Source organism: Lactuca saligna, chromosome 4 (assembly GCF_052625555.1).
Source record: "Lactuca saligna cultivar CGN05327 chromosome 4, ASM5262555v1, whole genome shotgun sequence".
NCBI classification, from domain to species: domain Eukaryota; kingdom Viridiplantae; phylum Streptophyta; class Magnoliopsida; order Asterales; family Asteraceae; genus Lactuca; species Lactuca saligna.
Genome location: NC_136420.1, coordinates 103,828,313 through 103,900,401, shown reverse-complemented (window position 1 = coordinate 103,900,401; position 72,089 = coordinate 103,828,313). Strand labels below are relative to the sequence as shown.

The window sequence follows — 72,089 nt, the reverse complement described above, 5'->3', positions numbered from 1 at the left end:
CTTCGTCAGCCGCGTCAGGGGCACGGCTATCTTGGAGAAATCCTGGATAAATCTCCGATAGTAGCCTGCCAATCCTAGGAAGCTCCGAATCTCAGATGGAGACTTCGGAACCTCCCATCTCATCACGGCCTCGACCTTGGCCGGATCGACCAGAATCCCGTTCTGGTTGACGAGGTGTCCCAGAAATTGCACCTCGCGCAACCAAAACTCACACTTGGAGAACTTGGCATACAAGCTCTCCCTCCTCAGGGTCTCTAACACCTCTCTCAAATGCTCCTCATGTTCCTCCCGGGTCTTGGAATAAACCAAGATATCATCGATAAAGACTATCACAGACCGGTCCAGCATCGGTCTGCATACACGGTTCATGAGGTCCATGAACGCGGCAGGAGCATTGGTGAGCCCAAACGGCATCACCACGAACTCGTAATGGCCATAGCGCGTCCGAAACGCGGTCTTCTGCATATCTTCCTCCCTGACCCTCATCTGATGATAACCCGAACGCAAATCAATCTTGGAGAACCAAGATGCGCCCTGAAGCTGGTCAAAGAGGTCATCAATCCTCGGAAGCGGGTAACGGTTCTTCACCGTTACCTTGTTCAGCTCCCGATAATCTATACACATCCGATGCGACCCATCCTTCTTCTTCACAAACAGAATCGGGGCTCCCCAGGGCGAACTGCTCGGCCGAATAAATCCCTTGTCCAGCAGCTCCTGCAGCTGCGTAGACAACTCCTGCATCTCGGGAGGAGCCAACCGATATGGTGCTTTAGCTATCGGAGCCGCACCGGGAATGAGGTCAATCCTGAACTCCACCTGACGCTCCGGAGGTATCCCAGGAAGCTCCTCTGGGAAGACGTCTACAAAGTCCCGAACCACCGGAACCTCGCTCATCGATGCATTACCCGCTTTTCGGGTATCCATCACGTACGCGACATAACCCGCGCATCCCTGCTGAAGGTAGTGCCTAGCCCTCGCTGTTGAACATACAGTGGGTCCACACTGCGGCCGCTCTCCATGAATCACTAACTCTCCCCCGCTTGGGGTCCTGACTCGCACCAGCTGCTGTGCGCAATCTATCACTGCCCCATTAGGGCTCAACCAATCCATACCAATAATCACCTTGTTCCCACGCAATGGAATGGGAACCAAGTCTACCAGGTAACGCTCCTCAAACAGTCGTAGAACACAATCTCGAAACACCATCGATGCTCGCACCGATCGATCGTCAGCAATCTCTACCTCTAACGGGCAATCTAACTCGCCTGAAGTCTCATGAAATCTCTTGCTAAGAGCAAGAGAAACGAACGATCGGGATGCACCCGAGTCGAACAATACCTGAACCGGGATGCCGTTCACATGGAACGTTCCTAATACACATGTATACACACGGAGCACATATCAATATCATAACAACGTAAAATAAAAGATAGAAGGAAGGAATCATACCCGTCACCACATCGGGCGCGGCGCGTGCCTCCTCAGCAGTCAACTGAAATGCCCGACTCCTCACCACTGGAGCCTCTGCCTTGCCCTGACGGCCATCCGTGATCCGCAGGGTCGCCGGAGCTGGCGCCTTCACTGGCGCTGAAACTGTCAACATGGGGCAATTGGCCTTCTTGTGGCCCCTCTGGTTGCAGTGGAAACACAGCAACTCCGATGTCTGAATAACTGTCGCAGGAGCAGTGAAATCCCTGCTGATATGCCCAAACTTGCCGCACTTGTAGCAGCCTGACGATCCCATCCTGCACGCCCCCTTGTGCGGCCTGCCGCACCTCCTGCAGCGGCTCGGACCCGACTGGCCTTTTGGCCTCCCATCTGATCCCTTGGGCTTCTTCCCCGAAGCCCCTGATGCCTGACCATCCTCAAGTTTCCGCTTCCGGATGTGCTCCAAATCTATCTCTCTCTCTCTCTAGCCCTGGCAATCATGGAGTCCAGGGTAGGGCAAGCCGAAAAGCTGACATGCTCCCGAATGTCAGCTCGTAGCATATCATGGTAACGAGTCCTCCTTATATCCTCGTCGCCTGCATACTGGGGCACCAATAAAGCCCTCTCCTGAAACTTGGCGGTGATCTCCGCCACGGTCTCTGTCGTCTGCCTCATGTCTAGAAACTCCCTGGCCAGCTGCTGAAGCTCGACCGCTGGCGCAAACTCTGCCCTGAACCTAGCCACAAAGTCCGACCAGGTCATTGCCTCGATAGCCGAGGCTCCCAACGAGTCACCCACTGACTCCCACCAATCTCGGGCCCGGTCCCGCAAACACCCTGCTGCGTACCTCACCTTCGACCCCTCGGGGCAGAAGCTGGTCAACTGGGCGGACTCAATATCCGCAATCCACCGCCTGGCGACAATGGGGTCCTTCACCCCATGAAAATCCGGTGCACCACTGCCCCTGAAGTCCTTGAAGGACAGTGTGCGAGATCCTGACTGGCTAGAGGCCAAGTCGCTCCTGAATGCCCGTAGGCGATCCTCCATCAGCTCCACGATCCCTTCCTTGATCGACCCAAAGATGATGGGGGTCGACTCAAGGATGCCCCTAGTGATCTCCGACGTGATGAACTCACGTAGCCTCTCCTCAATCGGCTCGGTGCCAGATCCCGAACCTGACCCCTCTCCTGACCCGCCATCTGTCGGTCTCGGCCGAAGTACCACCATTCTGCAAAACATCATAATAATCATTAGTGGTACTGCTACTTTCTGAGGGATCTCAACTACTTACAGGTTCCTTGGTCTCGTCTTGGCCTTCCTCGGCTCGGGTACGGATCCTCTGCTTTCAGTAGTACGGGCCCATACTACCTTCCACATCTATCCGTACCTTCTCCGAGGAATTCCTCGACTCCACCAACTCCCCTTTACTACTGCTACTCTCTGTTATTCTCATCCTAGGCTTGCCCTAGGGAAAACTCAAGTTCAACACAACTGGTCCTCAGCTGCTGTAGGTCTCCTCATAATGCCAGTTAGCCACCACCTAAACACCATCACATGTGATGAGGATTAGATAATCCTTCAAGTAAAAGGTCCGTCCCTACAACGGTTGGACTCAAACAAGAGCTGCGCAATAGGGCCAGTTCCAACACTTTGGGATTATTCAACCCTGATTACATGTGGTGTGACGTGTTTACCTAGTGGCTCACTCCCATTACTCAGAATCCCACCAAGCACGAAGCAAGCAGCATTCGGATAAGGAAAAACAGACTCAAGCCAAAACTGTTCTTAAAACAACAAACAACACTTAACATAGGATGCTAAGCTCATACTATCAGGCATAACCTAAACAGGCTATCCTACTGCTGTCTACTCAATTCTAGCATGCAATATTCAATAAGCTGTAGAAAATAAACAGGCACATAAGGCATCACTCCTAAATCCTTAGCCTATTCTAGCATGCAATATTCATAAAGCTGATAAACATAACATAAACTTGTATGGGTACTATGGGGAATACTTACTTGAGCTCGGCCGGTCGCGCACATCACACACTTTACTCTTTCTTGTGACTCTTTTCCGGGTTTTAAAGAACAATTTCTTTTGGAAAAAATCTTTCAATCCCTCGATTTGAGTCCAAACACTCCCGAAGGCGTGTCCGAATCCCTCAAACCAGGGCTCTGAAACCAACTTGTAACGACCCAATTTTTACGTCCGAAAATTTCACTTTTAAGGTATTACTTTAGAAAACATTAATAAATAAAAACATTGTTTGTTCACACCATAACACATCGCAGCCATGTTCTAAAAAGTCAAACCATACATCCATCAAAATATCAGAGTACAATCCCAGTAAATCTCATAAATGCGGAAACCGAAGAGTGTGTGTATGACGTGCCGCTACCGCGCCGGCTCCTTCCCCTTCGATGCAGAGGTACCTGAAAACAAAACTGTAAACGTAAGCACAAAGCTTAGTGAGTTCCCCCAACGTACCGCATACCATACAAACACATAACATACGTACTGCCAGGCTATTCTGGGGTGCCTGACTACCCGGTACGGCCATTCTGGGGTGCCGACCTACCCATACGGCCATTCTGGGGTGCCGTCTTACCCGTGTCAAGCCATTCTGGGGTGCTGACTACCCATGTCAAGCCATTCTGGGGTGCTGACTACCCATCGGTCCTAACAACCGATCCTCGGGGACTATTTCACCCCCTACTACTACGATCACATATAACATAACAAGCCAGCATGTATACATATCATCACATACTGTCAGACGTATCTGGGGTGTCTGACTACCCTTCGGTCCTAACAACCAAACTCTACTACTATCACATACAACATATCATGCTAGCATATAACATGTCAGGTAATAGCAAACTTAGATGATATCACAAAGACAATCATCTATCATACATCTCCTACTGGTGGGTCGGCATTGTGGCCTTAGACCCACTGCTACTGGAAGGTAACTCACTTCAAAGTAGCTGCTGAACTGATCGGGAACTAACTGACTGCTGCTGCTCCGGGAGTCCTCCGGCTGCAATTCCCACAACATACTCAATCAAACACTGCTAACTGTCCTTTAGGTAAAATGACCATTTTACCCCTGGATTAGCTCTAAGCCAATGCTAGGGTCAACTTTCAGTTGACCCGACTCGCCGAGTGGATCACCACTCGCCGAGTCCCTAGCAAACCAATGTCCTGGGTTCCTGGTTCTACTCGTCGAGTCGGGCTATGACTCGACGAGTTCACCTTCTAACTGACATTCAACTCCTTCATCCTACTCGCCGAGTTGTATGAACAACTCGTCGAGTTCATCTTCATCCGATGAACACTTTATGCTAAGACTCGTCGAGTTGTATGAACAACTCGCCGAGTCTGTTCTTGATCTATGAAGATTGCCTTGGACTCGCCGAGTCAGGGCATTGACTCGCCGAGTCCTAACATGGGTGAGTTCAGCTCCCAACTCACCGAGTCACCCCCTGTGACTCATGGCTCAACTCGACACATGAAGAAGGGACCAAATCGGTGACTCGCGACCAGACTCGCCGAGTCACCTATGCGACTCGCCGAGTCATCGCCATGCACTCCTTAAATATACCGATTTGCTCGATTCCAGTCCATGCCATTCATAGATCTGGACTTCTAGGACACGAATCACACGTAAAGTTTCCAACTTTACGTGTGGATATTCACCAATATGGATTATAGGGCTCAAAATGTCTCAAAAGGGTAGATCTAGGGCTAACAAGCCTCATGGGGCCAAAAAGCTAACAGATCTGAGCTCCTGGAGCTCAATCTTGCATAGATCCAAAGGCCAAACGCCTTATTACGACATATAATGCACATACAAACTTGGGGAATTGACCAAGAAGGACCCAAATGAAGTTTTAAGCATAGAATCAAGGGGAAAACGGGTTATACCTCAAAGGAAATGTTGAAATGACACAAAGATGGCTGATCTCCTTCTCCTCTTCTTGATCTACTCCTCTTACTCCTCAAAACCTTCAAGAACACACCAAGAACACCTCAAACTCTCAAGGAAACAAGGGAAAACGATGTAGGGGGAGTTCTGGGGGTGAATGGGGACGAGTTGGGGCGGAATGAGAGTTTAAATAGGGTGCAAACCCTTGAAACTTAGGGTTTCATCCAGCAGCGGTGACTCGCCGAGTCCAGGATGTGGACTCGCCGAGTCGCCTACTTAAAACGTGTCCTGAGTCTCGTCCCTACTCGGCGAGTCGGACCCTATGACTCGCCGAGTCCAAGGCTAAATTAGGGCAATGCTCAAATAAAATTCACATACCGGAAACCAGGTGCTACACCTTGCGTACACCATGCTCTATGCGTTGCTTACATATGGTACTAAAATATCTTATTCTATATGAATGGATTTTCAGGAGGTAGATGAGAAACTTTTTGCAACTTTTTGCCCCTACACTGGAAGCATCAGGCCCTATAGCAAATATAAGTGTGGAAAGTCAGGTTCTGTATCACACTCCAAAATCTTCATATTATTATTAGGACGTTGAAAAAGAGAGTCATGTCTTTAGCACCAAAAATCTCCCATTCTTTGTAAGTTGAGAAGTCATTAATTACTTTCTAACAGAAGATTATTATTACTATGGTGTGTGATTAGAGGGTTTTTAAGTGAGGTTTGTGTAAACTTTGTAGGTGAATTCAAATGAATGGCACCTGGATACTTCCATTGTAGCTGGTGGGAGGTCAAAGATTTTGCAATTTGTGGTGTATATTCTTTAATTCAATATCACCTTTTTTCTTATGACTATTTATGAAGAAGTAAAAAAGAGTTTGCAATTTTTGGTGTTATTAATTGATATCTTGATGTGTGTATTGTATGTGTTTGCACTTAATTTCAGATATATACCATCTGCCAATGAATGCCCACTCAGGTTACAACTTCCAAATGGAGATATTAAAAGTGACAAATGGCTTTATATCTTTGGTGACCTTCTATGTTTATATTTACTTTTCTTACCAATAAATACATTTGGGATCTTGATTTCATTATAAATGTGTTACATATTGCAAACATGGGGTGGTATTGTAATTTTGAGTCCTCCCAATTGCTTGGAAAATACCAATACCAATAGCATGCACCCTCTCATATGTAAAGTTTCTCCCCAGGTTATAAACAAATCTATACTCTTATAAATTTATAATCCATATTCAATAAACCATTATAAAGTTTTATTTATTGTGATAAGTATTGATAATGAATCTGAATCTGAAACAGGAAGTTAACCAAATATTTGAAGTTTTCATGGGGCAGCTTCGACAATTATTTGGTTTAAAATCTAGTGGTTTCCACAAGGGTACATAAGGAACATCTCTTCTTTTAGCCAGTGAGAGAGGCTTTACAGAATGGTATTAATTGGTATCATTTATACTTGTTACCCCTTATTTTTTAAATCAATTTGTTTATCTAATTTTTTACTTATGAATTCAGGGAACTAGATGTGTTGGCTCGTCAATATGCATGCTATAATCTTCACCAATGTGGTGCAACACTCGGGTCACTTTCAAGATTGGTATTTTTTAGATTTATTTTAATAATAATAATAACTTGAATCAGAAATGTTGACTGAAAAAGTTGTCCAATCTCAATGCAGGTCCAATCACTACCAAGAATGATCACCAAGGATGAGATTGGAAAACAGGTTCCTTACTTAATACAGAAAAAATGACTTAATAATTAATACAGAAAAAAAAATTCTTACAACTTCGCTTTTGCAGGTGGAGTTTTCTCTAGAGGCTGCAAAATTTAGCTCAGAGTAATGCATCACAAGGCATTTATGATGCTTCAACTGGTATTATTGTTGCATTGGGCCTCTAGAGGCCTCACCCAACTCCTTGTTAGCTGGGCCTGAATTGGGCTGGCCTAAGCCTGACCTAATTGTCCCCTATAAAGTGAACAATATCTCCTCCATGGAGGGGGATCTTTCCCCGATGGCTCAATCGCCGCCCTAGACTCCGGTCGGGTGGCTCAGCCGCCACCCTCCAGCGTCAACCACCATACACCACCAACACCTAGATGGTTCTCTCTAGCTAAAAAGAACCATATCAGATCTACCGGATGATCTAACTTGACCATCGGAGCCCGCTTTTGGGACATAGTTCATGGGGTGGCTCTAACGACCTTGTCTGTTGTGACCTCGTAGATTCGCCACCGGTGTAGAAGCACATCCTTAGAGCAGGTGGTCGGAACCGAAGTCGCATCATCTTCATTATTACATGTAAAACCTATCATCAAGTTCATGGACTGAGAATACATCTATGTCTACGTAGTCTATGTAATCAACTCTTTCATCCACATAACGAAATCTAGGGTGTTTTGTAAACAACCCTCCATGATGCACTTTCAGTGTAAATAAATTAGGTATTATTACCCCTTGTAAATAAAAAGATAGAGTTTTGAGAAGAAAGCAAAATTGTTCAAGTGTTTCAACAACAAACTTACCATATACCTTTCTCACGTCTTCATTCACATACGTTGGATAAGCTTTCCACAAATTCAACTTCGTAACACTTGTTTACTGATTTAAAGCTTGTCTAAAGCCACTTTCTCTTGTTGAATGTTAACGTTGGGGTGGATAATAGGTTTTTTGGGGGATGTGTAGTAAAAAGACAAAGACGAAGCCTTCATAAATGTGATTCTATGTCATGCAAGATGACATGATGAATATACCCTCGTGTGATGGGCGTGTGGCCTCGACTAACGTCTAAAGTCAGACGTACCATACACGTGGATGTTTTCATAAGTTTTCTTAACCAGCTAGTTCTTGTAAACCACAGAGATCAATTGTGTAATTTTCCCAAAATAATGATATTGGAACAAACATTAATAAACAATGATATTTTTAACTATATAATGGAGTTATAGAATATTTAAAGCATTTGATTGACAGCTATATGGAACTTTGCTATAAAATTCGTGCACAAAGAAGGAGAAATGATAGTATATAAATAAAAAAATATTAGGATTTTAACTACGAATTTTGACAAAAAAAAATCCTTAAGTTTGCCAGTATGACGTTTTGTCCTTATGTCGATTTTAAATGAGTTCATGCGTAAAGTTTGCCAAAAAAAATTATTTTTGCCCTTAAGTTCCTAAATTACCTTAAGTATGAAATCGAATTTCCAAGAAAAACCTTAAGTTTACATATTTTTTATATTTTTCCCCAAAACATGTTTTTTCAAATTTGACATGAAAGTCCTTAATTTTGTCAAATTGTTGGCTTCATATCAGAAAACTCAAATTGTTGGCTTCATATATGAAAACCTACTATTATAGGTAACAAGGGAAAAAATAAAAAAAATAAAATAATAAAAAATAAAAACTTTGGGAACTTTGGACATTAATGAACAAAAAAGCATCACAAAAACAAAAATCGAGACAAAATTAAGGATTATCATAAAAAGTCCGCTACATAACCTTGCAATGTTACAATCAGATCCTTCTTATACTTGTTTTGTAGTCATTCAGTTAAGATTCCCCTAAGAATCCCCTGGATGGGTCTCGTAGGCAGCAACATCCGTGCTTGTCTTTGTCGTGATTGTCCGTTGTTCCCCTGGTGCGCTGTCATCGATGGTGTAAATCTGTTCGTTCGAGAAAACATGTTGATCTCTTTCCATATCCTATCCCCGGTTGTTGCCCTATCAAGATGTGTCCCTTCCTTTGACCCATTTTTCGATTTCTTAGTGCTGTCCCCCTTGCGTTCCCTCCCTTTGTGAAGAATTCTATTTCCCTTTTTCTCCACTCTTATTTCTTCATTTCTTATTCTCCTCTTGGAAGTACCTAATCTATTTTTTGAATCCACTCTTATCTCTGTGCCATTTTTCCCCTAATCTTCTGGCCGACACAACCATTACCGGTGTCAATGCAAGGGCAATTAGTACGGGTACTATCCATGACTTTTGCCTAATTGCTTCCCGATCCTCAGGCTTTTGCCCTTTTCTTTATAAACTTCATAGATTCAAAAATATTGCAAAATAAAATTTCATCTTAGCACTTTTAGTTTATAAGTTTTTTGACATTTACATTTTTCAATATTTACAACTCATTAAGCCAAGATTGACTAAATATAAATAGATTTACATATCATATTTCTTACACTTTTGAATGATAAGATATTTCTTGCCTCCTTGTTTGTTTCGACTATACAATTGTTCCATTCAAAAGTAGCACCGTTTTCAATAATCAACCTATTTTTTGCTAGTATTTTATTTTGATAACAGAATCAATAGTGTTTTCAAAATTATTGCACCATTTGATAGTTTATTGTCCTCTGATAATCACAAATTCATACTATTAAATTTATTTTACCAATATATTGTAATCTATGAATTATGCAACACCCCCATCACCCGATCTCATGAACAGTTGGTGCATCGGCAGTGGTCGATCTATTAAAACAGCACACTTCTTCAAATCCAATATAAATAAAACCCATCTTTTGCAAGAATTCACAATTAATGCAAGTAGAAAAACTAACAAAACTTTTTTTGAATTTACTTAAGAGTTTTGACTCCAATTTTGATTCCAATTTGGGGCTTAAATATGCATTTCAGTTTTACGAATTTTGTTTCATAAATCCAATTATGATCAAGATAAAAATAAACCGATCTAGTGCATGTGAAACACAATAACACAAAAGCATAACAAAACACAGGGAAAGTAAGTAAGTCCATTTGTTTGTTAGTAGTGAATATGTGAAAATAGTTGATGGATGAAACAAAAGCATAGTATAAAACTATGGAGGTAATTTAAACATATCATTCAGACACTTTCTAAATAGTAAATACCCTTCAAGTTCAAGGGTGTCATAAAAGAGACTCAAAGTTTTGTTGGTTTAAACATAAAATAAAACTTGTATCCAAGTCCAACTTCAGCAGCTGTGATTACATAGATTGTTGCATGAGATGGCCATCAGATCGATACCCTTCTCCAGGGATGGAATTGGAATTGGAATTGGAATTGGAATGGGAATTTGGTGAGTGATCATATTTACAAGCCGGCCCGTATTTGCATATTCCATACCGACTGTAGTGCGTGCACATATTCTGATCCTGCATCCATCATTTCAAAAACAATATCAGAACTATATATGTTGCTTACAAATTAAACATAAACCAAACTGGTAATCACACAAGGAATGGAATGGTTCATTCCATTGGAATAAAAAACACTGTTTGCTTTGCCTGATGGAATGGAATTGACCATTCTTGAGTGAATCTGCTTTGTGTATTTTTTCTTTTCATTCCTTCATTATAGTAATGCAGCCAAACATGATAAATGATAATGGAATGTAATGCCTGATTCCATTCCATCCAACCAAATAAACCCCAAATGTTAAGTGCAACATAAAGAACAAATTTAAGTAATGTCTCCATTCTCCATTGCTTTGCTAGGGTCTAATTTTCAATCAGACCCACAATCTTGTTTTTTTTTTTTTTTTTTTTTTTTGCTTCAAATGGGACCCACAATCTTGCTATTGTTTCTTGTGATCCACAAATTTGGAAGCTATTGAAAGGCCAAAACAACAAGAACTAAAGAGTGTTTTACACTAAATTACCATAGAAAAAAAAAGAGGATGTACTTACAGGCCTTAAAGGCAACCCTTTATCACTCAGAACAGAAGGGGCAGTTTTGGTAATGCGACTCTTAGGATGATGAAACTTGCAGCCTGATCTGTATTTGCAGTCCCCTGTTTTCATGAAGTAACTGCATTCAGGTTGTCCAGGCCTTTCAGGATAATCTGAACCAATCATCTGTGACTGTGGCTGATGTGGATGCTGATTCTGATGCTGATGTGTCATCTGTGACTGTGGTTGATGATGCTGATGCTGATTCTGATGTTGATGTGTGTACATGTTAGCATCAGTTGGTGGATTGTTCAAAAAGAAAGCCGGTGGAATAGGCAACCCTCTGTCTGAACTTGGATACACATGGGCAGGAGGTGGTGGAGGTGGGACAGGAGCCTCAACAAAAGTCAACCCCAAAAAACATAAACAAGTTAGTAAATATATGTATTTAGTTGTACAAGGGCAATTTAGTAATTAGACAATGTACCTGATAACCGTTCCAATCTGGAGTTGGTGGAGGAATGTGCTGCTGGGGTGGTGGTGGTGGTGGTGAGTACATCACTGGTAGAAATGCAGCAGGGGTGTCTGGAGTTCTTTGAGGTGACCATGGGGGCATATTTGGAAGAGGTCCATCATTTCCATATGGGGTTGGGGAATGGGAATGGGCTGAATCACCTCCTACTCCTCCTACTGCAGTAGGATCAGGATGATTAAACCTGCAATTTGGCCCATATTTGCAGGAGCCATTACGCATGTAGTAAGGGCATTCTTTTTCTCCCTGTAATATAATAAAATGTAGTCAAACAATACACACCAGGAGGAAGAACATAATATGAATGAATCTTGAAAACAATAAAGATTGCAAATTAGTAATACCGGTCTGATTGGGAGGCCTAAAAAGTTATACTCTACCACTGGTGTTACAGCAGTTTTTCCTCTGCCATGACTGAATTTGCAAGATTTCCCATATTTGCAACCACCCGTTGATAAATAAAACTGCAGCAAAATGACAAGATCAAGTATCAGGAATGCTTTCTAAGTGACAAGACAGGGTACCCATAGCAATGATTGTATAGCTTAAGCAGATACATAGAACAAACATTAGCACTGGGAATAAATATACAGACTAGTGACTTGTTGTAACAAAGGCCCAAATGAAGGGATAATCTGCAGCTGTGTAACGACAACTGTATAACAATGTATGGAAATGGATAGAGATTGTATGAACAAAGATAGTAAATAACCTTGCAGTCAACCTGGCCATGCCTCTCTGAGTTTTCTTCCTTCTGATTCTTTGTTTCCTTCATGGGTTGCTGAATAAGAGAAGTGATCTTCAGTAAGTTTTAGCAGACACAATGAGAGAAAAGTTTAAATTTGTTTGTAGAAATTAAACCTGATTTCTCCTTCTGAGAGGGTGATTGAACTTGCAGTTTGATCCGAACTTGCACATCCCTGTCCTCATGTAATATGAACAATCCTCAGCATCTGGTCTCAATGGATAATGATACCTTTTCGATCCACCACCCCCTGGAACAGTCATTGGCCCACCTTCATCGCCCTCTCCACCAGCATTTTCGTTCTCGTTTTCCAGATCCTCCCCATCTTCAAACTCTTTCTCATTCCCATCTTCACTCCTCTTGTCTTCACCGTTACTCTCGTAACCGACAATTTCACTAGTGCCATCCCCATCCTCTATCTCAATCTCGTGATTCTCCTTCGAATCCACCTCCTTACGTTCAACCGCTTTCTCATCAGCACCACCGTTAACGTCAACAACGTTTCCCCCATCCTTTTCGCATTCTAGTCCAGTCTCGCCAACTTCCCGCTCTTCTAAAACCCTACATTCCTTCGGATCCTCTTCTCTAACCTTCTTCAGACCGTTCCGTTCGATAGCCTCATCCACGAACTGCCGTACATCTCGGAAATACTTCTCTCCACTTCCACTCGAAGAGTCGGCTTGAAACGCTTCATTAACAGCCTCCTTCACTAACAGGTGCCGAAGCTCTTCATCTATTGCTCGCTTCACTTCATCTTCCTCATCCGTTACAACCGAATGCCCCTGAAGATCTCGATCAATAAGCTTATCTTTGCAGGGTACCACTAGGTTTTGAAGCTCTTTCGTAATATCTTCCACTAGCTTATCATTGTTGATGGACGAATCAGACTGCAGCCCTAAATCTATATGTTGTTGTTGTTGATTATTAAGTTGAGAGTTTTCTTCAAATGCATCCATTCTCCCTCCACATCTCAATCTCCAAACCCTGAGTTTTCAGAAAATATGGAGAAAGAGGGTTTCTGAATTGTAAATATATTTCCAGAGAAAGAACGAAGACGAGTGTGTGTGCGAGTGTGTGAGAGAGAATGTTAAAATACAAGGTATAGGTGTGAAACGTGTGATTGCACGGATGATTTCCGTCAAACTTAACGGATTTTTTAAAGCTTTTTTTTATTTTTTTTTATTTTTTTTTTTCAAAAAAAGGAAAGATCATGTCATATTTTCAGAATACTTTACATTCTCTATTTCATAAAATAATTTTCTTATAATTTTTTTGGACAAATTACATACGAATATTATATTTTGTTTTTTCTTTTAACAATTAAATTAAATTTTATTTCATAATTTTTTTTAAGAAATGTCAATCTTATTATCCTTATTGTACATTAACATGTTAAGAATTTTTCCTCATTAAAATCACTTAATTTTGACATTTTTGCATGTAATAACATATTTCAAAAAATATCAAGTAGATTTTATGTAATTTAAAATTATATATATATATATATATATATATATATATATATATATATATATATATATATATATATATGATCAAATGAGAACAGTCAAAAGGTTGAGAACGGAAGAACATATCTAGACCATCTAAATATTCAAATGTAAGGCTATTATCAAACAGATTATTTATGTAAATTCTGAAAATTGTTGGTATTAAAATGTAACTTTAATAAGTGATCAAGGGTATGATGGTAATTGCAACTTTAGTCCATTCCTATAATTTCTCACTCACTCTTATATTTCATTTCAAATTTCCTGTATCGCTACCTCCTCCTACACACCACGATTTCTTCTTCTCTCAAACTCTAAACCCTAATTTAACCGTTTTTAGAACGTCGTCCACACACCCCGACTTTCTTCACGTTTGGTACCATTCAACTCCTTCACCATGTCACGGCTACCACCTTAACCATGTCATAGCCGCCTGCCTTCATCATCTTTCTATTCCTTCATTATCGATCGAAAGAGATAAGGTTTTGAAACATAAAAGCAACATCAAAACAATCACCACCACTGTTGTGCTCCCCTATCCTTCTGTTACACATCTATTGTTAATGAATGTTCAGGCCTCTGCGATGATGGACCTCAACCCAATTTGTCAGTAATGGTGTAGATGGAACTCCGATTGCTGCGGTGAAAGGAGGCTTTTGGAGACAAACTGATGTTGGTCGTGATTTACAGATTGGTACATAGCTTTTTCCCTAATATAGAGTTTATTCATCTTTATCCAGTGGTGGTGATTTGTTCGTTATTAACAAATTAGTGTTTTGAAATCTGTTAATTTTTTTTTTTCAAAATAATGTTTTGATTTTTTTTAATATAGCTCGTTGTTTTTCTAATTTAGGTCTATTGATGTTAGATATGTGATTAATGAATTTCATATTCCAATTTCTCATATATTCTATTAGCCTACTAATGCTTAAATAACTCCCTCTCTTAAACAAGTAAATTTATAGCTTGATTAATTGATTTTGGTATCTTCATTTTGTATGTTTTTATGAACTATTCATACATGAATATAGCTCTATTCATTCATTATTAAATTTATTATACTTAATTTTATTGATTGATTGTGGGTTCTATTCATACATGAATATAGCTATATTCACACATGAATATAGCTCTATTTATATATTTTATGTATTTTATATATTGTTCATCTATAATTTAACGTCATACATGTATTCTAAATCTTTTTAAATTAGTTAATTGTTAATTGTATTTATTTCTTTATATGACGGTGTGCAGATGAAATCGAGATGCTTTTACATCGGAATGTCGGAGTGCTAATATACAAACAAACATAACAAAGTGGAAAAGATGTTCCTTTATTCATTTACGATTATAGAATAATAGTTAACTATTTTTATTATAACTTTTGTTTATGTTCTATTCATATGTAACTATAGGAAAATATATATTTATTACACTGTAACGTTTTATGTTATTATTTATAAATAGATGTATAATATATAGCGAATGTGTTTTATTTATTTATAATTATAGTTTTATTGTAATATTTTCTCTATAAATTGTGTTATATTCATTTATTATAAATTAATCCACCTATTCATTTAAGATTACAATCAGATTCATATACGATTACAAATATATTTTATTCTTATATGATTACATATATTCAGATGAAATTATGAATTCATCAATATTTTTGATAGATTGGTAAAAATAAATAAAAAACAAAAAAAAAACATTTTTAATCATCGTAAAAATGTTTTTTTTAAATAATATTACTGATTAAAAATAGATTAAATACATTTCTAGTATTTAGGTAAAAAAAATCAATTAATTAGATAACATCTCATTATTATAGGAATTATTAATTATCCATATTTAATTACATCGTAAAATTCCTTTTATACCTTTATGGAATTATTGGTCTACAATTGTTCTCATGTTCTCAACCTTTTACGTGTTATCATTTGATCATTGCCATATATATATATATATATATATATATATATATATATATATATATATATATATATATATATATATATATATATATATATATATATATATATATATATATATATATATATATATATATTCAACAAAAAACTATTCTAAGACCGGAGGGTATGAGCGATGAGTTTCTCTGATTTTTTGTGGGTCACACCACCATTTTCTTTACCTTTTTTTCTTCATCTAAACCCAATGAATGGGTGGGAAGCTTCCCTCACTATTTTGTTTTTTTTGTTTTTTTAAATAAAAATAATTCTTATATATATATATATATATATATATATATATATATATATATATATATATATATATATATATATATATATATATAACAAAAAACTATTCTAAGACCGGAGGGTATGAGTGAGGAGTTTCTCTGACTTTTTGTGGGTCACACAACCATTTTCTTTACTTTTGTTTCTTCATCTAAACCCGGGTGGGAGGCTTCCCTCACTATTTTTTTTTGTTTTTTTAAATAAAAATAATTCTTTTTTATGATTTATAATTTTTAAATTAATAATAAACGTAAAATTTAGTTAAGAATAAAAAGCATTCATTAATTAAAATTAAAATTACATTAAACTTAATCTTTAAATAAGTAGAAAATTAAAATAAAAAAACGCAAACAAAAAATCAAACAAACCACAACATAGAATCTTACTTAAAAAAAACAAAATACGTCACTCGGAATCATCGTCCTCATCATCGACCTCATCGTCTTCATCATTCTCCCAAATATCACTCTCATCATCGGAATCTTCGCTCTCGACGAATATATCAGAATCCTCATCTGATTCGTCAAACGAATCATAGTGAGAAAACTCTATCGGTGGCTGAATATGAGTCCTATAAATGTGTTCCACCAAATCAACACGAAGGGTGTGATGAATGTCGCGATTGTGTACTTCTCTTCTATTCGCTCTATACTCTTGTGTACCAACGACTACTCATTCGACATTTGGCAAAACTTTATTTTCATTGTACCGACATATCGCTCTTCCTCAGTCTTCAAGAATCATATTATGCAATATGATACATGCATACATTACGTGTTGTAACATTTTCACTTCATATGACCTTGCCCCGACTGATAGTACTTGCCAACATCTCTTAAGTACACCAAATGTTCGCTCCACATCCTTCCTAGCTGAATCTTGAGCCTCTTTAAACATTTTCTTTTTCGATTTGTTAGGACATGTAAACGATTTCACAAAAACAGACAAGGGAGGATATATACTGTCACTAAGATAGTATCCACACTTATATGCTACCCCATTTGCTTGAAAAGGTACATCGTGCAACTTTCCAATGTAGATATCGTTGAATACCGATGATTGGTCTAGCACATTGATGTCATTATTTGCACCGACTGAACCAAAGAATGCATGCCATACACAAAGATCATGTGATGCGATAACCTTTAGAACGATCGTCGGCTCTATGTGGTCGCCTCTCATGTACTGACCACGCCATGCGTTGGGGCATAATGACCAACCCCAAAGCATGCAATCGATACTACCCAGCATTCCAAGGAATCCATGCTTGCGTTCATGCACCGTGTACAATTTGTGGATATCGTTCATAGTTAGTTTGTGTAAATATCATTGCCTATAAACCAAACATATCGCTTTGCAGAACTTGTACACACACTCCCGCACGGTACGCTCTGACATCCTAAAATACTCGTCTCATATGTATGCGCCCATGCCGTATGCTAACTGACGAATTACAGTCGTGCATTTTTGAATTGGAGAGAAATCTTTTATCCGTCTCGCATCCATTTTCCATTGGAAATATGGAAAACAACATTCTAAATCGCCAACAATACGTAAGAATAGTTCTTTCCTCATTCGGAACCAACGCCGAAACTTTACAGCGTAGATGCGTCATCTGCAAAGTAATCTTCTATAAGACGATCGTGTCCGGCTTCGCGATTTCTACGCAATCGCGGCTTTCTTGGTTTAGATCATGCACGATATGTTTCGCCTAGTCGGTTTTGAAACTATGCAACCGTTTTCACCATAACGGAACCGATAAACTTAGCCTCCTCTAGAGCCGTCGAATCGGATGATGAAGATAATGACATTTTGATTAATATTTTTTGGAGAGAATAAGAAGGTATGGGTTTTGCCACTACCTGTAATACAAGAAACTGAGTGGGTCAGGCTGGGAAGCCTGGTGAGCATATATGGTTTTCAACCCATAATAAGTAAGTTTATTATTTTCAACAATCATTAAACCTAATTATCCGTTCCCGTTATCCTCACCTTACATCCCTAAAGCATCTATCATAAAGGACCTATCCTAAGGAATTTTATCGGGATGGATACTACTGCTAAGGGGATTCCTCAGCCATCAGTGTCCGTAAGACAACCAGGGGGGGGATGGAGTACACCGGTGAACACTTCGTTCACAAACATCTACAGGTTGCGAGCCTGCTAGCGTTCCACTGGACTTCCTAGAAAAGTCTGTGGTCGTCATCCATACTCCGTTATATGACTGGAACAACGCCAACATTGAGACCTCTCATCATTTTATTTCACCATGCACCAACTATTTTATCTACCCATGTTCTACCCAACATATTTGTAGATATAAAATACATAAATGGTCCAGATCTGTAAAATAAAGCTTACATCTTTTATCCAACATAACTTTTAAAGCATAAAATACATATATAGTCCACATCTAAAAAAACAATGTTTACATCCTTCATCCAACATAACTTTCAAAGCATAAAATATTTATACGGTCTAGATCTAAAGAAAAAGTTCAATCTGAAGGAAAGAAGTTCATATCTTTCATCCAACATAGATCTCAAAGTATACAGTTTAGATCTGAAGAAAAAGTGTAGATCTGAAGGAAAAAGTTTCAGATCTGAAAGAAAGAAGTTCAAATCTTTCATCCAACATAGATCTCAAAGTATACAGTTTAGATCTTAAGAAAAAGTGTAGATCTGAAGGAAAAAGTTTCAGATCTGAAAGAAAGAAATTTAGATCTTTCATCCAACATAGATCTCAAAGTATATAGTTTAGATCTGAAGAAAAAGTGTAGATCTGAAGGAAAAAGTTTTAGATCTGAAAGAAAGAAGTTCAAATCTTTCATCCAACATAGACCTCAAAGTATACAGTTTAGATATGAAGAAAAAGTGTAGATCTAAAGGAAAAAGTTTCGGATATGAAAGAAAGAAGTTCAGATCTTTCATCCAGCAAACATCTCATGTAAACAGATAACATATTTATACACATAGCACATAATTTATATAAAATACTTCATATTTATGTGTAAGATGAAAGTGACTATACACTCACCTGATACGGAGTGATTTGGACAGCACCTCGCTTCTAAAGATAACATTCTTTGATGAAACTTAGAAGTTTGCTTGAAAACCGGGCTCTGCGTGGGCAGACATTCAAACCGAAAAACTCTTTTTCTCGGAGCCTTCTAGCCTTCCGGGGCTTTCTTCAGGTGCTAGGGAGGTTTCCTAGGCTTTTGGGGGTGTTTTGGGAGGTTTAGAGAGTGAGTAGAGAGAAGAAGTGGATTTTGGTATAGAAAATGAAGGAACTCTCGAGGGGTATTTATAGGCTGCAAAAGGGGTGAACTCGTCGAGTTTCTGTACCAACTCATCGAGTTTCTGACCCCATACTCATCGATTTATTGGTACAACTCGTCGAGTTGGTGCCACGTTTCGTCACCAGATTGCGCCACGTCGCCCAATTCGCTGCATCACCCTTCTGACTTCTAAACCCCGTAACTTTCGCATACGAGCTCTGTTTTCGACGTTCTTTTTATCCACGCGTCGGTAAAAACAAGATCTACAACTTTCATTTAGACTCCATTGACTAATTCTCGATCGATATTAAATTTAACAGTAGGAGGAGATTAGACTGTTAAATGACCACGAAGAATTCGTAACTCCTTCATACAAACTCCGTTTTCGTCTGTCTTTTTATTGTTGAGTTCCTATTAATGAGATCTTCAACTCTCATTTAGGTCGCGTAGGCCAAAAACCGCTCGGTCTTAAATTCGAGTTTCGGCTGTGCACTGCTATGCCAAACCTTAGAAAATTCATAACTTCCTCATACGAAGTCAGATTTGTGCGTTCTCTTTTTGTATGTTCTTGGTTTAGCGTATACTACAACTTTGGTTTAGATTACTATGGCCAAAAAGTATTCTATCGTAAATTCACTTTTTACGCTTCCTGGTGTCTTGCCGATTCGTCGCGAAACTTCGACGGGTCATAACTTGTTCGTTATAACTCGGATTTCAACGCTCCTTATATGTCTAGAATCGTTGTCACGACCACTACAACTTTATGTAACGATATCGGGTTTATCTCACACTTAAATTTTGATGCTTATTTTTGTCCTTTATTTATTATATTATTATAATCAAGTAATAAGCACACAAAAGCACATAATTCACATAATATTCAGGTAATTCATCTTTATTACTTTAAAATGAGTTATAATGGTTGACCTAGACGATTATATCATCGCATCAATGCTTAGCCTCGAAACACGGGCGTTACACATAGACTTGCCATCTGAATTCTAGCCTTGAAAAGTGACATTTTGACTCCTCATGTCATGAGAAATCATGCTCACGTTGTGAATCTAGTCAGATTAGGATTTCTAACATGTGTCATGGTCTCTGACAGCTACATCTTCGGAATGCCATAACTTTTGCATACGAGTTCCGTTTTGACGTTTTTTGTATCCACGCGTAGGTGCAGACATACTCTACAACTTTCATTTAGACCCTTAAGGCTAAAAAATATTTTATCGTAAACTCACTTTTTACGATTCCCGGTGTCGTGCCAGTTTTGTCGTGAAACTTCGACAAGTCATAACTTCTTCGTTATAACTGAATTTCAGTGTTCTATATATGTATGGAAACCTTGTGACTTATATTACAGCTTAGTTAAGATTATTTATTATAAGTAATCATCTATAAAAAATCATTTTTGATGCTTATCGTCTCTAAATTGACTAGCTCGAATCTACATGCACTAAATAAATAACAACGTACTTCTGGATATTGTTTCGTAGATATTGTTTCGTTGGAGGAGTTATTGGAGAATATATGTGATGTTGAATACATGTTGGATGTTTTGAAGCTGAAAATAAGAAGACAAAATGAACATTTAATAGATTATTTTTTAATCTTGGCTAAAAACATAAAAAGAAGAGGGGATTTCTTAAAATGATTATGCGTTGATGATAATTAAGGGTTAAAAATAAAGTTGTTTTGTTTAAGTTGTTATTGTATATGTTATGAAATAAAGTTGTTTTGTTTAAGTTGTTATTGTATATGTTATGATGTAACTGTGTATACTAATGTTTTGGTCTTGTAATGCATAATTATCGGATATTATATAGTTACACTTCAAATTAGTTAAACCAAGAAAAATGTTCTTTTTTTTTTATTATTGTTAAATTTTCATATGTATTTTTATTGATTAATTATTAAAGAGTTGTTTTATTTATTTTATTTCAATATCCGGTACATATTTATATATTTTTTTGACAAAATGAAAATCTTTTTATGGGCTTTTTCAATCACGTAGTGCAATTTGCAGTAATGTTGATAAAATATTTTGACATTCCAACTTTTTAATGAATTAAGTAAAAAAAACGTTTGTTTAATCAACAAACCCAAGTACTGTGTTTGGAATTTAAACATTCTTTTGATTGTTTGACAATTTACATTGTAGACATTTTTCTGCAGTGTTTGTTAATGACTTGTTTATTTGGTACTTTTGATATAATTGAACAAAGTTGTTACTTTTATATTAAAAAAAATTTGGATGTTAGACATTGTGGTTATGTTAACGAAATTTAAAGAAACAATATACATATACATGGTTAAAGTGGAACATTTCTATACACTCATTAATGGTAACATACTTATCGTTTTGGAAACCAAATACATAAGATCTTTTAAACTCACTCCATTTGTATGGTCGTGTTGGTTTAGTAAAAGTAAAAGTATACTCACACAATTGAAGTCCCATGCCTATTGCAACTTGATTTACTAAAACTAAAAGTACAAATTAAATGCAACAAATAAATTGTTCCAAATGAAATATGAAATTCCATCTTCAATAGCTCATGTAGTTTTTTTTATATACCTCTCATATATTTTGTTTATAATTTCAAGCTTTTCAATCAGAACCTTCATCATGTGGTTCATTTTATTTTTTTTCATTTGCATCTTCCATATATGAAAACGTTTTTTTTATTATTTCTTTTGGAGGACATGTCTTTAGTCGATGTAAGAGTGCATCTCTTCTCGCTTTGTTTAAATTGTGATAGTTTTTTTGAACTTTAAAGGTTTCCTGACATCCATTTGTCATGCATCAAGTGTAAATATTTCATGATTAATAGTGTGACACAAATGTAAATGCACTATATTAAAACAATAAATTAAAAGGTTAACGCTTTTTTAGTTCTTCAGTTAATTGAAATTATGATATTATGAATACCAATTTGTAAACGTGATCAATTCATTTTATTTACAATGGAGGAAATTATTGAGGATATGAAACAAGATACCACTCATCATGAAGATAGATTTCAGAAGGTACCATTATGTTTATTTAGTTTTAATTTTTATTTCATTATTTATATACTTATTTGTTTTCTCATCCTTAACTACGTGGCAATATATTGCCACTTTATAGGCCACTTAGCAAAGAAAAAAAAATTTATATATATATATATATATATATATATATATATATATATATATATATATATATATATATATATATATATATATATATATATATATATATATATATTAGAAACAAGTATGGTAACTGTCATCGTATCAATAAATGATGCCATTCAAGAAGTGATGAAGGATATGTTCATGGAATTTCATCCTAAGGAAGAAATTGCTAAATGTATGGGATACAGTTAGCAATGGTTTCCATGAAAATTTGTACCTAACCACACAACTTAAGCATTTTCCCGGAAGACCAAATGGTATATATATGGCTAAAAGATATCTTCAGAATTGCAGGGAAAAAAACAAAAGTGTTTGTGTGTTTATTGAATATTCTCAATCTTATTCATGAAAGAAGAAAGAAAGTTAAGTGTGAAGACACTCTTTTGGTGGTAAGGTATGTATCTTTTATTATTTTCAACTTATAAAAAAGCTTTATAACTTTTTTTTTTCTTATTGTGGAGATTTTGAAGCTTTTGTTATTGATATGCCATGATATTTTGTTGAGCTGCGTTGAAAAATTTTAGCCAAAATTTTTGCTACATTCACAATAGAAACTTTTTCAAGGTTTTTTCATTGATGGATAAACTATCTTCCTATTGTAGAAGTTTTTTCACGTAACATTTTTTGAAGAAAGTTTGTTAATTAACAAACGCTTCATTGAGTTTTTTCAACTATTGTAGTGGAGCTTATGTATATCCAACAAATTATAATAAGACAACTTGTAAAAAATAATATAGTAATATAAATATATTTAATGTATCCTATATAAACAAAAACTCTTATAATATATGTATCGTTAAAATTTTTTGATTGATGACGTGGTAATGCTATGATATAAAAAAAAAAACTTTATGGAAAACTCTTATATTACACAATGTGAAAAAAAAAAATGTTTTTAATAAGATAATAATATAAGCAGTCTAGTTGATATAGACTGTTTATAATAAAATTCGTTTTTTAAAATAAATATTAATTTGTGTAACCACTTTAATTCATTCATTTATTACAACCAACTCATTTGCAATTTGCTTATTATTCTTAAAAAATATGCATATTTAATTATTGTTGGTTTATATGTATTTTCAAAGATAAATATGTATATCCATTGTTTTTAATTTTAAATAATGAACATGAATTTCTTTGTAATTTCGATACAAAATACTATATATGATGGTTATAAAAAATGGTTTACAGCGTGAAGGCAGCTTGCTAATTAAACATGAGGTATGAGTGTGTGCATAAGGAAAGTGACATTTTTGTCTCTTAGCAACTAAGGTCTGCATTTATGTATAGGCCATTAAGAGACAAACAAGTATTGGTTTAAATGAAGAAAATTTAATGAGAAAATTGTTGAAAGAAGAAAAGGCTATCAAAAATTCAAAAGCGAAACAAACACAACCTTAATTTGTTATTTATAAAAGGTTAGTTTATTATACAAAGAGTTAAAGATTACAATGACAAGTGTAATTGTAAGAATATTAAAATATGAAAAAGAATGTGTTGTAACATTTAACACTTTTTAAACATGTATCATGAAATAATATACATTTTGAGTACATGGATTTTTTGATGTGCTAAATGGAAAATAAACGGTCTCGACTATATATATAATTTTATTTTATTTTGTTGAGTTGATATTTGTTTGTCAATGTTACCACCGAAATTTTCTCAAAATTCTCTCGATCGCACATTTTATGAAAAATGATTTGGGCAATAAAATGACATCAAGACAACTAAGTATTTAACTTATATTGCAAACTCTCATAAATTATCTTCGAATCTTTTGATTGTTACATCTTATGGACTATGAATATTTCACAAAATGTTATATAGATGGTTGTTACTAGTTGGCATTGATTATTTAAAATGTTGCTTTAACGTGGTAGAATATCTACATAATGAAACTACTATTTTCTATTGTCTCACTAACTAATAATGTTTGCGGAACCCTAAATCAATTTCGCAAAATGGACTTTTTAGTAATTTCTTGAAGTTAGGCAAATATTATTTGAGTCAATGTGGTAGTCCTAGTTATACAAATTCCTAGTTTACTCTCTTTTTACCCTTTTTACCCATGTGTTGTTTCATGACTTAAAAACATTTCATCGTCCCTAAAACCATTTTGAAAAATCTCTTTTTCAATGTGATGACTATTTAACAATGTTGTTACATGACTTAAAAACATTTCATGGTCCCTAAAACCATTTTGCAAAATGTCTTTTTCGACATGTTGACTCTTTAACACTTTGAATCATTCAACAAAAATCATATGCACATAACCTGACTCGTGTGTTATTTTGCCAACTTTACAATATATACATGTCATGTCACAAAAAGTTAAACATAATGAAAATCACCTTAATTTATCCATCCCCCTTTAGGGTATAAGACCGAACAAAGTCGTATTTAGTAGCAACATAAATATTCACAATGAACTTAAAACTCTTAACATTTACCGAGACGAGAAGCCTTGAACTTTTCTGCAGTATATCATCGCAAACTTAAAAGGGAAACCATACAATTCAATTTGAAGAAACCAAAAGTCGGTATCTGATTAACTCTTGATAACACACTATAGTCAATAGCTCAAAATTAATTTAGCTCTACCATAAATAGCCATTTGTGTACAATAATGCTAGCAATGTGATTGCTATTTATTGGAATTTTCATTGCCATTAACATCAATGAAATCATTATAATCCATACATGGTAACAAAACACACACATCCATGTACTCACACACACACACCACTTCATACAATCACACACAACACAATAACACAAATGCAAAAAATTAACACTTTCCTATAATTGGCATAAATGCATAAAAAGGAGATACATTGATATTTTTTGCATTTGGCCCCTGGTTGTGGGAAATTCAAGAAATAACAATATATTTTCCTTTATTTTTCAAAAATTTACAACTTTTTATTGCCTTTAATTGTTGCTTACAACAAGATTTTGTATACTAATATTTTTTAGGAAAATACATTTATTTATATTTATTCTACTCTATGTACATAGTTATGAGACCTGATGTTCTTGCAATTATTTTGATCATAACCACATACCATTTATGTAGTTACTCCATTGGTTTTATAAATTTATATGTTTTTCTTTAAGTTAAATGCAAAAAATAGCAACTTACTTTCACTAATTAATTTATTATATCAACATACTTTCATTTCTTCCTATTAGAACATTAATACAGCATACCCTAAAAAGTATAACACCAACATAAAAATAAATGAAAGTAATATGCATTTTATGTGGGTTAAATGCAAGAAGTTGCAAAGTACCTTTATTTCTTCCTGTTTCAATATTATACTTTAAAAATACGATGATGTAATAGAAAAAGATGAAAGAATGATGTGATAATAAAGGAAATAATGGAATTATGAGGATATTTGCTACTTTGTAAACACAAATCATGCAATCACGACATACTTACATTGATTCTTTGTCATATAAAACTACTTTCCTATTACATGTGACTGTGTGTATGTGCATACATGACTATATATGTGTAACTTGGATTTCCATTTGGTCGAAAGTTGGCAACTTATATAATCCCCAATTTGTTAACCAATTCATATCATCAATTCATTTGGAACTATAATATGAACCATTTGGAAACGAGCATCTTAGTTGCATATCATGATAAAGATTGTTGAGGCTAACGGGTTCAAGCCTAGAAATTTCGGCTCCACTGCTAATATGTTGGGTATTAGGGAGCGTAGTGTCAATAAAAAGAAAGCCAACCATCCCAAGGGTAAAGTTAGGACATTGTAACGTCCAGTTGTCGGCTCTTTAGGTACACCCAACTTTTTTGTCATTTATTACTTATAAAGCATATTAGTGTACACTAGCGCACTGGAAAATACAAGGAATTATCACCTGGAATCATACTTGCATCGAATTAAACGATCTAAATCATGTGCTACAACATCCTATCTTGCAACACACAAACAAATAAAGCACCATAAGCCAAAGTCTTAGTAAATAATAATACAATGACATAACAACAAACATCATCATATATACCACAATCTATCACCAACTACATACACCATATTAAATATACCATTTAAATTACACCAATTGATTATTCTCTCAAGACGCCATATGAGACCTACTAATATTGTTTCACATTAATGGTTATTGCCTTAAAACACCATAAAGACTAACCAATAATTCATCAATATTGTAACACCTTTTGATATACTCCATCCAAAGTTTAATATACCACTCATCATACATATATGATTTTGTATAATATTCATAATATTGTTTATATATTTGTTCCACATTACATATATATCACCACGCCACCTAATATTTCTACACAATTATAAACGATCAATATCACAATATATATAATCCATATATTGTGTAATAACATGCCATATATATTCATTGGGTGCTAGTGTAAAGTTACTCACCTAGCTAGTTAGTAAGACTAACTCCTACTTTGGTCTCCAGATTTCATTGCCTCTTAGCTTGCCACTTTACCAACATCTACTCAAACAAATAACAAGTTCTTTAGAACTTGTATTAATCCACTAGGACCTAACCTCTATGATTATTTGTCACAAAACAGATTAAAATCCATTATACAACTGCTAAATGAGTTAACCATGTAAGCCATTAACTTATCTCACATTTCTAACAACTCCATAAATTAGGGTTAACAACCCTTACTAACCGTATTAAAATACACCATCGAATTCATCGACAATTTATTGTCGCCTTCATAATAACACCATACTATGATCTTTGGTAATCATCTCGGGTTCCAACAACTCTTCGATATTAAACTTTAAAAACAAGATAACTCAATGGCAAGACAAGAGGATACATCAACTTGATCAACAATTTGTATCCTCATCTTTTAATATAACCTCTTTGGTTATAAGCTTCGAAAATCACATTTCTTGTCTCCCCCGATGATGTGTGTAAAAACCCCACAAATGACACACACATATAATATATACATGAAGTATGTCATGGAGGCATGTTGCATCATCGCATGGATGCGTCGTGTCCACGTGTATCCCCCAAATTATGGAACGTGTCATTTCCTTCTGTCAGATGTTGTCTCTTCCATCAAGTGTATAACCTATCAAGAAATGCTTCCAACTATCGGACACATTAAAACGCCGTGATAGTAAACACTCGCATTGCAACCATAAACTTGACTTTCAATGATCTTTTGACTTTAACCATAACACATCGCGTTATTGAAGGGTTTTGAGCATTCTAAAACCGTTTGTTATATGTAATAATTGTATGATAATGACATTTTAATAAAGATGGGATGTTAAAATAATGTTGTTAATAGTAAGATATCAATGCCCTCTGATATTATTTAGTTATATGTGTGCATAGTGCGTTCCTAGACAATATTGTGATTGTTACAACCTTATCATGTCTTGTTTATGCTATCTGAGAAAATCACTTATGATGGGCACAAATAGTAGTACTTTGATGAGAATATAGAGGGCCATTGGATATGACAACCAATAGTTTCTTCAAAGTAAAAAATGAACGACAAATCAAATAAGGAGAGCCAAGTTAGACTTGATCGGTTATGAGTAGTAGCAAATGATAGTTTGAAACCAACTGGGTAAGAACCCAACCTTCAGGAAAAAGTGCAAAGGGCAGTTTGAATTGTGGTTTTAATATCAACGCTTAGGATAGTTGCGACACCAGTAAAAGAAAATTGTTAATCCGATATTGTTGTATGGGTAAAGGAAGATGGAATTCTTCTACAAGAGCACTCATAGGGTATAAGTTCTCGATGTGAATCTCAAGGAATAGTTAGATCTTTATCATAAGCGTTAAGTAGAATCCAAGAAGTTAACTGAATTCCAGGTACGACTCAGATAGCCATGAGAACCCGATAGGTTCATACCTTTCAATGATGTAAGATCTATCCTAACAGCATAGGAGCTACTAGACAAAGAATTCAATAGGTTTCATACTTCGCTAATAGAAAGCATAAAGTGGTAAAGATTCAACCTTGGATGAAACCTCATTGGTTCAGTTGATGTTTTAGCCTTAAAAATTTAAGTAGTAGGAATTTGTTGTGATCATGGGAGGATGATGATTGGTTACTTGAGGATAGTAGAATAATGATTATGAGTCTTCTAGACCACGTAGATATCGATTGTGAGTCTTCAGGCATGATGAGGACGATGAAAAAAATGATCAGGCATCAAAACCCCAGTAGTTGGAATCACAGTGTGTCATGAGCAAGTATAGAAACGAATTACTCGAGCAATCGTAATACCTTGATATAGGAAAGGTAGTTAGAACCTTTCAAGAAGGCTATTTGGTGATTTAGTATTCATTATAATCTAGAAGGATGAAAATGAGCAAGCCTTATGATGAGTCCATCACCAATATTAGAGCATTGGGTCTAGAGTTTTCAAGCCAATAAACCCATTATAGTAGTTTTCGTTAAGTTTCAAGATGTTGGAACACCTAAACTAGCTAAAGAAACCACTTGAAATCTAGATTCATGTGTTTTCTAAGGGATACACCATAAGCCTTTTGGAGGCATGTTCCGGAAAGTGGATTCTGTTAGGATGTCGTAGATAAATTTCCCTAATTAATCGCTTTATAACAAGTCGACAGTGTTCCTAGTTGTAATGCCCTGATTCTCGAATACCAATTTATGGTCATAAATTCTCGTGAATTCAAGATCTACTCGACGAGTTGTTATCCTGACTCGTCGAGTAGTAGTGGGTTTGGGCCACATGTTTAAGTGACCAACTCGCCAAGTCGGAAGAGTGACTCGACGAGTTGGAGCTGGAGGGTGAAACCCTAATTTCCGGAGTTTGGCATCCTATTTAAGGGATCATTAGCCTCCCTTAGTTCCTTTGCAGCCTCTTGGGAGTCCAGAAACCCTAATTCGTGTGAGTGTGCTCCATTTGTGTGTTTTAAAGCTTTGGAAGGTGTATCCTTGTAAGAAGAACTTGAAGAGCAAGTAACTAGGAGCAAAGGACTTGTAGGGATCTGATATCTACCTCAGATGACATCTCTTGGAAGGTATCAAGTCGTTACCTTGCCCTCATTTCATTCTAGATCTCATTGGTTAAAGTTTTGGGCTTTTCTAGCATATTGTGGGTATAAGCTCAGATCTGAAGTTGTAACTTCAGATCTGAACTCTCCTTGGTCTCTAAATCCATAAAGCTATCAGCTTTGGCAAGTATGAACCCCTCCTTAAGTGTAAAACCCCATTTCAAGCTTGGTTTTGGCATTTTGAGTCAATAGAGCCTTTCATGCACGTAAAGTTTGCAACTTTACGTGATAAGCATGCCTTGGGAAGTTGGATCTGTAGTATGGAGCCTTAGCATGGCTTAAAAAGCATCTGTATTGATGAAGGACTGAAGGGACTCGGCGAGTCGCATGGTAGACTCGACAAGTCGCATGGTAGACTCAGCGAGTCACATGAAGATGGTCATGAACTCGACGAGTTAGATGAACAACTCGATGAGTTCGATGAAGATTGCCTTGGGCTCGGCGAGTGGCATGGTGACTCGGCGAGTTGGAAAGTTATGCAAGGAACTCAGCGAGTAGCTGAGGGTACTCGACGAGTTGAGGTCAACATGGACTGTTGACCTTGATAGTTGACTTTGACTTTGACCAAGGGTTGACCGTTTTGACTTTTGAGGATAATTGGTACGCGGATATTTATGAATTGGGTCATTGATGGTTATAGGTGTTGGAGTTTGGGGCAGTGTTTCGGGAGCGTGATCTCGTGGTTCAGTCCTGCATTGCAAGGTGAGTTATCCTCACTATACTAAGGGGTCTAAGGCACTAAGGTCAGCCCATTGAATATGTTATCCTAGCAGTGTTAGTATGTTGAGTATGAAGTTAATATCTCCATGCTCAGTTGTTATGCCAGTTAGGTAGATTTGTAGGACTACTTGTGTTATATGATTCATGCATGCTCAGTGGTTATGTTATATGTTGATATGTTATGTGGGATGGATTGAGGTGGGACTGCTTCGTGCGGTAACCAACAAACCCAGGAGCATTCCAGTTACGAGCTAAGGGAGACTCGTACTGTGGGCTCGATGGCAAGCCAGATGCGAGCTGTGGGCCCATGGAGCAATCCAATCTGTAAATCTATGGACCCATTTCATTCTGTTCAGTTTGTTATGTTATGATATTGTTGATATTGTTGCAGACTATATGTGTATCGGTATTTTGGGGGTAAGTCGCTAAGCTTTCGGGCTTACATTTCAGTATTATTGTTTCAGGTTCAACGTATGGCCGCGGATAGGCGAAGGCGTGACCGTACACTTCCTCGATTGACGATTATGATTTCTGGGAACTCTGATGTATAAACTATTATCAAAACAAATTTTAATAATTGAATGGTTCCAAATGATTTAAAAAATTTTAAATTGGCTAAAATTTATGGGTGTTACACTAGTTAGACGAACAAATCTACATTTCATGTTTGAAGATGATCTTTCGTCATAACGTATAAATTATGGAAGTCCAGACCCATTAATCAAGGTGAACAACCAACGAAGTCTACTCCTGAGAAGACTACAGTCACACCACCAGGAGTGTCGACTACCGAATCATTTCATGAGGAGGTTCGCACTTCAGACATCACTGTGAACATATCTCATATGGATGCAAATGTCAATATGGGTGAAGGAGTATCGAATACAGCTGCCTAAGGTAATCTTTCTATTGTTTATATCATCTATCTTCGAAACACCACTTATTGGTACCATAGTTTCTTTACCTCCATTTACACTTCCTACTTCAACCAAATCACCTCCATCAACTCATTCACTTACTTTTGATAATATCATGTAACAACCCATTACTTCTTTATTCTCATCCCAATCCACAGAAGGTCCCCAAAATGTTAATGATGATGAAACAGATGGGGGTGGGTTTGTGGGTTCTTTCGCTGATATAGAGTTTGATCCTAATGAGGACATTCCTGATCAGATGTTGATGTATGGGAAACAATTTAAAATTCTTAATCACAAGCTTAATTCGTTGCTACAACTCCAAGTAGATGGTGGGAATAAACATTTAGTGTCGGGTATAGAGGTGGATGTTATGTTGAAAGTTCACGCGCATTCAGGACAAACTTGATCGAATAGACAAAGATAATGAGTTAAGGCTTAAAGCTCAATCTAAAAACTTTATTAGAACCCTTAGAGATTTGAAGGATGTTGCGAAGGAAAGGCATGTTTTGTATGTTAAAGATGTCAAGACCATTCATGAGGATGTCAATCTGAAACTTCAAGAGATAAAAGAAGACATGGAGAAAGAAATCTCAATTCTAACTCAAAATTATTCTACTCCTCATACGAAGGTAAATATAACTGTCGATGCGGTCACAAAAGCTATTGAATGGTATAGTTCCTTCGTTACCAAGTTTGAAAAGAAAGTTGAAGGTGATACTACCGGTTTTGGTGATCTTATGAAATTGTTGGGAGAGTTAAAGGATCTTATGTCCAAGTCTAGATTTTCGTCATCATCTATATTTACTCCCGAGTTTGTACTTCAAAAGTTTAGCTTGCTCGAGTCATCAATTCACAAAGAATTGGCTCCGCTTGTTAAACTTCTTCCTTTAATGTCAACAACTGCCCCGCCTGTTGTTATACGGGTGCAAGGGGGAAATAAGGCATGTTGGCATGGGTAAAGGCGAAGGAGGTTCAGGCAAAACAGGTGAAGATGCAAAGGTAGTAGGGAAGGTTTTAACTACACAGATTCTTGTCTCATTGCCAAGCAAAACTAATTCAATAACCTCAACAACAACAACAGTGCCTTTGAAAAAGGGAATTGTGATTGGTGGTAGAAGTTCATCTTCGAAACCCATGTGTACAAAAGTAGATAAAGGGAAAGGGAAAGAAGTAATTGTTGAACTTTTGAAGGAAGAAAAGAAAGCTGCAATGGAACAAGAGATAGAGAAGCAAAGACAAGTTCAGAGTATACTTCGACTGAGAGCCAATGATCCACCTGGTCTCAACAAAGGTGATCCTATAAAGCATTATAATCAAATATATTGAAGCCTTGGTTTTTTCTAGAGAAATGCATGAGTATGAGAAGATTCCCAAGAAAAGCTTCAATACTGTGAAATCCAACATGAATCAGTTAGATTTCCCAGTGAACAAAATGATGTTCCTAGATGAGCAGTTCGAGCTTGCTCACAAGTACAAGGATAAACTTGAGTACAGGTGTATGAAGTTTCGTTTTCATGTGTACTTGGGAAGAAAGAAGAAGATATATGGTCTTTGGTCAAGATAGTTCGGGTTCGGGGCATAACTAAAGACATTCTGTTCAAGGGAATGCTCCAGAATTATCGATATCACACAGTCCGAGCAAACAATGTCACATTTGACTTCTCGGTTGCTGACTTTCCACTAATGAATCTTCATGATTTGTTATTTGTAGCGTTGATAATAAAGGGTGTTGATTTAGAGAAACTGCAAGTGACAAGCAAGGAAGATTTTTTGAATGTTTTTGCACATCTGAAGGTGTTCATCGATGGATACTATGGAGCATTAGCTTTAACAGATGTTGAGTTGACAATGTCTTTGGATAGAGAAATCATTGTTCCACAAACTATGCTTTTGAGTAAGGCTAATGATTTCAAAGATGGTGAGATTAACTTTAAACCTTTAGGAATTGTTTTTGTTGGGAAATACAAGAAGGGCAATAATTCTAAATTCCTGTTTCAAGCGTGTGATGTTGAAAGGTATACAACACCTTATTACACGAATCTCATGGTTCGTATGAACAGTTGTGCCAAGAATAATGACAATGAGAAAGCTAAAATTCGGAAGATCATTAACTGGTATGCTATGATACGAAGGGTGATTCATCAAATGGCTAAGGTGTTAACAACTTAGACTCGACATCTCTCACAAAAGGGGAGAATGTAGAGCTTCGAATGTTATTGTGAGGTGTCGAATATTTCTTAGTTGTCTGTAATATCGAAGTTTGTTTGTAATATTATTACAAGGGCATTTTATGTTTCGAAGCTTAGTATATTTAGTCCGTTGTATTTTTTGTGCTTTCAGTATCTCTATAAATATGGGATGGATACATCTAGAGGTTAAGATTTTGATTCTAATCTTGTAAACATTTCTCTTATCCTCTTGTATTCTTTGATAAGCAAAACAACGAGCCAACCAAATTTTATTTAGATCTTGTGTCTAAATTTATTCTTACTCTAATTTCGTTTCTATACTCGATTCAATCGCCACTACAGTCGTGTCGTGTTTGTATTCAAAATTCAACACGAAATTGACACGATTTAGCAGTTCTTCATCGTGTTTTTCGTGTTTGTTGTGTTATATTGATAAAATATTCATTAAATAAACTAATTTTTAATATATGTTATATTTTTCGTGTTGTGTCGTATATATCGTTTTTTAATTCGTTTGTTTTCGTGTAAGTTAAAAAACACGACATTGTGTCGTGTCGTGTTCATATCACATAAAACATTATCGTGTTGTGTTATGTTAGATAGAAACACAAATCGATCACACGATTTGTCACCCCGATCTATCTTACTACTGTCCCCTTCTTACTTTCAACTTATTTTACTACTATGGGTTCTCCATGGGTGTATTTTTCATATTTCGGAGGTCATTTAAAGCAATCTTTCTCTTGAACGGATTTAACATTAAGAAAAAATGTGAGCCTTTAATCAACACACTGAAGCAAGAAATTAAAAACAATAGCTAAAACTTGACTAAATATATGCAATAATGTACAAATCATTACAACCGATTCACATACAAACTTAATCAACTAAGAAGCGGTGCACAAACTCTACACATAGCCATTGCTTTAATCATGTTAGATTTAGCAGCATCTAGCAAGGGGTCAACCTCAAGTGCTTTATTGAAGCAGAATTTTGCCTCTTCCCATCGCCTCTCAGCAACAAATACAAGCCCTAGATTGTTATACGCAGGAGCATAACCCGGCTGCAACTCTAACGACTTTGTAAACATAGCTTTTGCACATTCATATTGCTTTTGTTGTCTGTAAAAGTTTCCTAAATTACAAAATATTGTATGTGCTTGTTGGGCCTTTGCTAACGACAAGGCCCGTTTATATACTTGTTCGGCTTGTGAAGATGACGTGTCCGATAGTTGTAGACATACGCCTGGCCATTTATTTACATTCAGTCAAAAAAAAAGGAAAATATCACAAAATGACCTAAAAGTACATTGCTATTTACCTTACCTAGATTTGACCAAGCATACGAGGATTCCATGTCACGAGCAACTGCAGCCTTGAGGTATGTTTCTGATGTTTTGAAGTCTTGGGTACACAGACTGTGAAGCCCTAGTTGATGCCATTGTACTGGATCTTCAGGGTCCTCTGATATTGCCTAACATTTTTATACACATAATCATATGACAGTATATTTAAATCTATAAAGTATAAAGTATAAACGTAACTTACCTGTTTTAAACTATAAAGTGCTCGTTCTTGAACCTCCATTAATTCATTTTGTTCAATTTTAAATCCAGCAGCAATTTCATGTTGGGCCTTATGGACCATAGCAAGCCCAGCCCAAGCTATGGGAAGCTCAACACCAATAGACTCCCCAGGCCCTTCCTTTAATATTGAAGCCATTTCATTTCCAGCCCATGAAAGCTGTTCACTTGGATTTTGTGACCTTTCAGCTTCCCTGATTCTATGAACTGCAACAGCGTATCGAGTCGCCAAACAGTTTGACTCCAATTTCGCAGCCTGTTGTTGACCAAGTCAAAAAAAAAAAGTCAAACTTCAATTGTATTTTTGTAGGAAAGGAAAGAGGATACATAAAGAATGAATGAATCACCTTTTCCAAACACTTTCCAGAGTTTCTATGATCACCAGCCATGAAATATGCATTAGCAAGATTTGTCCACACATGAGCAGCTTTTGGGTCTGCTTTTGCAGCAGCTAATAGACATTCTTTAGCAACATTAATTCCATTGACTCTGTCTTCACAACCCCCATCATCACCATTTGCCCCTGCACCTGAGAATTCAACCCGTTTTAATAACTTTTCAAAAAAAAAAACATTTTTTGATAATTTTCAAAAACATACCTGCGACTATGGAACCATATTTGCACAAAAGAAGGGCAGCATAGTTGATAAAAACAGACGGGTGGTTTTGGTCTTTAAAGATCAAATCTTGAAAACATTTTGCTGAAAGTTCCAAGTTTCCACTGAATCATATACAGATGAACATATGTTATGTTTTATCCATAATAACAATATACTTGTATTATTGATATAAAGAAAAATGTAAAATGAAAGTTTCTTACTTTTGAAGATGAGCCATTCCAAGGTTCCCAATGCAATCCAAGTTCTCAGGGGCAACCACCAGCAAAGATGAAAGTACTGATATAGCATTCTATATAAACAATAAAACTGTCTTAGATTGTTTTTTTTTTTTAATTGTGAGAAATAAAAAAAAAAAAAAAAAAAAAAAACATTTTTTTACCTGCAAATGGCCTGCTTTAAGTAGCAAAACGCCTAAGGTGTTCCAAACAGATGCTTGTCTAACATCACTTTTCATTGACTCGTTTAATTTGAAAAGAATTTCTTCAAGCTCCTTACCCTCAAGTTCTTTCCCTGAACCATAGTCTTCTGAACTTCCCAGCAATATACACTGCAAGTTGATACAAATGGATCATTAGAAATCTTGGAAAAAGTGCAGAAGGGTAAATATGTAATAATGCATGCACCTGTGCATGATGAGTTTGAACCAAAGAAAGCAAATCTGGTCTGTCAATATCCTCATCACCACGAAGCAAGATTTCTTCTGCCTTTTCATATGCTGAAACTGCCTAAACAAATCCTTCAAACTTAGTGCAATGTTAACATATAAGTAAGGAAAGAATCAAGTCATCAAAATCTTACCTTTTGTGGTTGTCCCATTCTTTGATACATTAAACCAAGTATGAAATGAACATGGGCATTTTTAGGCATCTTTCTTGAAACATGTACCAGACCCTAGAAGTATTCAGGTAAAAGGTTACATAATTTAATACAATTTTTGACAAGAATATACATGAATATGAGTACTCACTGTTTTGAGGCTGCTGACTTTTTCCTCACGAGATGAAGGCACACCTGGACCATTATGATCACCTTCAGCATCAGCTCCACAATCCATGGGATACTCCATCTTACCACTTCGTGAGCGAGATTTTACCAGTTTTTTAGATTGTTTACCTTCTAGTTCCACTGTTTCAGAATCTTTCCCCAATAAACTCATCTTCTCTTGATTGTTGTCTTCATTATTTAACCTATAAAATACATACATCACATCTGTTACATACATAATAGTTGCAGAATTAGTGATTTGAGGCAACATCGATATTAGTCATTGTATTGGAACCTCATCTAATTGTTGTTAACTTGGTTTTAGATCCAAAATCAAATGATGCATGATTAGTTGATGCAAGGATCGAATTCATAGGTTTATGATTCCGCCTTCAATTTAGCCCAAAAATTTATATACGTTTTATTGCTTACAGCACTATACATTTGTTTGAGTTGCAAAACTAACATTGATTTTCTTCGAAATTATATGCGACAATTCTCCTGGTTAGCAATTTCTTCATGAATTTCTTAAACTCATACCGATTACGAAGTTAATAAACACTAGTTTGGCATCCAAATTCAAAGCATAACTCTGATGTTACAGAAAGGGAGTTACTTTCCCGAACATTAAATTGATTGCATATTTGCACTTAACTATTTTCATGAAATTGACGAACAAAAAAAAATGAGTTTAAGAGATTAAATGGTAATATAAGACCGAGAAAACAAAGAAATGTGAAAGACCTGGGAAAAGAATCGAGGGCTTCGGTATCAGTAGGAGGGTCAACGTTGAGGTCAGCTAGCACTACTATTTTCGGGGGATGCGGTCTTGACGGCGCTTTAAAGCTCTCTTCCTGAGCGACGGTGGTGACGGAGGAGAGTTGAGGTTTTGTATGGACGCCGGCGGTATGGTTAGTAACCGGCGGTTGGGACATTTTTTTAGGGTGTAGCAGTTGTGTGGGCTGGTGAAGAAGAGCATATGACGAAACCTGAAATCGGTCATATGCTGATTTATATACTCTTTCATTTCACGGTCTACGGAAATTATTTCCTTTCTTTCTTAACATTCTTTTCTATTTACATAATTGTTTTTCTTTAACAAAATTATTTATTTATTGGGACAACAAAAAAATGTAAAATATCTTTCTTATTTTAATAATTTATATAAATAATTTTTTTTTATCAAAGGTTTCTAGCACATCGGTATCCAGTGTTGTATTCTCTCCTTAAGGTTAAGGGTTCAAGTTTCACTGTAAACATATTTGTTTAGTATGTATTTATATTTGCGAATTTTTAAATAGGGATAATGACTTAAAAGAATAATATATTTTTTATTTGTACATATCTGATCATTTAGATTTTTTTTTGTTCATATTTGCTCATTCAACTTATTTAACCCTGTACGTTGCTTAACACCAACTCAATCTCGATTCTCTGAAGCAGCAAACTCTCAAAAAAATGAATTTACCAATTGACGACACTCCTCGTTCATTATAACGATATTTTCTCAGGTACATATTTAATCCTTATGACAGGTAAGCCGGAAAAAATGACTTAATAAGATAATATATTTCTCACGTTGTAGTTTGTACACATTTTGTCCTTAATATTTTTTTTGCACATTTAATCTTTAATTTTTTTGTTGCAAAATAAGTCTTTTTGTTTTTTGTTTTTGTACACATTCAGTACTTATGAACAGTTAATTTAAGTTTTTTCTCATAGCATCCTAGGACAATCATTAATTAGGTGTTCGGGGATGTGCATGCTTATAGTCACTACGGTCTCGATTGTTTGGTGATTAGGTCTTGCTGAACGTCATAATTTCTTCATATGATCTCAGATTTTAATGATCTTTGTATTCATACGTTCGTATTTAAGTCTACTACAACTTTTGTTTAGATTCCTCCCATTAAAGAGTAATATATTTTTACTTGCGATTATAAAATTGTAAGTAAAAATATATTACTCTTTAACGGGAGTAACCAAAACGAAAGTTGTAGTAGAATTAAATATGAACGCGTAGATATAAAGATTGTTAAAATCTGAGATCGTATGAAGAAGTTACGACGTTTTAAACACAAGATCTAAACGAAACAAGACCTAAACAACCAAGCAGCTAAGGTCATAGTGGTCATAAGCATCAACAACTCCGGACACATCACTAATGATTGTGCTATATAGGATGTTGTGAGAAAAACCTAAAAAAGCTGGTCATAAGTACTAAATATGTATAAAAACAACAATGACTTATTTTACAACAAAAAAGATATTAAGGACTAAATGTACAAAAAAGATATTAAGGATTAAATGTGTACATGATAAGAAATATATTACCCTATTAAATTATTACTTTGTTTACCAGGATTGAATTTATACAGTTAAACAAATTAAAAGGGAAAATATGGACTAAAAAAAAAACACTCAGTATCCGAATATATACAAATGAAAATGTATATTGCCCTTTTAATTCATTATCCGTTTTAAATATTAGTATACCATATATGGAGATAACAAAGCAACAGTTGCATAAACCGGTAAACTAGTAAATTAATTACATTAAAAGTAACTTATATATGAAATAGTAAAAAATGATTAACTTACCACACTAAATACTAGATAGTAAAACACACTTTCAAATACGATAGGTAAATATGAGTAAAATATCTTACAAAATTTAAAATTTTGGAGTAACTCAATGATAGTTGAAAGTTAGAAAATATATAGTAAGTAGAATTGTTCCATTGAAATTGTAAGTATTTGAAATGTATATAACGACATAAAACATAAACTGTAAAACCTTTCAAAGAATTTGAAGTGGGGTTTGAATTAGGAAGCGTTAAACTTGCACTTTTTCTTTAATTTGAGATTGTTTCAAAAGCTAAAAACTCATTATAAAACATATATGTAAATCGCAAATAATTTCACAATAGAATTTCACTTTTCAACCCTAATGACATTCAATTACCAAAAACTTGATATAACTATTAATCCCAACAAAATGGTTAAATCAAGAATTCATACGCATTTTTACACACTGCAACCAATACAGCCACCCATAGTTAGCTCTAAGTTAAACACCACCACAAACATATTCAGCACCTAACCAATCGCTCTAATAAAACTAGTTTCTGTTCAATACGTGATCACTCTGGAATTGGATTTTCACTGTCATTACCATCAATGGTTGACTCAGAAAGCTCAAGGGAAACAGGACAATGATCACTCCCATAAAATCCTGCAACAAAATTAAAGACACTTTAACATGCTCCAAACAAACAAATTGTACTCTGTTTGGCATGCATTGGACTCAGACAAAATTTTACAATTTTTTAAAATCAAGAATTCATACCCTCCAATTCAATCCCTTGGCCATGCATTTCACATTTAATAATCTTGTCCTTGAGTTTCTCCGACACTAAGTGATAGTCAATTCTCATCCTTTTCCCACGATACCTACAAGTAAATCCATAAAAACAACATTAAAAAATAAATAAATAAATAAAGATGCTATGAAAATAACCACTTCAACGATACTACATACTTTCCGATAGGGTTGCCAGACCATGAGAAGCCACGCTCCATGTCTATATCTTTGTGAAGAAATCTATATGCATCTATTAGCTTTCCCCTGAAAAACAACACACATTATATCTTGTGAAAAGGATTATTCCTAAAGCAACCCCTAAGTTGACCCTGACCCTGACCCTGGCCCACACTACACTGCTCCAAAAGTATCATGTCAGATGTAAATCAGGTAAAAGTTATAAGTTATATTTATATACGTACTCTTTGAGAATGGTACCAAAACGCTTCCTTTCAGACAGAGTAAAGCCAGGTTGTCCGCAATCCTACAGTAGATGGAAGTTTGAAGGTCAATTCTTGGAACTTAATTGGCGAAATTGTTGACATATTTTTTTTCAATAACATCACCATTACCTCTTTGTTTGGAGGAACATAACCATTCATTTTTGCAGTACGAAAAAAATCTGGATGACTGACATCAATCTCTTCATGACTACAAATTAATGACATTCACATGATCAGTTGTAACATAACAAAACGGGCTATTGAAAGATAGTGTTTGGTTGTTTTTGTTTTTATATCTAGCAAAAGGAAGGTACCTACCTGACATTAAGATCACCACACCATATAAGGGGTTTATCGGTAGATTGCAAGATAAATTCTTTCATCCTTTTATCCCATTTTCTTCTCCTTTGAAATGAAGTTTCTTCATCTTTCCACCCATTATTTGGTACATATGTGTTCATTATGCGAAATGATTCAAATTCAGCTATGATGACTCGGCCATCTGGTTCATGCTTGGAAACTATGAAGAAGAAAGACGTGACGTTATCAATTCATTACAACATCCAAATAAGTAATAATGTTGCATTTGCATAATAAGCAAAAAAATATATAAGTTTAACAATCATTTTATAAAAAAAGTGGAGTACCTGAGGGGTCTAGATTGAAAGAAACCTTCTTTGGTGGAAAACACTTCTTTACAAACAGTGCAGTTCCAGCATACTTTGAATCAGAAAGAGACCACCATACGTCATATTTTCGAAATGTTGGACCTGATAAGGCTCGTGTTATAATCTGCACAATTTGGGAGGAAAAAGATGTATAAAAACTGGAGAAAACAAAACTCGAATCTTGAAATTTTAAGATGATCAAGTACCAGTTTTTCTTCTCGTGAAGAATTGTTATCGTCCTTCAATTCTCTAGGGTTTTTAGGAGTGCCTTTAGCACCAGCTGCAGGCATCCTTACTTCCTACCAAACATTAGATTTCTCATGAAATATATATCGCATTCACCAAATTTGTCATAAAATTTCAACACAGCTAAGAACATAACAGGTTTAGTTTGAGGTTCCATAAGCCCAAAATTCATACATCTGAATGTCCCTACAAGAACCCATTACGAAACCCTCGTCTCTTGACAGCATTCGAGGGATTAATAAGACGAAGATATATTAGGGCAAAATGGAACCTGTATGGCGATAACATCAGGATCAATGGAGTCGATGAACTTGGTGAACTCGGGCCAGTTGTTTTTAACGCGAAGTAGGAAGCTGTTCGCATTCCAAGTCAAGAACTTTGTGGGTTGTTTCTTTGGGGTTTCTTCGACCGGTGTTGTTGTTGCTGTTGCTGTTTCTTCTGTTTCGCCATCGTTGGCTGGTGATGGTGAAGAAGTAGAAGAGAGTGTTGGTTTCTTGAAAGACGCATCTTTCTGCACTGGTTGAAAGAATCGCTTCATCCTCTTCTTCCTCTGCTTCTACTCATCAGTCATCACCCAGCTACGTTTCCGCCAGTCAGATTTCTAATGTATACTCTTATGATGTATATTATATTATTGGGCTTCGTTGTTGGATTGGTTCATTGTTTCCCATTGCTCATGACCCATTTACCAAATACCAATGTGGACCCAAAAAAAAAAAACTCACCGTATTATGTTTAGAAAAAACATTATATAATTTTTATTTATATTAATATTATATTTTTTAACTAAATTAAAATTTTATAACCGGATAACTTTAAAAAAAAAAGTTATAAAAATAATCAAAATTATTAATAACTTAGCTACTTTTAACCAATTTTAAGATATTATCAATTTTAGTCATAAAAAGCGATGATTAAAACTCATCTATGCTTTTACCTATACTACCTATAAAATCATCAAAATTGTTAGCTCATTGTAAGCCTTAAAACTTGAAAATAAACTTCATTTTTCACATTTTCAAGTTGAAAAAATCTTCTATACTCTTTCTAAAAGTTTATTAATTATGTAAATATTTCATGTTTTATTGTTGTATACATGTAGGATAGGTTTATATATGATTTTTGTTAAAAAAAAAATTAAGGTTCAAATTTTGTTTGGAGGAAAGTAAAAGAGACTAAAGCTAAGGTGTTCTAATCCTAATTGTGAATGTACAAGTCACTGATGATACATCATGCATTAGTGATTTGTACATTAAAAAAACTAAAATCACATGTAAAGCAAGAGGAAGTTGCGGATGGCTCTTAGGTATTTGTGATTTCACAAAAAAAAAAATTCTTAGATTATCCATCTACAAAATATTATTTTTACAAAAATGGTCGTGTGATATTATATTTAAGAGAAAATGATAAAATTAGTCAAATACACTAATGATCTTACAAATTTAGCCAAAAAAAATCGAAATTGCAAAATTAGCTACTGATTTCACAGATGGAATAGTCTCATCTGTGATTTTGGTTTTCCATCTGCGAATGTACAAGTGCTTAAAGCACAGTTGTACTTTAGGCACGTGTACATTCGCAGATGATTTTATTTTTCAATTTTTTTTGTGTATATATAGGGTTTAAGCAGGCTAAAATCGCAGATGGACTATGTCCATCTGCGATTTCCTCTCTAGTTCATCTGCGAAATTATGGAAATTTTTTTTTTCCAATTTTGAGTATGAAATCAATTGGTTTGACTACGAAATAACCTTACTATATATAAACTTTTGTAGAAAAGTATCAGTTTAGTTGGTATTTCTTTGGGAAATTTTTTTAAAATCTCTCTAAAAAAATGATTGAATATCTGGTTTGTCTTGTAATCGGTGGGAGATGGCAAGTAACCAGAATGCCCTCTCCCGGAACATAGCGACGATCTCAGCCACCGTCTCCGTAGTTTGGCGGAGATCCTAAAACTCTCACGCCAACTACTGCACCTCAATCATTGGTGCAAAATCAACTCGGAACCTGGTCGAGAAATCATCCCAGGTCATCACATCAACAACATCATCACCCAATGCACATCCTAACTCCTCCCACCAGTCTCGTGCTTTGTCCTTCAGAAGGCAGGAAGCTAGTATAACCTTGTCCTCCTAGGTACAACGACTGGTGCGGAAGGCGTTATCAACATCCGCTAACTACCTCCTGCTCGCTATCGGGTCCTTCGCCCCGTGATAATCTAGATCTCTACATGCCCAGAACTCCCTGAAGGTCAAAGAATGCGCCTCAACAAAGGCCACAATCTCTGTTCAAAAGACGCTCAACCGTTCATCTAGAATCTCCATAATACCCTCCTTAACCGTGCCAAAGATCACAAGAGTCTGCTTAAGGATATTGCGCGTAATCTCAGACGAAATGAACTCCATTGTCTGGTCATCTAGCTGCCTGGCTCCAGATCCTAAGTCCCAACCCTCCCCTATTCCAGAACTACCAACATATCTGCCTCGCAATGTCACCATACTGAAAATAGACCAAACAAACCATTAGAATGTGCATCAAAATATACATCGAGGGATCACAAACTCACAAGCTTCCTGGTTTCATCGCAACTCTCCCTGAATCAAGTATGGATCCTCTGCTTCCAATAGTACGAACCCATACTACCTTCCACATCTATATGTATTTTCCTCAAGGATTGCTTTGACTCCACCAAGTCACTTTATATTCATACAATCCCCCTCATAGATAAGGCTCCCAACACTAGATCCCATCCTAGGCTTTGCTAGGGTAAACTCCACACCACTCTCCGCCATCAGTAACCTGGTACAAAATCATCAGGTGGCAACAACCATCAAGTTTCACTGATATCGTGACTTAGTAACCTCCTTCGATCTCACTTACTTTCTCCCTCTAACGCTTTCTCTTTATTCCACTCATAGAGGAAGGATGTGTATCGGAAAAGAGACTTTGCGGGGAGGTTTAGGTTTATAGGGAGAATAAGAGAAGGAGGTGATAGATCTAGAAAGAAGAGGGTGTTCGTCATCCCTACCTTGAAGGCTCCTACAATCCGATTTCAAGAGGAGTTGTGATTTTTGGTACTTATTAGTCGATTAGGCTAAGGGATATGGTCACGACTAACCCACTAGAAAAGCGTTTCCGCCTATGCGTCATTTCATCCTTACTACATATTCACTACCAAAACACTAACCCTTGGAAATGGTTACCACTCCACATTATTTATTTATTTTTATTTTTACATGAGATTAAATACAAATAATAATGCTTAGCCAATCAAGTAAGAAAAATAAAAGAAAAGGTCAAAAGAGCTTAGCCAATCAAATGCAACGTCTTTCTCCATCTCCATGACCACTCCACATCGAACCCACCGGAGCCTAGGGCGGTGTTCACGAGTGACTTAGTGTGCCATATAGGAACTCACGCATGACTTGTCGCTCCATTCCGGATAGCCTTAAGAACGAAGATGCAGAGGTACACATGTCTGATCCAAGAATAAGCTTGTGATATCTTTTGTGGTTGTGAGCATGATCTTTGGGTTCCAAAAAATATATAAAAATTTAATTTAAAATGTCACATCATTAAAGTAACCGGTTTTCTGTATCAAGTCACATAATGGTATAACTGACAGAGAAAACTTTAATAACCTATTACACAAGAAAATAAAAATAAAAATAAAACCTAGAGTGACTAAATATGTAAATTCGCCAAATATGATTGTGTACAATAACAAACTAACAAACTAGCGGTTACCAAAATATTAAATACTCTTCAAGATAAGACAAAAGGGAACCACAAAATAAAGTCCTACCAAACAATAAAAATAATTCTGGTAATGTTACCCAACCCATTAGCAGTCAGTTACGAATTGGGCTTGTGATGATTTCATTAGGATATCAAGTCTTGTGCTACTTCTACCCGTCTTACGAAATGTCAGGGCTTATCAAACGTGTAACGTGCTCATTAATTCATTATGTTCAATTTCATGTTGGGACTTGTGGGCCATGGTAAACCTAGCCCAGCCCAAGCTATTGGAAGCTTAACACCTTTAAACAATATTGAAGACATTTCACTACAAGGGTATGTTACACGGTTGTTATCTGTGAAAAAGCATAATTATATTGCTATTATAGATAAGGAATTGTAAGTATGTTGAGGGTCAACTCTACCCTTTACAAAACTAAGCAAGGGCTTAGGGCCCCAATTTTAAAGCTTATTATTATTATTATTATTATTATTATTATTATTATATATATATATATATATATATATATATATATATATATATATATATATATAGGATTACAAAGACAAGTTGGAGCTTGGCCTTGTGGTAAAGTGCTGGTGTATTAAACTAAGGGTTTGAGCTTTGAATTTATTTGCTTACCTTTCATTTAAGTTATAAAACCGAATGGCCCCAATTTTTTGTTTGCTTAAAGCTCCAAATTGGTTGAACCGCCCCCAAGTATGTTGTTATATATGTGTAAAGAAATATAAGCACGTTGCTATTAAAGAATTCTATATTGCTATTATATGTAAAAAAAATAAGGAATTCTCTCTCTCTCTCTCTCTCTCTCTCTCTCTATATATATATATATATATATATATATATATATATATATATATATATATATATATATATATATATATATATATATATATATATATATATGTTGTTATGGGTAAAGAAATGTAACTACATTGCTATTGCTATTATGGTATAAAATAAAGTACATTGTTAATATTTGGTAGAAAGAGTATTGTGCATTGCTATTTCCCACTATTTACCCTATACAACTTTTCACATGATAATGTTGGGGACAATAATCATAATAAGAATCAAATTTAACCGCATTATGATTCAAATTTAGGAAGCATTACAACACCAGACTAGTAAACCAAGGCACAAATACCAAAAACAACAATTTCTTTACTAAATCTAAGTTCCTATGTAAACAAAATACATAAACAAAGAAAAAAGACCAAAACAACTATAGGTAAAAGACACTAACTCAACACTATATTAATGGGCTGATTATAGAAAATAACAATGTACATACAAAACATAACACAATCAAAGGTCAAGATCCTAAGATCGCCTACGCTCAACCGAATCCGAACCACTATCCCGAGACCATTTTTTCTTGTTCTTCCAAAACTCATCCTTTTTTGCTTTCTTCTTAATCTTAACCCAACCCAAATTACTACTTATTATCCCCATAATCGCACTCTTATCCTTCTTATTCTTAGTCACAGCCTTCACATCCAAAATCGCCCTTAACTTATGATACGATTTCGCATCCGGCACTTGCCCACTTTTCACCATTTGTTTATGATAATAAAACGCCCTCTTAAAATCCCTAACCCTAACATACGCATAAATCATAGTCGAATAAGTAATCGAATCCGGTTTCAACTTAAGCACCACCATCTCCTTCAACAACTGTGGCAGATTACTTTCACGCCCTCCTCGAGCATATGCATTTATCAACATATTATAAGTCATAACACTCGGATGCAAACCAATCTTCCCAAATTCAAATATCACATCCCGAGCCTCACTATACATTCCTTTTTTAGCAAATCCATCAACAAGAATGTTGAATGTCACACGCGTTCCTTCGATTCTATCACGAATCATATTTTTCCAAATTCTTGTTAAAGATTCGGCGTCACCCACACGCCGAAATGCATCGAGGAGAGCCGTGTAGGTTTCAATTGACGGTTTTACCCCTTCACGTAACATGTTTTGGAACGTGAGATCGGCTTTTTCATGCCACCCCGTGATTGAGTACGCGTGGATTAGAGCAGTGTAAGAATGTGATGTCGGTTTTATACCGAATTTTTTCATTTTCAAGAACGCGTTAGCAGCTAAATCGCTTGATTTTTGACGCCCATAAGCACTAATTAAACATGTGAATGATTTAACATCGGGGTGTAAACCGGTTTCTTCCATTTCGATCATGAGTTTTTCAATTACTTCTGGTTGCATTCTTCGACCGTATGCATCGATTAAAATGTTGTATGAGGCTGTTGTGGGTTGGATACCTTTGGATTTCATTTCTGCAAATAGACCTTCGGCTTCTTGAATTTGGTTTGATTTGCTGTATGCGTTCATGATTGTGTTGTAGATGATTGCATTTGAAGCGATTCCTTTTTTCTCCATTTCTAATTGGATGATTAGGGCTTCTTTCTTTAAACCCTCGTCACAGAAGGGCTTTATAAGAGCACCCATCACTTCTAAACTCCATTTGAGTCCTCTCATGTTCAACATCTCGAAAAACTCCCATGCATCTTTGGCGCTGTTGCCTTTTCTTCTCATGATTGTGATCATTATTGAGCATGTGACATGATCTGGTTCTATGTTGTGGGTTTCCATCATCTCAAACAATCTCCAAGCATCATCATACCTAAAAAAAAACCCAAAATTACAGTATAAAAAAGAAAAACCCAAAATCTATTCTATGCTATGAAAGTATGAAACGATGAATTTAGAAAAGAAAAATGAATACCTTCCACAAACAGAAAGGGCTGAAATCGCGGAATTATATACATGAACTTGCTTGAATTCGATGGAATTTGGTAAATTATTGAATAAAATCATTATCTTGTCACCCATTTTAGCTCTTCCTAACACAGGAAATAAAGCTGTATACGCCCAGGGTGTAACCAATGAAGGCTCTTGTAGATTCATCCATTCCAAGAAATATAAACTACACATTGTTAATCCCTCTTCCTGACCCATCAACCCTAGCACTTGTACACAATCTCTTTCACTTAATTTCCCTTCAAACGGAGCTAAAACCTCACCCAAAGTCACATTCTCGGGTAAATTCCTGGCAATTTTAAGAAGTTCGTTGATATAATTACTTCCATTACTAACCTCATTCACAAGCGCCCCGCTTTCTTCATATTCTGTTTCGGATTCAGTAATATTGATATCTGGGGTTCCGTGTTCTTCTATTTCAGATTCAGGTTGTTCAGGTTCGGTGTTGGTGTTGGTGATGGTGGGGGAGAGATGCCAGGAAGAGCGGCGGTTTTTCTGGAGAGTGAATTTGCCTTCGAGGGGAGGGTCTGGGTTTTGAGAAGATGTTTGTAATTTGAAGAATTTATGAATTGGGTCGGTGATTGATTCATCTTTTTCGGGTGGGGTTTCTGTATGTGAGTTGTTTTGTTCTTGTTCTTGTTCTTGGAGGAAAGGAAGGAAGATTGAGACGGAAGAAGATGGAGGAGGGTTTTGATTCGGAGGAGAAACAGCAGAGATTCGGACGCGTTTTTTGAGCCTAGATTGAAAGGTTTCATGGAGGTGAAACCGAGAGGAGGAGGGTGAGAGACCGAAGAATGTTGAGGGTAAAGAATGGTGGTTGAGGCAGACGGACATGTTTTCTCCCAGCTTAGAACTCCAACAATTTGAAAGATGAGAACCGAAAATTGTAATACCTATAACACATACATTCCAAGTATGCAACAGTTAGAAACCAAGAATGTTGAATTAAGTTCAAAATTATGTGTGTGTTATTTATTCCATAAATAACAAAGATTGAATTCCAAAACCAATTCAAATGTTGTATTGCAAAATTATTCGGTATGAATTGTTAAATCATCCATGAATAACTCAAAAGACTTGTTTCATAATGTTGTGAAACAAGTATTTTGTTTTATTATGATGTACAATTGACACCCTACAATGTAAAGCTCACTAATCCACATCTACCTAAAATCATCTTAACACCTCCAACTCATCACATCCCTACTTACCCACACCCACTTTCAATTCCCCCCCCCCCCCCCCCCCCCCACCACACACACACACATACACCTACCCTACAACCGCTACCGTTTTCTAAAAATGATGACCGATATACAAATACACATCTAAAAATGTCTTTTAATTTTCTAAAATTGAAAATGAAAAATAAATAAGTTTTAACTAAACTCGTTTTCTAAATTTTTCAATGAAAACTAAAACGGAAAACGAAAACTGAAAAGGGAAAACGAAAAACAGAAAATGAAAACTGTTTTTCCGTAACTAAACGCGACCTTAGGGTTTTAAGCTGATAGAAGAACACACAAACACACACATACACAAAAATCAGATGAAATCGAATCTATTGTTCTATATACCTTATGATTTCAGTTTCACCAACAAAATAAAACCATGGATTCGATTGTGATGAAATCGATTATGTAGAATGCCGATTACAACCTTCCAAACTGCACTAGATTTTGTTTTTGGATTTTCTTTGCAATTTCCAATAATAAAAATAAGATGTGAGATTCACGGGACTAGCTGTCACGTTGCTTCTTCATTGATGATGTTTGGGTGGAAGGAAAAAGGAAAGTGGATTATGATGGTGGGTAGCGGTGGGAGGCGCAATTCTTAAGAAAAATGGAAGGCGGTGGTTAAGGGTAGTGGTGGAAGCAATAGGTAAGGGCAGAGGTGGTAGTATCCATGGATGTTTAATTTCTTTTACTTAATTTTTATATTCATTTTTATTTGATTATTTTTTTTTTTTGGGACAACACAATCATCCTAATATATTCTATAAAAATTCATTCATCTGACCACTATCATACATAAACTGGGTCAAAAATCACATGTTGAGTTATACAAATAATAGCTAAAAAGAATAACAACGTAACATCAACTTAAAAAACAATAAACTAAAAACAATTTAATCGACATTATATTTGGATTTTTAAATTATTATTGGGTAATTTTGATTTTATATGACAATTGTATGTTTTTATAATTATTCAGAAATTTCATCCATCACAGTATTGAACAACAGGTTAATATTATCATTTTTCATCATTCAACACAGTCAATCAGATGTACAATCAAACAACATGGTTTCTTTCCCAGTCAGAAAACTTTCTCATACAACACTTTCCTAGACAGCACTTTCCCGGACAGAAACTATCAAACGGGACCTTAGAATCTCTCAATAGGTAAGAAGCAAAAATGGTGTAAATCAAAAACTCCATGCTAATTATTATTATTAATAACAAAGGTGCGTGAATAATTGTTTTGATACTCACAACCCTCGAACTTTGCATCACAACCATTCTAATTCGATATTTATAGGTTTTTTTTTTTTTTTTTTTTTTTTTTTTTTTTTTTTTTTTTTTTGCGTTTATCGACCTACACCACAACTACATCTACATCTTCAACCCGCTTCTCCAGACCGTGTATCCTTCTAGAAACTCCACTTCTCCGTCTTTGTGTATAACTGTATTACCTATGATCTTCAACTTCGTTTATAAGTGTTAGCATTCTCCATTTAATGTACCCATAAATTCCCCTATAAATAACCGATTAAAAACAAAAGGTCTATGCTTTTTTCTTGCGATTTCCTCATATTCTTCTACAATTTTCGTTGGGTAATGGGTTTCTTTTATAGGGTTCATTATTTGTTACAGAATCGAAGGTACACAACGTCTGATTTCAATGACTTTTGGTTGATTGATCGAGTTCGGTTTTGAAGTCAAAGGACTATTGAAAGATTTTCTTAATTCTGATTTCTCCTTTAAAATCATTGATCATGAAACATCGATCAACAGGATTTTAGTGGGTTTAATTTCCACTTCCATTCATTTTTTTGTACTTCATTATGGTTTATTCTTGAGTTTATTTGGTTCATATTTCATGGCATGGGGTAGAGAAAAGAAAATGAAGATATGTAGTTTATTATCCAAGTCTGGAAATATATAAGAGGGCCTAAAGAAAAAAGGAAGAAAAAGAAAAAGAATTTAAAGATGTTCTAATGAAATATTTGTTTGGTTGAGGGATTCCTAATGAATGTTGTTTATGTGCATGATTCTCAAAAGGGTTGACATATATACTTTTGAATCACATCTTATCAAGTCACTCTATAGTGATAGGTTGAATGGTTGTGAAAGTTTGTATTGATCAGATACACTTCAAGTATAAAGACAAAAGTGAAACTTAATCTAAGAAAATAAAGAATAATAGCTAAATAACACAGAGAGTTCTTCAAATTGATCTTTCACCAAGAAATGGTTTTGTCTTCACCAAGAAGACGCGTTGTCATGAAGACGATTGACACAAAATCGAACTCTCTACATTAAAGTTTACACTAATGTAGATTATATACTAATCTATACATATGAATCCCATGATTTAAGGGAATGTATCTTATCTATACTAAGAACTAATCTTCAAAACAAAGATACAAGATCTCCTATCTATTTTATACTTATCTATATTGTTACCTAATATACAAAAGATTACACTGAATAACTATACTATATGTTGACGCCGATAACCTTGATATGTTGTCACCGGTAGTAAAGTAGACGATGATGTTGACAGATGCGTAGAGTGTTTGACTCATCAGATCATAAGGTGTGATCTTACAATCTCCCATATCTGATGATGTCAAAACTAATCTTCTAATGAATTCTTTAGCTTAAGCTTCCCCTAAGAGTAAGATTGAAAACTTCAAGTTCTTCATCTTTTTAAAGTTCTTCAACTTTTAATGAATGATCCCCCTGAGAAGATGACTTTCCATTTATAATTGTCAAGTTCTATGAGTTTCTTCAGCTTTAGCTAGTTTATCCCTCTTTTTGACATAAGAAGAAAGATAGAACTGGAGGAGAAGACCAGAGTATCAGAGTTGCAGCTTGCATTCTAAGAGGATTATGATATGTCTTGATAGTGTGGGCATAAACTACCATTCATTGCCATAGTATTACGAAATTTCATCAACGTGTGGTTTCATACGCTGACTCATTAATCAATTTTATTAGAAGAAAAAGGGCAAGAGTGGTATGTTGCATGTAATACATTTCGATATGAAATGTACCCATCAACACAAATTTTTCAAATTCTCATCAGTTTCTGGTATCATACGTTGAATCATGAAATTCTAAAGAATAAAATATAGAGAGAATGGATTGTTTCAATTATGCTGAGGTGAAATCAGCGTAAATCATTAACAAAGAACCCATCAGCAAGAAATGGTTTAATTCTTGCATCATAGAGTTTTAGTTGCAGTCTAGAATCAAAGATTCTTCGTTAACTCATAATGATATCATGTTATACCTCAGACTAGGGGTTAGGAACATAAACAACCCTTTGTTATTTAAGACCAGACAAGTAACTCTTTTGTTGATGACTGTGCAATCAGTGTAAGCCATTGGGTTATGATCAATGTTTCAGCAAAACATGAGACTTGATGCATACGACAAGCATGCTTCCAATGACAAGATCAGGTAAGGTAGTTAACTAAAGATAAACACCCAATCCTTTCTATCGATTTTTTTATTTGGATCATGAAATCTCACTTAGAGAGTTTAGACAATACTAGACAGTCAATGAGAGGGGGTGACTCAATGTTCTCAGCATATGGTCTCGTTGTTAAGAAAATTATAGAGATTTAGTTACATACAACAGCATGTTTCTAGGGATAATGATGTGTCAAAAGTTGCATACTAGGCTTAAAATAGCCTCCATCAGATTCCCTTAGAAAATAATATACAAATACAAACAAAAGAGTTAGTCAAACAAGAGAGTATTCTAAACAGCGAAATATGTGCAGCGGGGATGAGCAACAGGCTGAAACCGGACTGGACCGACCCGAAGACCGAAAATCATGAATTACCTTACCCGAAAAGTGGATCGTTTTTTGGTGTATCGGGTCCGGGTTTGGTCCGGTCCAGTTCCGGGTACTAAACCGGGTTTCGGGTTTTGGACCGAATTATACTTTCGCAGTGTTGTTTACGGTTTCGATCCGGTCTTGTTTCGGGTAACAAACTAAGTTTTGTATCTTTGCTGTTAACAGTTTCGGGTTTTGTTTGTAATATTACTCTCTAGTCTTTATCATACTATTTCAAGTTATAATCTTACTACGTAATATCCATCATTTGTATTTTTGTTGTTTGCACAATTTGAATAAAAATACATAAGTGAAGATGAATGAAAAGGTAATAAGTAGCAAACCAAATTTACCAAAATATTATTGGACCAAAATAGTAATAACCAAACTATCATTGTACCAAACTAATAATAACCATGTACTAAACCAAATTACCATTATACCAAATCAAACAACTTATGAAAAAAAAAACAATTAAACTTCAATCGGCTTCTTTCCATTCCATCTGTCTTCTTTTTTCTCCATACCCTCTTCAATCTCTATATAATTAACACCAAAGCATAATGAGCATCTAAATTTGTTAACAAACAACAAATAAATAAAAGATTATTTAAATTTACTACCCAACACTATGTCATCATCCTTCAATATGTCTTCATCATCATCATTGATGGGTTTACGTGATTTTATTACCCAATCTTGGGTATATACTAAAGCTTCAACAATCGGCGTATTCAAACGTGTTCTATACTCATCTAGAACTCGACTGCAAGTACTAAAAGCGAATTCCGACGCCAATGTCGTCACTTGTATGTATAGAATATCTAACAACAAACCATCATAAAATTATAAATATAGTAATTTATAACTTAACTAAAAGAAAATGAAGTTAAATAGTAGAATTACCTTTTGCCATACAAGCGACGATCGGAAAACGCAATGCATTTTTTTCCACCAATCTAGGATGTTGAAATATTATCAAAAGTCACTCTAGGTTCATTTAAATATCTTCTCAATTCGTTTTCGATTGTCGTCAACATGTCTCCTTGTCCCATCAAGAAAGCGTCCAAAAAATCGTTACCCATATCACAACTTACAACTTTTTTTATTTTTTGAGACGAACCTATATTTGCATATTTTTCTTTATAGGTTTTAAATAAATTTTCCATTCTTTATTCAATTTCCCGCACCGTAGACATCGTCTTTAATTTTATGGTGCTACCCAACAATATGTTTTCTTTCATTCTCGTGTTTTCGATCATCTTCTTGATTATAGCTGATAAAAAGATGGACTTCATTTGGGGGTCCAATAATACGACAAAACATGTGAAATCATTCAAATTTTCTATTGAACCCCAATACTTGTTGTATTTGGTATGCATGTCCAGGATCATATGACAAAGATGCACTTTTGTTGAATATGTTTCTAGATGTTGGTCAACATCTATAATTTCCCGGAAAACAGTTTGTACCAACGGTTTTGATGAAGCCGACAACATCTCCGTTTTTGTTTTGAACTTTTCTAGAAACATTATAACATTTTCTATCACTTCGAAATCGGTACGATACGAGATTCTACTTACATCACGTGCAAATGAGGTGTCTACAAAAAAATACAAACTCATTATCATTAGAACACATAAAAAATGCACTTTTTAATAAAGAAAAAAACTGCACTTTATTTCATAAAAAAACGCTATTAGTAAAAAAAAACTATTAATAAAAAAATTGTACTTAATTTTATTAATTTAAAAAAAAAAACAACAACAACAAAATTGCACTCTAACAACACTATTTAAAAGTAAAAATTAAAAAAAAAATGCAATTTTTATTAAAAAAAACTGCATTTTTAAAAAACAACACTTTATTTTATAAAAAACAACAACAAAACTCCACTCTAACAACATCATTTATTAAAAAAAAAAACCAACAATTTTTACAAAAAAAAAAAATGTATTTTTAACCAAAAAAAAAAAGCAGCATTTTTAACATAAAAACTGCATTTTTTAACAAAAAACATCAATATTAATAAAAAAAAAACTACACTTTAAAAGCATTTATTTATAAGAAATAACAAAAAAAAACATTTTTACCTTTAACTTCATATTAAAAAAAAAACATCTTTTCAGTTCAAAGCACTCTTCAACAACTTGAATGTCGAATTCCACCTCGTTGGACACTCTCCACATAAAAACTTATCCCCTTCTAAGTTGGAATCCTTCATACATTTTTTAAACTTCCTAATTCTAGAGGTTAAATGTCTAATGTATTTCACCGCTCTTTGAACACATGACACATGAGTATTGTGATATTTTAACTCATCTTTCACAATTAAGTTTAAAATATGAGCCACACATCTAACGTGAAAAGTTTTCCACCTTTATACAAGTTGGGAAGTTTGTTAGTCAAGAATTCCAATGCTTTGTCATTTGTAGTAGCATTGTCCACACTTATAGCCATCACATTTTTTATCCCCCACTCATATATGCATTCAAGTAACAACGTCCCACGTCTTCCCCCACATTAGTATCTATTGGTCTACAATTTAAAATCCTTTTATGCATGACCCAATCATCATCTATGAAGTGCCCCGTAACAACCATGTAATTCATTTTTTGACATGATGAAGTCCAACTATCGATTGTCAAGTGTATCATATTGTGTGGATTAGCGAAGAAAGTTAACCACTTCTTCCTTTCATCAACATAAAACTTGGCAACATCACGGCTAATTTTATGCCTAGATGGTATTTTGACTTTCCCGTTTAGAGCATTTGTGTACTCTATAAAAGCTTCATTTTCCACAAATTTAAACGGAAGTTCACCTACAACAAATAGGTTTAGCATAGTTTTTTTAATCTTGTCTTCATCGTGTTTCCATACGGTGACACTAGTACCATCCCCAAAAGGTTGTTTTTTAAATTGTAAAGTAATTTGTCCTTTAATACTATCCGGATTTTGTTGGCAATTGTTTGCATGTCTAAGTAAGCTAGAAGTTTCGTTTATGTTTACATCAGAATTAAAGACTTTAAAGCAATGCTTACATCTAGATTTATTGGTTTTCTTTCATCTTCGTCCATAACCACTTCCACCGAATCCCAACATTTTGACCTTTTTTTGTGGTGCCCGTTTTCTTTTTCTTTTTTCTTTGGCAATGCGGTGTTATCTTCAATTTTTATGTCTCCTTTGTCGGTATCAACAACATCATCATCAATAATATGTGGGGTGATATCAACAAAGACATCATCATCCTTCAATACAATAAAGTAAAAACAATTACTTAAGCATTAAACATAAGGCATTCGAGAATCAAAAATCAACAATTTAACATTAGTCGTTTGTAACACCGTAAATTTCAAGACAAATTTTTCATTTAAAATAATCATTTTACTCTTAGAAACACTTGTTTAAAATCTTATTCATAGTCGATTTACAAAACATAACTCCATTTTCACTTGCATAGAAAACCAAGATCCTCCAAAATATGACTCTTTCTCTGGTGTGTACAATCAAGCCGGTGCCGTCCCGTGATACTGAAAGAAACCTGTAAAACATCAAACAAAACACTGTAAGCACGAAGCTTAGTGAGTTCCCCAAAATACCACACATAACACATATTAGCCACTCGAGGCTATAACTCTGTGGGTCCGTGCACCCAAACTTTGTGAACCCTCAGGTTCTAACTCTGGGAACCTTCCGGTTCCAACTCTATAAACATGCACAACATAAATCACATAGAAATAATGCAGTACAACACATCACGTACATATAGCATACAAATACTCTAATCACATAACTCTGGTTACCTACTCAAGGTAAAGTATAGTGAGAAGACTCACCTGGCAAGCAGAAAGCAGATATCCCCACACTTGAATCTCGAACTCGCCACCGCCTAACACGTAAGGCAAATACTCTCATGAATATAACTCTCGAGGCTAGAATAAATCCTCTCATAACACCCTCTTATGGGTAAAAGACTATTTTACCTCTCTCTTGGCCCAAAGGCCACATCGCTGTCCAAACCCTAAAACTCAACAGCCAACCCTTGGTCGAAATCAAAGTCCTCAGTCTAGGTCAACCCTTGACTGACTCTACTCGCCGAGTCAACCCTGTGACTCGTCGAGTTCCCATAATCAGAACTTCCCCATATCGCGACTCAACTCGTCGAGTCACCACGAGACTCGCCGAGTCCCACAACTCTGAGTCCACTCACACCCAACTCACCGAGTCATCCCTTGACTCACCGATTCTCGACTCAATCAGGAAATATTTGGGACTCTTCGTCAAGACTCGTTGAGTCCAAGAACAGACTCGCCGAGTCTACGGCTATCTTCAACCTACTCGCCGAGTTGTTCATACAACTCGCCGAGTTCTAGGCCATCTTCATCCAACTCGTCGAGTCCACCCATGTGACTCGCCGAGTACCGCCGGTCTGAATACATTCCGAAGCATTCCAGGCCATGCAACTGCTCCAAGACATAGATCTAGCCTCCTACCACTCATCCATCACGTAAAGTGGCAAACTTTACGTGAATCCAAAGAGATCTAAGCCGTTTGCACATTGGGGCTAGGGTTTGGGACATGCAAGCTTCACTAAACACTCCAACATAGGGACTTTCATGCTCTTTGATTCTTCTCCCTTCCAGATCTGAGGTAGCAACCTCAGATCTAACCTCTAGACTTCCCATTTCATCCATAGACAATTTCTCACAAACCCCAAAATGAAGAAACAACATAATCAACAGGTCAAAAACGAGATACTACCTCTAAGTGATGCCCCAACTGCAATGCAATTCGAATCCAAGCAAAGCCCCTTGCTCCAAGCCTTCAATCTTCCCAAAATTCCTTCAACCATTACTTCTCCAAGCTCCAATCCACTCAAAAATGGTGCTTCTCCGCGATTTAGGGTTTTCTGGGGCTCAAGGGGTGATAAAGAGGCTGGGAGGAAGACATAATGATCATTATATAAGGCTCAACCCCGAGAATTAGGGTTTTCTCCACTCAGCGCCTACTCGCCGAGTCCAATACACTGACTCGCCGAGTCCACACATGGACTCGCTGAGTCGCTCTTTCCCAATTTACTCTTTTAGCCCTTCAACTCTACTCTTGATATTTCGGGATGTTACAATTCTCCCCCGCTTAAATTAGGCTTCGCCCTCGAAGCCTACAGTAACTCAACTCCAGAATTACTCCCACAACGTGCCACCTGGCCTTAATCGGACCAGATCTCACAAGGCATACCCATCGAAACTCGAACACACTTTCCCTTTCCTTACGGTGTCCTGACCATTGTCTCGAACCGGGCACCGGATGCACCCTCTGATGACCACACACATCGATCCGAGAATTACCCATGAAGTATCACTGCCCCAAATCTCAACAATCACTCGACCCATAAGGGTTAGAAGACATGAACCATCGGATCCCCGATTCGAATCCCTCTCTATCCAATCCGTGACGACGGAAAGACCCACTCTTAAATCCCAGAGCAACTCCCATGAGTCCTCTTCTTGCAATCACACACCCATGCCGCACCAACCTTCGCATTCTCGGGTTAGGAAAACCCGTCACAATGATGGCGTCTCTAACATCCCCAGGAGAAACCACCACTACGCACACAGCCCTCGATCAGAATCAAGTTGGGAGTCCCAGACTCCATCCCTACATCCATCCTGAGACTCTTGGCTCTACACCCGCGGAATCCTTCTGCGTCCTCAGCAGACATCCCATCATGATGTCATTCCATACCACTGTCACAGACACAGTGTTCGACCACCATACTCCAAATCATCCATTCTCACTACAACTTTCACTTCCACGAATCAACACTTTCCCCAGTAAATGAGGATCCAACACTTCCTCCCATACAACAGCACAAAGGGTGGCATACCAATGCACTAATGATGGCTGTTGAAATAGGATAACTCAACCAAGGATAAATACGTGCCGCAACACCCTCCGAAATCTAATACACATGCCCGAAGCATGTCTTTGAGCGTCTGAATCGTTCACTCCCTCTGAGGTGTCCTCCGACATCATCAGGATAAGCTCTAGCTCATCACATATCCCTCTTCGAGACTGAGCACCAGGTCAGCTTTTGACTCCACAGCTGAGCCTCCAAAGGTCACCCAAATCATGATCCAAATATCCCACTAACTTCCTCCCCGTGACCACTATCCCGGCCCCGTGACACGCAAGTCACGAAATTCTCTTTTCCTTATGCAAGAAAGTACAATCCAACCGAGGATCGTCTCCACTCTGGTTTCTGCTGCGCATATCCCTTTCCATCTCACCACATTCCCTGACAGAGACGGGGACCCCAGTCTCGCCCCCGGTCCAACATCCAGGCTCCAAAAACTCAATACTAGGGCTACTCAAGCCCAAAACTCTTCCACATCATACACTGATCGGAGAACATTCCATCATCACACTCTCTTGCCATCTAGTGAGCACTACGACTCCCCGCGGTATCACAACACCCTCTGACTAGTGAGTACTACGGCTCCCCGCAGTATCACAACACCCTCTGACTAGTGAGTACTACGGCTCCCCGCAGTATCACAACACCCTCTAACTAGTGAGTACTACGGCTCCCCGCAGTATCACAACACCCTCTGACTCCACTAGCTCGTGCTCCACAGACTATCATAGGCGGCTACCCATACTCGTCTCGAATATTCATCACAGACTCTGGAGGCAATCGTCATAACAGATGCCCACCCTTGCGAAGATCCACTCTCCCAAGTAATCTCCCTGGATGCCCATACTCGAAGGGCTATCACTAGTTCCATAGATACCTGATATACCACAAGTCGTCTCAACTCAAGATTCACGAATAACTTCGAAATAAAGATATCAATACCCGGATACCTCGGAACACCCCCACCGATCATCACAAGATCCTGCCACAACCACAGGTTTCCTGCCCCAAGCACCATATAGATGCAATAATACATTCCCTCTTAACCCCATAACTAGATCTTCATTTTTCCCAAGTTGCAACTTCGGTGTATTCAATTTCCCAACTGCAATACGAAGAAACGCTAACGCTACGAAATACGCTGATAATTCTCCGAAACCCTTTTTCCCGCCACTCAAAACCCAAACAAGGATACGCATACCGACCCGGGAGTTGGCTGCCCAATCATTCTTTATCTACTTGCCCCAACACTGACCAATACTAGATTCCTGACTAATAAACACCTGTCGTGGAGACATTTATCCTTCTCAAACAAGTACTTCCCGCATTAACTCACTCCGACCCCTTTCCTCGATCACCGACATCTCTGGTCTCATGATTTCTTACCGCATATCTCTATACTCCACTTATAACTGCTCCTGACAAATCTCTGCTTCTTACATACGGCACCCGGTTCTCCCCACTTAGGGTTCAAACCGTCACCAAATAGCACACAACTATTCCATAACTATATTCTCCAGCAAAATCGCACCTGCCCCCGTAAAGTGCTACACAACGCCCGATAATCCCCCTTACGGAAATGAATTGACTTCATATACTTTGAACCTCTGATGAACTCCTCAAGAACTTCTCGTCACGTCTGCCTCTAGTCGTTCCAAATATCTTACCAATCTAGTACCAACAAATCAACTGCTCAATAACATCCCTGGCTCATAGACTGAACCATAAAATCACCGTACCCCTCACCTCAACTCATCAACCAACGCTCCAACGCCGGGATCACCCCACGAACAAGGACCCACTCCCATATTCAACACCCCATGGATAGAAAACTCTCTGCACCGCTAAACTCGACTGAACTCCTCACTGATACCATTACCATACACCCGACTATACTCAATTAGGTATAGCGTGGCCCTCGACTATCTTAGTCCCAACTGACTATCTGCTCATGATAGATCACTGCCTCGCGGCACACATGTTACCTGATACTCTGGGGGGAAATCATCATCAATGACGACCTACAGGGTTTACCCCTAAACCCAAAACCAAAACATCATGCTTCTCATATTCTCACACTTACATAATTAGTACCTCCCCGATCATAGGAGGTGACATCTCCTTTATCGACTGATCACTCAACTCAGATCGAAATTCTCCCTTCCACTGACTCCTTACTAGAATACTCTGAGGGACTCTCGATCTCCCTCTCAAGGGACGCCTCTTCGAACTTACTCATGACCGAATAACCGGAGAACCACAAACATCATTCACTACGAACCATGGTACTCCTTCCACGACATCTCTTCTCAATATGCCCCGATGTATGGTACCCTAACCATGACATCACTCCCCAATTCGCTCCGATGTATGGTACCCGAACCATAACATCACTCCTCAATCCGCCCTGATGTATGGTACCCGAACCATAACATCACTCCTCGATCCGCCCTGATGTATGGTACCCGAACCATAACATCACTCCTCGATCCGCCCTGATGTATGGTACCCGAACCATAACATCACTCCTCGATCCGCTCTGATGTATGGTACGGAAACCATGACATTGCTCCTCAATCTGCTCTGATGTATGGTACCCGAACCATAACATCACTCCTCAATCTGCCCTGATGTATGGTACTCGAACCATAACATCACTCCTTGATCCGCTCCGATGTATGGTACGCAAACCATAACATCGCTCCTCAATCTGATCTGATGTATGGTACCCGTACCATAACATCACTCCTCAACCTGCCCTGATGTATGGTACCCGAACCATAACATCACTCCTCGATCCGCTCCGATGTATGGTACTCAAACCATAACATCACTCCTCAATCTGCTCTTTAGAACCTTCAGAATACTCCCTGTATCAAGTATGGGTCCTCTAATTTCAGTAGTACGGGCCCATACTACCTGCCACATCTACCCATACTTTCCACACGGACCATCCCAGAGCTTCTAAATAGTTGCTCGACCTGCTCTTTCACCAATCCCATCGCGCGTGCTCGCTCCCCAACGAAATTCTCTATTCTACAAGCGCACTCATCTGGATAGGGTTATTCCCTAGGCTCTTCCGTCGTCCTCCCACTTCTTTGCTATTAGCTGCTGAAGAGCTCCTAATGATGCCAGCCATCTACCTCCTGAATATCGTCATATTCACTTGGTAGCTGACTCCCATCATCGAGAGTTCCACAAAGCACAAAGCAAGCAGCATTCGAGCATCGAAGGATACATAGGACTCCCTCTCTGTGATAACTCCACCTTCTCAGCTCATCCTCGAAAGTACCACCGAACTCTGTAACTCTACCCCTCATGGGTTCTAACTGGATACTCTCACTCATCACATACTTAAAACATAACACATATAACAATGAGTCCTAAGCTAAGGCATCACAAATCAGGCCACTCTAGTCCTAACATATGAAATACCTAGCCTGTCTCTAGCATGCAATAATATCTCATAAAGTGCATCATACATATCTCATAACACAAAAATAAGGGTATTTTGGGAAATCACCGTTCGGGCTCTGGCTGATTGTACACACTACTCCTTCTTGCTTTCTCTTTGAACTCTTATTCACTTTTAGAAAATTATTTCTTTAAAAACTTTTCGTACTTCCTCAGTTTGAGCCCAGATTTACCCGAAGGCGCATCCGAATCCCTCAAACCAAGGCTCTGATACCAACTTGTAACACCGTAAATTTCAAGACAAATTTTTCATTTAAAATAATCATTTTACTCTTAGAAACACTTGTTTAAAATCTTATTCATAGTCGATTTACAAAACATAACTCCATTTTCACTTGCATAGAAAACCAAGATCCTCCAAAATATGACTCTTTCTCTGGTGTGTACAATCAAGCCGGTGCCGTCCCGTGATACTGAAAGAAACCTGTAAAACATCAAACAAAACACTGTAAGCACGAAGCTTAGTGAGTTCCCCAAAATACCACACATAACACATATTAGCCACTCGAGGCTAAAACTCTGTGGGTCCGTGCACCCAAACTTTGTGAACCCTCAGGTTCTAACTCTGGGAACCTTCCGGTTCCAACTCTATAAACATGCACAACATAAATCACATAGAAATAATGCAGTACAACACATCGCGTACATATAGCATACAAATACTCTAATCACATAACTCTGGTTACCTACTCAAGGTAAAGTATAGTGAGAAGACTCACCTGGCAAGCAGAAAGCAGATATCCCCACACTTGAATCTCGAACTCGCCACCACCTAACACGTAAGGCAAATACTCTCATGAATATAACTCTCGAGGCTAGAATAAATCCTCTCATAACACCCTCTTATGGGTAAAAGACTATTTTACCTCTCTCTTGGCCCAAAGGCCACATCGCTGTCCAAACCCTAAAACTCAACGGCCAACCCTTGGTCGAAATCAAAGTCCTCAGTCTAGGTCAACCCTTGACTGACTCTACTCGCCGAGTCAACCCTGTGACTCGTCGAGTTCCCATAATCAGAACTTCCCCATATCGCGACTCAACTCGTCGAGTCACCACGAGACTCGCCGAGTCCCACAACTCTGAGTCCACTCACACCCAACTCACCGAGTCATCCCTTGACTCACCGATTCTCGACTCAATCAGGAAATATTTGGGACTCTTCGTCAAGACTCGTTGAGTCCAAGAACAGACTCGCCGAGTCTACGGCTATCTTCAACCTACTCGCCGAGTTGTTCATACAACTCGCCGAGTTCTAGGCCATCTTCATCCAACTCGTCGAGTCCACCCATGTGACTCGCCGAGTACCGCCGGTCTGAATACATTCCGAAGCATTCCAGGCCATGCAACTGCTCCAAGACATAGATCTAGCCTCCTACCACTCATCCATCACGTAAAGTGGCAAACTTTACGTGAATCCAAAGAGATCTAAGCCGTTTGCACATTGGGGCTAGGGTTTGGGACATGCAAGCTTCACTAAACACTCCAACATAGGGACTTTCATGCTCTCTGATTCTTCTCCCTTCCAGATCTGAGGTAGCAACCTCAGATCTAACCTCTAGACTTCCCATTTCATCCATAGACAATTTCTCACAAACCCCAAAATGAAGAAACAACATAATCAACAGGTCAAAAACGAGATACTACCTCTAAGTGATGCCCCAACTGCAATGCAATTCGAATCCAAGCAAAGCCCCTTGCTCCAAGCCTTCAATCTTCCCAAAATTCCTTCAACCATTACTTCTCCAAGCTCCAATCCACTCAAAAATGGTGCTTCTCCGCGATTTAGGGTTTTCTGGGGCTCAAGGGGTGATAAAGAGGCTGGGAGGAAGACATAATGATCATTATATAAGGCTCAACCCCGAGAATTAGGGTTTTCTCCACTCAGCGCCTACTCGTCGAGTCCAATACACTGACTCGCCGAGTCGGCCACTTAACACGCGACCAAGTCGCAACTATACTCGCCGAGTCCACACATGGACTCGCCGAGTCGCTCTTTCCCAATTTACTCTTTTAGCCCTTCAACTCTACTCTTGATATTTCGGGATGTTACATCGTTACAACTTCAAAAATCAACAATCATTCAACAATTTTAACATTAGTCATTAGTGTTGGATTAGGTGTCTAAGTCCATAGCTATAGTTGGTATGTACTTGAATTGATAGTAGCATGTCCTTTTGGGTTGCCTTCAAACGTAGCAATTGAATAGGATAATGTTGGAAAGAGAATAATGATTTATTAATTTATTACTTGGTTAATAAATTAATTTGAAATCAAGATAAATGATTTATTAATGTATTATGGATATAATATATTAATTAGAAATCATATTGTTTAATTAATATTTAATCAGAAATTAATTTGGAAATAATTTTAGGATTAAAGGATTTAATTGAAACTGTAGGGACTAAAGGTGACAATGTTAAAAAGTTGAGCATTCTAGAACCTCCCTTAGAGGTGAGGAACAAAATCTAAAGTGTCCTAGGGTTTCCTTGGGCTCTAAGGGTGCCTTGGAAGCCTTAGGGAGGAAGTTATGAGATTAGGGTTATCTAAGATACACCTGCCTTATCCTAAATCTTCCTTATCACCTATATAAACCCTTATAGGGTTGGATTTCGTCCCATGCACTCCATTAAAGGCTTAGAGCCGAATTTTCACTTCCCTTCTCTCTCTCTCCATAGTAATCCTTGGTTGCTAGGTTTGTTTGTGAGCCATTAGAGGCATGACACTTGTGGCGCTTGCTACCAAAGTTCAAGATCTTCAAGGATTTGTTTGTTATTACAATATAACAATAAATGTATGTATCATAACCCTAATTATATGTTCATTTCGAAAATTACATGTGCTTCCTATGGTATCTAGTTTTGTGTTCAATGCTTGTATGTCTAATAGTGAAAACATAGATCCTCAAATTAGGGTTGCATGCGCACATAGGATTGTTTGCTATGTATAAAACCCACTAGTGGTATCAGAGTGTATGGTTTTTTGTTTTCAATTAGATTTAGTACAATTGATTGAACTGGACAAAATTATGGTTTATGGCTATTAAACCCTAAGGCCTTTAAATTTTCGCGAATTACAGTTTAAGAACCCTGTTTTTCGAAAATCCCTAAGGGTTTTCAAACCCTTTCCTTTGGCCACCTTGGAGTTGAAATCTAGGGTTTCCTAACCCTTGGGTTTTTTTATTTTAGGCAAGGTTGAAAGCCTTGTCTGCCACTCCAAGCAGAAGATTTCGAAATCTAAGGAATTAGTTAGTAGGTTGTTATTGTTGGTAATTATCTTGTTAATTGTTTAATTGGATAATTATTGATATCCCTGCCTAAATTTCTAAATCCATGGATAAAGGATTAAATTAAGTTAATATGTTTAATTTAAATTGGTAATCCTTATTTGATTTAATAATTTAATTAATTGTTTAATTTTTGAATAATAATTAAATCAAAAGTTTTTTTTTAATTTTTAAAATTTTAAATTAAATGGTTTTAATTTTTGAAAATTTTAATAAAATTAAAAAAACCCTAGTATTTTAAAAGTTTAAAATACACCGTTATACTATATAAAATTAAAAGTTTAATATACTATATGTATAAGTAAAATGTCAGTCTTACCGTTAGTAGGCCTCATTCACGAAGTTGGTCTATAAGGGGTGTTTAAGGAAGCGGCATGTAAAATGACCGTAATTGGGTATCCACTCTTACCCACCGCACTCTTGACTAGTGGAGGGTCGTTATCCGAATGGGTAGGATATGACACAACCTTCCGTTATAAGTATAATGAAATACGAAGTAACTAAACACTTTTACAAATTCCCAAATCTTAGTTACTTTAGGAAAAATGTGGAATTGATGCTAATCCACGAAATTGCACATTACACCTTATTGGTCGTTAGTGGAGCGTGTGTGGTTAACCGATACACTAATATGGGACGAATGAAGGATGCCAATGGGTTTCTCGTAAGATTATCATTGATCAATGGAGCATGTGTGGGTAACCGGCACATTGATTGGGTGGTGATCGATATCGAGAGTACCAAACTAATATGTATGGTTATCCACACCTTGTTTGTGATCCTCGACATCCCAGTCACAAACATGAAGGGCATAATCTATATTAAACATGTCATTGAAAAGTTCAATGAATCTCAAAGGGTCTAGGAGTTTCAATTCATTTAAAACTGAAATTATTTTTCCTTTTTCGTGTTGGAATTGGTAAATCGTCATTACCTACCTTAAAATCTTTTGCAATTGTATTACGACATCTATCTTCCTAATTGCAGAATATTGTGTTGGATCCTAGCCTTGATATTTCATTTGGGTGTTATATCAATGATTCTTATCAACTAACTTGAATTTTCTCCCATTTTGTAGATGTCAAAATCTAACAACTATGGTCTTCCCGAATCCTTTGTAAAAAGCTTTCCATATGAAGATGATGTTCCACGATTGGATCATGGAAACATAAATCGTTCTTCACTTCCTCCACCTCCTCCAAAAATTCTCCCTGACCCACTTATTCGAAGACTTTAAAAGTTCAAGGTCACTCAAGACCTATTGGCAAGCAAAAACGAAGATGGAAAGTCTATATGTGTTTACGTCTTGGAGATGAAGTTGCATATTGACAAGTTGGGAATGTTGGGTGTCGTTGCCTCAAGAAAGTTGGATGATGACTTGGTTCTTCAATCACTTCCTGAATCAGATAGTGAGTTCATTAAAGATTACTATATGATGGACCACGACGTGACCCTCATTGATCTTATCTATTTGCTTATTGCTGCTGAATCAGCAATGATTTAGCGCACTGGTAAAGCAAATTTAACTGGTAGATCAACCTCTCTAACTTCCATGGACATTGACAATGGAAACATTGGAAGTCCAGAAAAGTCTTCTCTTCCCACTGGAAAGGGATCAGCCAAGGTCAAACCGCTTAACCAAATGGTAAAGAGAAAGGCTAAGTTTGAGATTGTCATGTGTACCATTTTAAAAGAGTCTGTATGTTTCTATTGCCAAGAGAAGGGGCATTCAATGCGAAGCTGCCATATTTATCGGAAAGATCACAAGGATGGGAGAGTCAATATGTATGACTCTGCTTCAAGCAAAATCCACTATCTAACTCTATTAACTTCCTATTTATAGATTGTTAATACATGATGTGATAAGATTACATTTTGATGTTTTGTAGGATCGAAGAAAAGAGAGGAAGCTTAAAGGAAGAAGTGGGTTGAGTTTGATCGTGAAGAAATGGATTTCGATCGCATGGTTCGATGATCGGATTTTTGAGCTGCTATTTGAGAGTTATGATAGATTACTTGGGAACATTCTAGTAACATAGTTTTCATTTGTAATTGTGTTGTAAGGACAAGTTTTTTCCGCGTTTTTATAAATAAAATAAATTTTGATTTTTGTCTTATTTATATATATCCTTGAAATAACTTTTGTGAAAATTGATGTTTGTATGTTTCTATTAGCAAAGTGGATATGATTCTTAGTTATGTTATTTGTGGTAGTGTCGAAAATTTACCAAATAGGGAATGATTCTCATCACCCAAGTTTCAATTGAACAGAAACTTGGAATCATACGACGTGTATTGTTTGATGAATGAGAACCTTCATCTTTTGGAAAATTAAGACTAATTCCTTGTTAACACAAGTATGTGAGTCAAGTAAAGGACTAAAGGGTCTAGTACACAATGTTGTGCATTGGTCAGGTCCACCACAAAGAACAATAAGACTATTTGTTGTGATTTACTAAAAGTTTAGTAAACATGGTTATACTTACAAGATTAAGTGTGATTTTGAATCATTGAAAAAGTTTCAATGTAAAGCAGAACGAATTGGAAGAATCAATTAGGTAGAAAGATAAAAGTTTCACCAATCTGAAAAAGAAGGGAAAGTACTTAATTATCGTGTTTTATGATTAACCTAGTGATTATGAAACCGTGTCACAATTGGTCCTCTAAGGACGCCTTAGAGCAGTTGTATGGCTAAGAAGAGGAATCAGAATTGTTAAAATGGTTAAATCGATTAAAGAGAATCATACTTCGTTCCAAAATCAAGTTTTAGAGTCGTACTCCAAGATTGTGTATTGAGTGGCATGTCGTAAGTAACTTTATAACACATCATAAAATGTGGAGCATAAATGTTTCTTACTCCTACACGTTTGAAATTGGTAAGTTCTGATGTCTTGGATAAAACAAAGACCAACTAAGACCAATTGTGTGTTGTGGTTTTGTTTTGATAGGAACCCGTACTAACTTTTGAATATCTGTTTGTCAAGGAATATTTCTTGACAAGAGAATCTTATATGTCAAGAGGTCAGTGAGAGTATGAATGATCTTGAAAAGTTTCAAAAACAAATCAAGAATAAACCTAATTGTTCATCACCAGCACACGACTTGAGGTTTATAACCTATCGTGTTGACATATTCTTGTTTCTACGCCATTCCAGTAAAGTTGACTATGCATGTGAGGTCTAAGAATTCTCAATTGACTACATAAAGCAAAGCACCTTGATTGGTGAAAGTTCATTGATCTGTATGGGCGAGCTGATTGACTACTTGGGAAACATGGTAGGCCCTTGTGCTGCCAGGTGGCAAGAAATATTGATTGAACAAGTTCAGTCCATATGATTTTGGATTTTTCACAAACCTTGTCTTATGAGTATGGTTATGATAAAATCACATGGATACGAACACATATACCATAAAATCTAAGTGTTATAAGGTTTCTCTCCTTCATGAAAATGATTGTGAGGAAATGCTTTCACTAGGAAGATTTTAAGGAGATAGCAATTGTGAAAAATTGCATTCTCAAATCTGATCATGAATACAACATCCCTCTTCATGGTTCGAATTGTTAGATTTGACAATTAGTCTAAACATCTTATTGATATAAGTTATGAAATAGTTTAGACACACATATGAGCTTTATAATAAAAGGTGTATGATCTTAGATTAAGTCTTATCGAAACATCACGTATCATAAATTTGAACTTTGGTAAGAAAGTCAATAAATATTGATTTCTAGGAGTCCAACTGTTTTCTGAATACATGTTAAAGCTAGTGGGAGCATAAGTGTTATGTAGGTAAATATATAATTATCATGCTAGTGGGATCATGATTATTATATTGCAAGTTAGCAATATTAATTATAGAAAACAAAATTTTCAATTCGCAAAGTTGCAGAAGTTGAAAACTCGTTTTGCTATAATTAAGGGAGAGGAGCTTATACTTCATTTCAAATGTAAAAGCTTAGATCGAGATTTTTTAATCAAATTTAGTCAAAGGACATATATGACTGTTATGTTGAAAAGATTCAACATAAGGGAATTCTATATATAGCAATATTGTAGCAGGAGACTGATAAAGTATCATGTCTTTATGTATCGTATCCCATACGCTTCGGGTATAGGATCGATTGCATATGATGTAATATTCAATCATTCTAATTTTCCAAATGCATAGGTCATTAAAAGGGAAAATGACTAGAACCGGATATGACTAAAGTAAGTTAAACAATTGTCAAGGACGATCTAAGGTTCGCCAAGGATTGGTCGCTTGTGGGCAGTTGGGAGTATAATAATGAATGGATCATATCGACATCATTATGAATAAATAGGATTCTATTTAAAATGAGTTGTCATATGGCAAATATGGAAATGTTTCCATAATGGGAGTTTGATATTAATAATCTGTGTAGATTAGAAACTTTTATGCAAGAAGGATGTTCAAAGGAATGTACTTTGAATGTGAGACTTCATATTTGTGGAGTTGTCTTGTAACAATCTCCAATAGAGCACTTTGTAATTTCATTGGAAAAGTCTTTGTGACTTTGGTACTATGTCATTACAAAAGGATCATTGCGTAAAATGTTAGAATCTAACATAATCTACTAGTGGTAAGAATTTTGTATTCTTACACTTTTGATAAGGATTGGGAATTGTGAAATGAGCATCATTGGAAACGTGTTCAATTAACCTATTTCACAAAGTAAGGACCATATGTAAACATAGTGTGCATGCTTAGAGCATGGGATGACTATTGTTTCAATTCAAGTATTAAGTTGATTATCTGAAACATTATACAATGAATAATGTGTAATCAATATGGTGATTAAATAAAAAGTGTTTTATTTATACTCACAAGTTTTGAGGCCATATTGGATTCAATTATTCTTGTGTTTTACTTTGCATGTTTTGACTTCTAGAATAACTAGATTATTCAATCATCCACACTCAATCATACTTTGGAAGTAGGCAATGAGGTAATACTATCATGAATCCGATTGTAGATTGTCTAAAGCGTTTAGACATAGCAAAAGTTTGTTGCAGTGTTCATGAGTGCTCCTTAAATAAGATTTGAGTATTGGATTAAACCCACGCTCATGTGAATCACTTCATTGATTTTATCACAAGTGATTGTGAGACGATAATATCTTATATTCTTGAAACGGAGACATATAGTTGCAGCTTACAAGTTGGTTGCACATTGATGATATGTAAACGCACCAGTAACTTGGTGTTATAAAACGTATAGTTGTGTGTGATTTGATGAGTAAATAGAGCAAGCATATGAGTTGAATTTTATCCATTCCTTTTACACAATGTGGGATAAAAGCAACATCTGTGGGCCCCTCGATGATTTAGTGATGACACCCTAAGCGCTTGGTCAAGCCTGTACTAAGTTGATGTGTTCAATTGTAGTCTGCTGTCAGTCGTCAAAAATCGAAAATCGGGAAACAACTAATGGACATAGATTGATTATAATCCATGTCTCATGTCCATACGATATCTTGTAGAACAGAGGAATATTTGATCCCTTATCTAAGGACACGTCACTGACTAGGTCAGAGTTAGACAACGACTTTTGGTAGCTAAAATTTGCTAATCAAATTTTAAAGTTATCCTTGCAACTATTGTTATTAGAATTATCCAAGTGGGAGACTATTGGATTAGGTGTTTAAGCCCAGAAATATAATCGAGATGTACTTGAATTGATAATAGTGATGTCCTTTTAGGTTGTCTTCAAACCTGACAATTGAATAGGATAACTGTTGGAAAGAGAATAATGATTTGTTGATTTATTACTTGGTTAATAAATTAATTTGAAATCAAGATAAATTATTTATTAATTATTATGGATATAATATGTTAATTAGAAATCATATTGTTTAATTATTATTTAATCAAAAAATTTCACATCCCTTCTCTCTCTCCATAGTAATCCTTGGTTGCTAGGTTTGTTTGTGATCCATTAGAGGCGCGACACTTGTGGCGCTTGCTACCAAACTTCAAGATCTTCAAGGATTTGATTGTTGTTACAATATAACAATAAATGTATGTATCATAACCCTAATTATATGTTAATTTCAAAAATTACATGTGCCTCCTAGGGTTTCTAGTTTTGTGTTCAATGCTTGTATGTCAAATAGTGAAAACATAGATCCTCAAATTAGGGTTGCATGCACACATAGGATTGTTTGCTATGTATAAAACCCATCAATTACAACATCAAAAATCAACAATACTAAAGAATAATCACTTATATCAAGCATATACTATCACGAGTTCAAGACTAGACCCAAAATACAAATTGTTTTTTTCTTTCTCAATGCAAACCAATCAATGACTATTTGTTACATCTTTTCCAACTTATTAACCCGAATAATGTTAGGAGAAATCCAGAAGATTAGAATAAAAAGCAATAAAGTTTTTCTTCC

The 72,089-nt window shown here is 36.4% G+C and overlaps 5 protein-coding genes and 1 pseudogene across 6 annotated transcripts; 1 reads left to right on the top strand and 5 right to left on the bottom strand.

Moving 5' to 3' along the window:
• The first annotated feature begins 5,819 nt into the window (after nucleotides 1-5,819).
• On the top strand, nucleotides 5,820-7,288 carry LOC145040000 (uncharacterized; annotated as a pseudogene).
• A 2,890-nt stretch (nucleotides 7,289-10,178) lies between these two features.
• LOC145042539 (uncharacterized) lies at nucleotides 10,179-13,393 on the bottom strand. The gene is made up of 6 exons (XM_078990985.1): nucleotides 12,431-13,393; nucleotides 12,282-12,350; nucleotides 11,914-12,033; nucleotides 11,525-11,815; nucleotides 11,056-11,433; nucleotides 10,179-10,521 (listed from the first exon to the last, which is right to left on the bottom strand). Exons 1-6 carry the CDS (start codon nucleotides 13,268-13,270, stop codon nucleotides 10,354-10,356), a joined length of 1,866 nt encoding a protein of 621 aa, XP_078847111.1. The 5' UTR covers nucleotides 13,271-13,393; the 3' UTR covers nucleotides 10,179-10,353.
• A 3,101-nt stretch (nucleotides 13,394-16,494) lies between these two features.
• LOC145039999 (uncharacterized) lies at nucleotides 16,495-17,397 on the bottom strand. The gene is made up of 2 exons (XM_078987991.1): nucleotides 16,851-17,397; nucleotides 16,495-16,757 (listed from the first exon to the last, which is right to left on the bottom strand). Exons 1-2 carry the CDS (start codon nucleotides 17,395-17,397, stop codon nucleotides 16,495-16,497), a joined length of 810 nt encoding a protein of 269 aa, XP_078844117.1.
• A 16,871-nt stretch (nucleotides 17,398-34,268) lies between these two features.
• LOC145042538 (tetratricopeptide repeat (TPR)-containing protein) lies at nucleotides 34,269-37,628 on the bottom strand. Of its 2 annotated transcripts, none has more exons than XM_078990983.1 (11): nucleotides 37,395-37,628; nucleotides 36,634-36,853; nucleotides 36,465-36,557; nucleotides 36,290-36,391; nucleotides 36,046-36,213; nucleotides 35,867-35,955; nucleotides 35,646-35,767; nucleotides 35,394-35,575; nucleotides 35,012-35,302; nucleotides 34,790-34,937; nucleotides 34,269-34,709 (listed from the first exon to the last, which is right to left on the bottom strand). In XM_078990983.1, exons 1-11 carry the CDS (start codon nucleotides 37,583-37,585, stop codon nucleotides 34,348-34,350), a joined length of 1,968 nt encoding a protein of 655 aa, XP_078847109.1. In that variant the 5' UTR covers nucleotides 37,586-37,628; the 3' UTR covers nucleotides 34,269-34,347. The 2 variants fall into 2 exon arrangements, with proteins under 2 accessions (XP_078847109.1, XP_078847110.1); XM_078990984.1 differs by having other exon boundaries at nucleotides 34,510-34,709; nucleotides 34,785-34,937.
• A 1,983-nt stretch (nucleotides 37,629-39,611) lies between these two features.
• On the bottom strand, nucleotides 39,612-41,958 carry LOC145042537 (DNAse I-like superfamily protein). The gene is made up of 9 exons (XM_078990982.1): nucleotides 41,643-41,958; nucleotides 41,332-41,424; nucleotides 41,105-41,249; nucleotides 40,776-40,977; nucleotides 40,587-40,665; nucleotides 40,437-40,498; nucleotides 40,192-40,278; nucleotides 40,000-40,103; nucleotides 39,612-39,885 (listed from the first exon to the last, which is right to left on the bottom strand). Exons 1-9 carry the CDS (start codon nucleotides 41,907-41,909, stop codon nucleotides 39,794-39,796), a joined length of 1,131 nt encoding a protein of 376 aa, XP_078847108.1. The 5' UTR covers nucleotides 41,910-41,958; the 3' UTR covers nucleotides 39,612-39,793.
• A 4,237-nt stretch (nucleotides 41,959-46,195) lies between these two features.
• On the bottom strand, nucleotides 46,196-48,876 carry EMB1006 (Pentatricopeptide repeat (PPR) superfamily protein). The gene is made up of 2 exons (XM_078990980.1): nucleotides 47,878-48,876; nucleotides 46,196-47,775 (listed from the first exon to the last, which is right to left on the bottom strand). The coding sequence occupies exons 1-2, from the start codon at nucleotides 48,744-48,746 to the stop codon at nucleotides 46,455-46,457; spliced, it is 2,190 nt and encodes a 729-aa protein (XP_078847106.1). The 5' UTR covers nucleotides 48,747-48,876; the 3' UTR covers nucleotides 46,196-46,454.
• Between the last annotated feature and the right edge of the window lie 23,213 nt (nucleotides 48,877-72,089).

Bases quoted from the DNA above. Each gene is read 5' to 3' on its own strand.
- LOC145042539 (XM_078990985.1), bottom strand. From the start codon at position 13,270: ATGGATGCATTTGAAGAAAACTCTCAACTTAATAATCAACAACAACAA. The intron at 12,034-12,281 runs GTTATTTACTAT...ATTTTGCTGCAG, and splicing joins ATGGCCAGGTTGACTGCAAG to TTTTATTTATCAACGGGTGG. The intron at 10,522-11,055 runs GTAAGTACATCC...TGATGGATGCAG, and splicing joins AAGGGTTGCCTTTAAGGCCT to GATCAGAATATGTGCACGCA.
- LOC145039999 (XM_078987991.1), bottom strand. From the start codon at position 17,397: ATGAACGATATCCACAAATTGTACACGGTGCATGAACGCAAGCATGGA. The intron at 16,758-16,850 runs GTATCATATTGC...TCGAATGAGTAG, and splicing joins ACAACACGTAATGTATGCAT to TCGTTGGTACACAAGAGTAT.
- LOC145042538 (XM_078990983.1), bottom strand. From the start codon at position 37,585: ATGTCCCAACCGCCGGTTACTAACCATACCGCCGGCGTCCATACAAAA. The intron at 35,768-35,866 runs GTAAGAAACTTT...TATATGATTCAG, and splicing joins GGAATGGCTCATCTTCAAAA to TGGAAACTTGGAACTTTCAG. The intron at 35,576-35,645 runs GTATGTTTTTGA...TTGAATTCTCAG, and splicing joins ATATGGTTCCATAGTCGCAG to GTGCAGGGGCAAATGGTGAT.
- LOC145042537 (XM_078990982.1), bottom strand. From the start codon at position 41,909: ATGAAGCGATTCTTTCAACCAGTGCAGAAAGATGCGTCTTTCAAGAAA. The intron at 41,250-41,331 runs GTACTTGATCAT...CAAATTGTGCAG, and splicing joins CTTCACGAGAAGAAAAACTG to ATTATAACACGAGCCTTATC. The intron at 40,499-40,586 runs GTAATGGTGATG...CATCTACTGTAG, and splicing joins ATGTTCCTCCAAACAAAGAG to GATTGCGGACAACCTGGCTT.
- EMB1006 (XM_078990980.1), bottom strand. From the start codon at position 48,746: ATGTCCGTCTGCCTCAACCACCATTCTTTACCCTCAACATTCTTCGGT. The intron at 47,776-47,877 runs GTATTCATTTTT...GTTTTTTTTTAG, and splicing joins GCCCTTTCTGTTTGTGGAAG to GTATGATGATGCTTGGAGAT.